Raw genomic sequence first — 72,089 nt, 5'->3', positions numbered from 1 at the left:
ATTACACCATATGTGACTGATATCAGCCTCTTATCACGCTCCAGTACTGATAAAACCTCCAGACATTACATCATATGTGACTGATATCAGCCTCTTATAACGCTCCAGTACTGATATAACCTCCAGACATTACATCATATGTGACTGATATCAGCCCCTCTTATAATGCTCCAGTACTGATATAACCTCCAGACATTACACCATATGTGACTGATATCAGCCTCTCTTATAATGCTCCAGTACTGATATAACCTCCAGACATTACATCATATGTGACTGATATCAGCCTCTTATAACGCTCCAGTACTGATATAACCTCCAGACATTACACCATATGTGACTGATATCAGCTCCTCTTAACGCTCCAGTACTGATATAACCTCCAGACATTACACCATATGTGACTGATATCAGCTCCTCTTATAACGCTCCAGTTCTGATATATCCTCCAGACATTACATCATATGTGACTGATATCAGCCCCTCTTATAACGCTCCAGTACTGATATAACCTCTAGACATTACACCATATGTGACTGATATCTGCCCCTCTTATAACGCTCCAGTACTGATATAAACTCCAGACATTACATCATATGTGACAGATATCAGCCTCTTATAACGCTCCAGTACTGATATAACCTCCAGACATTACACCATATGTGACTGATATCAGCCCCTCTTATAATGCTCCAGTACTGATATAACCTCCAGACATTACACCATATGTGACTGATATCAGCCCCTCTTATAATGCTCCAGTACTGATATAACCTCCAGACATTACACCATATGTGACTGATATCAGCTCCTCTTATAACGCTCCAGTACTGATATAACCTCCAGACATTACACCATATGTGACTGATATCAGCCTCTTATAACGCTCCAGTACTGATATAACCTCCAGACATTACACCATATGTGACTGATATCAGCCCCTCTTATAACGCTCCAGTACTGATATAACCTCCAGACATTACACCATATGTGACTGATATCAGCCCCTCTTATAATGCTCCAGTACTGATATAAACTCCAGACATTACATCATATGTGACTGATATCAGCCCCTCTTATAACGCTCCAGTACTGATATAACCTCCAGACATTACACCATATGTGACTGATATCATCCTCTTATGACGCTCCAGTACTGATATAACCTCCAGACATTACACCATATGTGACTGATATCAGCCCCTCTTATAACGCTCCAGTACTGATATAACCTCCAGACATTACATCATATGTGACTGATATCAGCTCCTCTTATAACGCTCCAGTACTGATATAACCTCCAGACATTACACCATATGTGACTGATATCAGCCCCTCTTATAACGCTCCCGTACTGATATAACCTCCAGACATTACATCATATGTGACTGATATCAGCCCCTCTTATAACGCTCCAGTACTGATATAACCTCCAGACATTACACCATATGTGACTGATATCAGCTCCTCTTATAACGCTCCAGTACTGATATAACCTCCAGACATTACACCATATGTGACTGATATCAGCCTTTTATAACGCTCCAGTACTGATATAACCTCCAGACATTACACCATATGTGACTGATATCAGCCTCTTATAACGCTCCAGTACTGATATAACCTCCAGACATTACATCATATGTGACTGATATCAGCCTCTTATAACGCTCCAGTACTGATATAACCTCCAGACATTACATCATATGTGACTGATATCAGCCCCTCTTATAACGCTCCAGTACTGATATAACCTCTAGACATTACACCATATGTGACTGATATCAGCCCCTCTTATAACGCTCCAGTACTGATATAACCTCCAGACGTTACATCATATGTGACTGATATCAGCCTCTTATAACGCTCCTGTACTGATATAACCTCTAGACATTACACCATATGTGACTGATATCAGCCTCTTATAACGCTCCAGTACTGATATAACCTCCAGAAATTACACCATATGTGACTGATATCAGCCTCTTATAACGCTCCAGTACTGATATAATCTCCAGACATTACATCATATGTGACTGATATCAGCCTCTCTTATAACGCTCCAGTACTGATATAACCTCCAGACATTACGTCATATGTGACTGATATCAGCCCCTCTTATATCGCTCCAGTACTGATATAACCTCCAGAGATTACACCATATGTGACTGATATCAGCCTCTCTTATAACGCTCCAGTACTGATATAACCTCCAGATATTACATCATATGTGACTGATATCAGCCTCTTATAACGCTCCAGTACTGATATAACCTCCAGACATTACACCATATGTGACTGATATCAGCCTCTTATAACGCTCCAGTACTGATATAATCTCCAGACATTACATCATATATGACTGATATCAGCCTCTCTTATAACGCTCCAGTACTGATATAACCTCCAGACATTACATCATATGTGACTGACATCAGACCCTCTTATAACGCTCCAGTACTAATATAACCTCCAGACATTACATCATATGTGACTGATATCAGCCCCTCTTATAACGCTCCAGTACTGATATAACCTCCAGACATTACACCATATGTGACTGATATTAGCCTCTTATAACGCTCCATTACTGATATAACCTCCAGACGTTACACCATATGTGACTGATATCAGCCCCTCTTATAACGCTCCAGTACTGATATAACCTCCAGACATTACACCATATGTGACTGATATCAGCCCCTCTTATAACGCTCCAGTACTGATATAACCTCCAGACATTACACCATATGTGACTGATATCAGCTCCTCTTACAACGCTCCAGTACTGATATAACCTCCAGACATTACTCCATATGTGACTGATATCAGCCTCTTATAACGCTCCAGTACTGATATAACCTCCAGACATTACTCCATATGTGACTGATATCAGCCTCTTATAACGCTCCAGTACTGATAAAACCTCCAGACATTACATCATATGTGACTGATATCAGCCTCTTATAACGCTCCAGTACTGATATAACCTCCACACATTACATCATATGTGACTGATATCAGCTCCTCTTATAACGCTCCAGTACTGATATAACCATCAGACATTACACCATATGAGACTGATATCAGCCTCTTATAACACTCCAGTACTGATATAACCTCCAAACATTACACCATATGTGACTGATATCAGCCTCTTATAACGCTCCAGTACTGATATAACCTCCAGACATTACACCATATGTGACTGATATCAGCCTCTTATAACGCTCCAGTACTGATATAACCTCCAGACATTACATCATATGTGATTGATATCAGCCCCTCTTATAACGCTCCAGTACTGATATAACCCCCAGACATTACATCATATGTGACTGATATCAGCCTCTTATAACGCTCCAGTACTGATATAACCTCCACACATTACATCATATGTGACTGATATCAGCTCCTCTTATAACGCTCCAGTACTGATATAACCATCAGACATTACACCATATGTGACTGATATCAGCATCTTATAACACTCCAGTACTGATATAACCTCCAGACATTACACCATATGTGACTGATATCAGCCTCTTATAACGCTCCAGTACTGATATAACCTCTAGACATTACATCATATGTGACTCATATCAGCCCCTCTTACAACGCTCCAGTACTGATATAACCTCCAGACATTACATCATATGTGACTGATATCAGCCTCTTATAACGCTCCAGTACTGATATAACCTCCAGACATTACATCATATGTGACTGATATCAGCCCCTCTTATAAAGCTCCAGTACTCATATAACCCCCAGACATTACACCATATGTGACTGATATCAGCCTCTCTTATAGCGCTCCAGTACTGATATAATCTCCAGACATTACACCATATGTGACTGATATCAGCCTCTTATAACGCTCCAGTACTGATATAACCTCCAGACATTACATCATATGTGACTGATATCAGCCTCTTATAACGCTCCAGTACTGATATAACCTCCAGACATTACATCATATGTGACTGATATCAGCCCCTCTTATAACGCTCCAGTACTGATATAACCTCTAGACATTACACCATATGTGACTGATATCAGCCTCTTATAACGCTCCAGTACTGATATAACCTCCAGACATTACATCATATGTGACTGATATCAGCCTCTTATAACGCTCCAGTACTGATATAACCTCCAGACATTACACCATATGTGACTGATATCAGCCTCTTATAACGCTCCAGTACTGATATAACCTCCAGACATTACATCATATGTGACTGATACCAGCCCCTCTTATAACGCTCCAGTACTGATATAACCTCCAGACATTACACCATATGTGACTGATATCAGCTCCTCTTAACGCTCCAGTACTGATATAACCTCCAGACATTACACCATATGTGACTGATATCAGCTCCTCTTATAACGCTCCAGTACTGATATAACCCCCAGACATTACATCATATGTGACTTATATCAGTCCCTCTTATAATGCTCCAGTGCTGATACAACCTCCAGACATTACACCATATGTGACTGATATCAGCCTCTCTTATAATGCTCCAGTACTGATATAACCTCCAGACATTACATCATATGTGACTGATATCAGCCCCTCTTATAATGCTCCAGTACTGATATAACCTCCAGACATTACACCATATGTGACTGATATCAGCCTCTCTTATAATGCTCCAGTACTGATATAACCTCCAGACATTACATCATATGTGACTGATATCAGCCTCTTATAACGCTCCAGTACTGATATAACCTCCAGACATTACACCATATGTGACTGATATCAGCTCCTCTTAACGCTCCAGTACTGATATAACCTCCAGACATTACACCATATGTGACTGATATCAGCTCCTCTTATAACGCTCCAGTTCTGATATATCCTCCAGACATTACATCATATGTGACTGATATCAGTCCCTCTTATAATGCTCCAGTGCTGATACAACCTCCAGACATTACACCATATGTGACTGATATCAGCCTCTCTTATAATGCTCCAGTACTGATATAACCTCCAGACATTACATCATATGTGACTGATATCAGCCCCTCTTATAACGCTCCAGTACTGATATAACCTCCAGACATTACACCATATGTGACTGATATCATCCTCTTATAACGCTCCAGTACTGATATAACCTCCAGACATTACATCATATGTGACTGATATCAGCCCCTCTGATAACGCTCCAGTACTGATATAACCTCCAGACATTACACCATATGTGACTGATATCAGCCTCTTATAACGCTCCAGTACTGATATAACCTCCAGACATTACATCATATGTGACTGATATCAGCCTCTTATAACGCTCCAGTACTGATATAACCTCCAGACATTACATCATATGTGACTGATATCAGCCCCTCTTATAACGCTCTAGTACTGATATAACGTCTAGACATTACACCATATGTGACTGATATCAGCCCCTCTTATATCGCTCCAGTACTGATATAAACTCCAGACATTACATCATATGTGACTGATATCAGCCTCTTATAACGCTCCAGTACTGATATAACCTCCAGACATTACACCATATGTGACTGATATCAGCCCCTCATATAATGCTCCAGTACTGATATAACCTCCAGACATTACACCATATGTGACTGATATCAACCCCTCTTATAATGCTCCAGTACTGATATAACCTCCAGACATTACACCATATGTGACTGATATCAGCTCCTCTTATAACGCTCCAGTACTGATATAACCTCCAGACATTACACCATATGTGACTGATATCAGCCTCTTATAACGCTCCAGTACTGATATAACCTCCAGACATTACACCATATGTGACTGATATCAGCCCCTCTTATAACGCTCCAGTACTGATATAACCTCCAGACATTACACCATATGTGACTGATATCAGCCCCTCTTATAACGCTCCAGTACTGATATAAACTCCAGACATTACATCATATGTGACTGATATCAGCCCCTCTTATAACGCTCCAGTACTGATATAACCTCCAGACATTACACCATATGTGACTGATATCATCCTCTTATGACGCTCCAGTACTGATATAACCTCCAGACATTACACCATATGTGACTGATATCAGCCCCTCTTATAACGCTCCAGTACTGATATAACCTCCAGACATTACATCATATGTGACTGATATCAGCTCCTCTTATAACGCTCCAGTACTGATATAACCTCCAGACATTACACCATATGTGACTGATATCAGCCCCTCTTATAACGCTCCCGTACTGATATAACCTCCAGACATTATATCATATGTGACTGATATCAGCCCCTCTTATAACGCTCCAGTACTGATATAACCTCCAGACATTACACCATATGTGACTGATATCAGCTCCTCTTATAACGCTCCAGTACTGATATAACCTCCAGACATTACACCATATGTGACTGATATCAGCCTTTTATAACGCTCCAGTACTGATATAACCTCCAGACATTACACCATATGTGACTGATATCAGCCTCTTATAACGCTCCAGTACTGATATAACCTCCAGACATTACATCATATGTGACTGATATCAGCCTCTTATAACGCTCCAGTACTGATATAACCTCCAGACATTACATCATATGTGACTGATATCAGCCCCTCTTATAACGCTCCAGTACTGATATAACCTCTAGACATTACACCATATGTGACTGATATCAGCCCCTCTTATAACGCTCCAGTACTGATATAACCTCCAGACATTACATCATATGTGACTGATATCAGCCTCTTATAACGCTCCTGTACTGATATAACCTCTAGACATTACACCATATGTGACTGATATCAGCCTCTTATAACGCTCCAGTACTGATATAACCTCCAGACATTACACCATATGTGACTGATATCAGCCTCTCTTATAACGCTCCAGTACTGATATAACCTCCAGATATTACATCATATGTGACTGATATCAGCCTCTTATAACGCTCCAGTACTGATATAACCTCCAGACATTACACCATATGTGACTGATATCAGCCTCTTATAACACTCCAGTACTGATATAATCTCCAGACATTACATCATATGTGACTGATATCAGCCTCTCTTATAACGCTCCAGTACTGATATAACCTCCAGACATTACATCATATGTGACTGATATCAGCCCCTCTTATAACGCTCCAGTACTGATATAACCTCCAGACATTACACCATATGTGACTGATATTAGCCTCTTATAACGCTCCAGTACTGATATAACCTCCAGACGTTACACCATATGTGACTGATATCAGCCCCTCTTATAACGCTCCAGTACTGATATAACCTCCAGACATTACATCATATGTGACTGATATCAGCCCCTCTTATAACGCTCCAGTACTGATATAACCTCCAGACATTACACCATATGTGACTGATATCAGCTCCTCTTACAACGCTCCAGTACTGATATAACCTCCAGACATTACACCATATGTGACTGATATCAGCCTCTTATAACGCTCCAGTACTGATATAACCTCCAGACATTACACCATATGTGACTGATATCAGCCTCTTATAACGCTCCAGTACTGATAAAACCTCCAGACATTACATCATATGTGACTGATATCAGCCTCTTATAACGCTCCAGTACTGATATAACCTCCAGACATTACATCATATGTGACTGATATCAGCTCCTCTTATAACGCTCCAGTACTGATATAACCATCAGACATTACACCATATGAGACTGATATCAGCCTCTTATAACACTCCAGTACTGATAAAACCCCCAGACATTACATCATATGTGACTGATATCAGCCTCTTATAACGCTCCAGTACTGATATAACCTCCACACATTACATCATATGTGACTGATATCAGCTCCTCTTATAACGCTCCAGTACTGATATAACCATCAGACATTACACCATATGTGACTGATATCAGCATCTTATAACACTCCAGTACTGATATAACCTCCAGACATTACACCATATGTGACTGATATCAGCCTCTTATAACGCTCCAGTACTGATATAACCTCTAGACATTACATCATATGTGACTGATATCAGCCCCTCTTACAACGCTCCAGTACTGATATAACCTCCAGACATTACATCATATGTGACTGATATCAGCCTCTTATAACGCTCCAGTACTGATATAACCTCCAGACATTACATCATATGTGACTGATATCAGCCCCTCTTATAAAGCTCCAGTACTCATATAACCCCCAGACATTACACCATATGTGACTGATATCAGCCTCTCTTATAACGCTCCAGTACTGATATAATCTCCAGACATTACAGCATATGTGACTGATATCAGCCTCTTATAACGCTCCAGTACTGATATAACCTCTAGACATTACATCATATGTGACAGATATCAGCCCCTCTTATAACGCTCCAGCACTGATATAACCTCCAGACATTACACCATATGTGACTGATATCAGCCCCTCTTATAACGCTCCAGTACTGATATAACCTCCAGACATTACATCATATGTGACTGATATCAGCCCCTCTTATAACGCTCCAGTACTGATATAACCTCCAGACATTACACCATATGTGACTGATATCAGCCTCTTATAACGCTCCAGTACTAATATAACCTCCAGACATTACATCATATGTGACTGATATCAGCCCCTCTTATAACGCTCCAGTACTGATATAACCTCCAGACATTACATCATATGTGACTGATATCAGCCTCTTATAACTCTCCAGTACTGATATGACCTCCAGACATTACACCATATGTGACTGATATCAGACTCTTAAAACGCTCCAGTACTGATATAACCCCCAGACATTACATCATATGTGACTGATATCAGCCCCTCTTATAACGCTCCAGTACTGATATAACCTCCAGACATTACATCATATGTGACTGATATCAGCCTCTTATAACTCTCCAGTACTGATATAACCTCCAGACATTACACCATATGTGACTGATATCAGACTCTTAAAACGCTCCAGTACTGATATAACCCCCAGACATTACACCATATGTGACTGATATCAGCCCCTCTTATAACGCTCCAGTACTGATATAACCTCTAGACATTACATCATATGTGACTGATATCAGCCCCTCTTATAACGCTCCAGTACTGATATAACATCCAGACATTACACCATATGTGACTGATATCAGCCTCTTATAACGCTCCAGTACTGATATAACCTCCAGACATTACACCATATTTGACTGATATCAGCCTCTTATAACGCTCCAGTACTGATATAACCTCCAGACATTACACCATATGTGACTGATATCAGCCTCTTATAACACTCCAGTACTGAGATAACCTCCAGACATTACACCATATGTCACTGATATCAGCCCCTCTTATAACGCTCCAGTACTGATATAAGTTCCAGACATTACATCATATGTGACTGATATCAGCCTCTTATAACGCTCCAGCACTGATATAACCTCCAGACATTACACCATATGTGACTGAGATCAGCCTCTTATAACACTCCAGTACTGATATAACCTCCAGACATTACACATATGTGACTGATATCAGCCTCTTATAACGCTCCAGTACTGATATAACCTCCAGACATTACACCAAATGTGACTGATATCAGCCTCTTATAACGCTCCAGTACTGATATAACCTCCAGACATTACATCATATGTGACTGATATCAGCTCCTCTTATAACGCTCCAGTATTGATATAACCTCCAGACATTACATCATATGTGACTGATATCAGCCCCTCTTATAACGCTCCAGTACTGATATAACCTCCAGACATTACATCATATGTGACTGATATCAGTCCCTCTTATAACGCTCCAGTACTGATATAACCTCCAGACATTACACCATATGTGACTGATATCAGCCTCTCTTATAACGCTCCAGTACTGATATAACCCCCAGACATTACACCATATGTGACTGATATCAGCCTCTCTTATAACGCTCCAGTACTGATATAACCTCCAGACATTACATCATATGTGACTGATATCAGCTCCTCTTATAACGCTCCAGTACTGATATAACCTCCAGACATTACATCATATGTGACTGATATCAGCCTCTTATAACGCTCCAGTACTGATATAACCTCCAGACATTACACCAAATGTGACTGATATCAGCTCCTCTTATAACGCTCCAGTACTGATATAACCTCCAGACATTACATCATATGTGACTGATATCAGCCTCTTATAACGCTCCAGTACTGATATAACCTCCAGACATTACACCATATGTGACTGATATCAGCTCCTCTTATAACGCTCCAGTACTGATATAACCTCCAGACATTACATCATATGTGACTGATATTAGCCTCTTATAACGCTCCAGTAGTGATATAACCTCCAGACATTACATCATATGTGACTGATATCAGCTCCTCTTATAACGCTCCAGTACTGATATAACCTCCAGACATTACATCATATGTAACTGATATCAGCCTCTTATAACGCTCCTGTACTGATATAGCCTCCAGAAATTACATCATATGTGATTGATATCAGCTCCTCTTAACGCTCCAGTACTGATATAACCTCCAGACATTACACCATATGTGACTGATATCACCTCCTCTTATAATGCTCCAGTACTGATATAACCCCCAGACATTACATCATATGTGACTGATATCAGCCCCTCTTATAACGCTCCAGTTCTGATATAACCTCCAGACATTACATCATATGTGACTGATATCAGCCCCTCTTATAACGCTCCATTACTGATATAACCTCCAGACATTACATCATATGTGACTGATATCAGTCCCTCTTATAATGCTCCAGTGCTGATATAACCTCCAGACATTACATCATATGTGACTGATATCAGCCTCTTATAACGCTCCAGTACTGATATAACCTCCAGACATTACACCATATGTGACTGATATCAGCCTCTCTTATAATGCTCCAGTACTGATATAACCTCCAGACATTACATCATATGTGACTGATATCAACCCCTCTTATAACGCTCCAGTACTGATATAACCTCCAGACATTACACCATATGTGACTGATATCATCCTCTTATAACGCTCCAGTACTGATATAACCTCCAGACATTACATCATATGTGACTGATATCAGCCCCTCTTATAACGCTCCAGTACTGATATAACCTCCAGACATTACACCATATGTGACTGATATCAGCCTCTTATAACGCTCCAGTACTGATATAACCTCCAGACATTACATCATATGTGACTGATATCAGCCTCTTATAACGCTCCAGTACTGATATAACCTCCAGACATTACATCATATGTGACTGATATCAGCCCCTCTTATAACGCTCCAGTACTGATATAACCTCTAGACATTACACCATATGTGACTGATATCAGCCCCTCTTATAACGCTCCAGTACTGATATAACCTTCAGACATTACATCATATGTGACTGATATCAGCCTCTTATAACGCTCCTGTACTGATATAACCTCTAGACATTACACCATATGTGACTGATATCAGCCTCTTATAACGCTCCAGTACTGATATAACCTCCAGACATTACACCATATGTGACTGATATCAGCCTCTTATAACGCTCCAGTACTGATATAACCTCCAGACATTAAACCATATGTGACTGATATCAGCCTCTTATAACGCTCCAGTGCTGATATAACCTCCAGACATTACATCATATGTGACTGATACCAGCCCCTCTTATAACGCTCCAGTACTGATATAACCTCCAGACATTACACCATATGTGACTGATATCAGCTCCTCTTAACGCTCCAGTACTGATATAACCTCCAGACATTACACCATATGTGACTGATATCAGCTCCTCTTATAACGCTCCAGTACTGATATAACCCCCAGACATTACATCATATGTGACTGATATCAGTCCCTCTTATAATGCTCCAGTGCTGATACAACCTCCAGACATTACACCATATGTGACTGATATCAGCTCCTCTTATAACGCTCCAGTACTGATATAACCTCCAGACATTACATCATATGTGACTGATATCAGCCCCTCTTATAATGCTCCAGTACTGATATAACCTCCAGACTTTACACCATATGTGACTGATATCAGCCTCTCTTATAATGCTCCAGTACTGATATAACCTCCAGACATTACATCATATGTGACTGATATCAGCCTCTTATAACGCTCCAGTACTGATATAACCTCCAGACATTACACCATATGTGACTGATATCAGCTCCTCTTAACGCTCCAGTACTGATATAACCTCCAGACATTACACCATATGTGACTGATATCAGCTCCTCTTATAACGCTCCAGTACTGATATAACCTCCAGACATTACACCATATGTGACTGATATCAGCCTCTCTTATAATGCTCCAGTACTGATATAACCTCCAGACATTACATCATATGTGACTGATATCAGCCTCTTATAACGCTCCAGTACTGATATAACCTCCAGACATTACACCATATGTGACTGATATCAGACTCTTAAAACGCTCCAGTACTGATATAACCCCCAGACATTACACCATATGTGACTGATATCAGCCCCTCTTATAACGCTCCAGTACTGATATAACCTCTAGACATTACATCATATGTGACTGATATCAGCCCCTCTTATGACGCTCCAGTACTGATATAACATCCAGACATTACACCATATGTGACTGATATCAGCCTCTTATAACGCTCCAGTACTGATATAACCTCCAGACATTACACCATATTTGACTGATATCAGCCTCTTATAACGCTCCAGTACTGATATAACCTCCAGACATTACACCATATTTGACTGATATCAGCCTCTTATAACGCTCCAGTACTGAGATAACCTCCAGACATTACACCATATGTGACTGATATCAGCCCCTCTTATAACGCTCCAGTACTGATATAAGTTCCAGACATTACATCATATGTGACTGATATCAGCCTCTTATAACGCTCCAGCACTGATATAACCTCCAGACATTACACCATATGTGACTGAGATCAGCCTCTTATAACACTCCAGTACTGATATAACCTCCAGACATTACACATATGTGACTGATATCAGCCTCTTATAGCGCTCCAGTACTGATATAACCTCCAGACATTACACCAAATGTGACTGATATCAGCCTCTTATAACGCTCCAGTACTGATATAACCTCCAGACATTACATCATATGTGACTGATATCAGCTCCTCTTATAACGCTCCAGTATTGATATAACCTCCAGACATTACATCATATGTGACTGATATCAGCCCCTCTCATAACGCTCCAGTACTGATATAACCTCCAGACATTACATCATATGTGACTGATATCAGTCCCTCTTATAACGCTCCAGTACTGATATAACCTCCAGACATTACACCATATGTGACTGATATCAGCCTCTCTTATAACGCTCCAGTACTGATATAACCCCCAGACATTACACCATATGTGACTGATATCAGCCTCTCTTATAACGCTCCAGTACTGATATAACCTCCAGACATTACATCATATGTGACTGATATCAGCTCCTCTTATAACGCTCCAGTACTGATATAACCTCCAGACATTACATCATATGTGACTGATATCAGCCTCTTATAACGCTCCAGTACTGATATAACCTCCAGACATTACACCAAATGTGACTGATATCAGCTCCTCTTATAACGCTCCAGTACTGATATAACCTCCAGACATTACATCATATGTGACTGATATCAGCCTCTTATAACGCTCCAGTACTGATATAACCTCCAGACATTACACCATATGTGACTGATATCAGCTCCTCTTATAACGCTCCAGTACTGATATAACCTCCAGACATTACATCATATGTGACTGATATTAGCCTCTTATAACGCTCCAGTACTGATGTAACCTCCAGACATTACACCATATGTGACTGATATCAGCTCCTCTTATAACGCTCCAGTACTGATATAACCTCCAGACATTACATCATATGTAACTGATATCAGCCTCTTATAACGCTCCTGTACTGATATAGCCTCCAGACATTACATCATATGTGATTGATATCAGCTCCTCTTAACGCTCCAGTACTGATATAACCTCCAGACATTACATCATATGTGACTGATATCAGCTCCTCTTATAACGCTCCAGTACTGATATAACCTCCAGACATTACATCATATGTGATTGATATCAGCTCCTCTTATAACGCTCCAGTACTGATGTAACCTCCAGACATTACACCATATGTGACTGATATCAGCTCCTCTTATAACGCTCCAGTACTGATATAACCTCCAGACATTACACATATGTGACTGATATCAGCCTCTTATAACGCTCCAGTACTGATATAACCTCCAGACATTACACCAAATGTGACTGATATCAGCCTCTTATAACGCTCCAGTACTGATATAACCTCCAGACATTACATCATATGTGACTGATATCAGCTCCTCTTATAACGCTCCAGTATTGATATAACCTCCAGACATTACATCATATGTGACTGATATCAGCCCCTCTTATAACGCTCCAGTTCTGATATAACCTCCAGACATTACATCATATGTGACTGATATCAGCCCCTCTTATAAAGCTCCATTACTGATATAACCTCCAGACATTATATCATATGTGACTGATATCAGTCCCTCTTATAATGCTCCAGTGCTGATATAACCTCCAGACATTACATCATATGTGACTGATATCAGCCTCTTATAACGCTCCAGTACTGATATAACCTCCAGACATTACACCATATGTGACTGATATCAGCCTCTCTTATAATGCTCCAGTACTGATATAACCTCCAGACATTACATCATATGTGACTGATATCAACCCCTCTTATAACGCTCCAGTACTGATATAACCTCCAGACATTACACCATATGTGACTGATATCATCCTCTTATAACGCTCCAGTACTGATATAACCTCCAGACATTACATCATATGTGACTGATATCAGCCCCTCTTATAACGCTCCAGTACTGATATAACCACCAGACATTACACCATATGTGACTGATATCAGCCTCTTATAACGCTCCAGTACTGATATAACCTCCAGACATTACATCATATGTGACTGATATCAGCCTCTTATAACCCTCCAGTACTGATATAACCTCCAGACATTACATCATATGTGACTGATATCAGCCCCTCTTATAACGCTCCAGTACTGATATAACCTCTAGACATTACACCATATGTGACTGATATCATCCCCTCTTATAACGCTCCAGTACTGATATAACCTCCAGACATTACATCATATGTGACTGATATCAGCCTCTTATAACGCTCCTGTACCGATATAACCTCTAGACATTACACCATATGTGACTGATATCAGCCTCTTATAACGCTGCAGTACTGATATAACCTCCAGACATTACACCATATGTGACTGATATCAGCCTCTTATAACGCTCCAGTACTGATATAACCTCCAGACATTAAACCATATGTGACTGATATCAGCCTCTTATAACGCTCCAGTACTGATATAACCTCCAGACATTACATCATATGTGACTGATACCAGCCCCTCTTATAACGCTCCAGTACTGATATAACCTCCAGACATTACACCATATGTGACTGATATCAGCTCCTCTTAACGCTCCAGTACTGATATAACCTCCAGACATTACACCATATGTGACTGATATCAGCTCCTCTTATAACGCTCCAGTACTGATATAACCCCCAGACATTACATCATATGTGACTGATATCAGTCCCTCTTATAATGCTCCAGTGCTGATACAACCTCCAGACATTACACCATATGTGACTGATATCAGCTCCTCTTATAACGCTCCAGTACTGATATAACCTCCAGACATTACATCATATGTGACTGATATCAGCCCCTCTTATAATGCTCCAGTACTGATATAACCTCCAGACTTTACACCATATGTGACTGATATCAGCCTCTCTTATAATGCTCCAGTACTGATATAACCTCCAGACATTACATCATATGTGACTGATATCAGCCTCTTATAACGCTCCAGTACTGATATAACCTCCAGACATTACACCATATGTGACTGATATCAGCTCCTCTTAACGCTCCAGTACTGATATAACCTCCAGACATTACACCATATGTGACTGATATCAGCTCCTCTTATAACGCTCCAGTACTGATATAACCTCCAGACATTACACCATATGTGACTGATATCAGCCTCTCTTATAATGCTCCAGTACTGATATAACCTCCAGACATTACATCATATGTGACTGATATCAGCCTCTTATAACGCTCCAGTACTGATATAACCTCCAGACATTACACCATATGTGACTGATATCAGCTCCTCTTAACGCTCCAGTACTGATATAACCTCCAGACATTACACCACATGTGACTGATATCAGCTCCTCTTATAACGCTCCAGTTCTGATATATCCTCCAGACATTACATCATATGTGACTGATATCAGTCCCTCTTATAATGCTCCAGTGCTGATACAACCTCCAGACATTACACCATATGTGACAGATATCAGCCTCTCTTATAATGCTCCAGTACAGATATAACCTCCAGACATTACATCATATGTGACTGATATCAGCCCCTCTTATAACGCTCCAGTACTGATATAACCTCCAGACATTACACCATATGTGACTGATATCATCCTCTTATAACGCTCCAGTACTGATATAACCTCCAGACATTACATCATATGTGACTGATATCAGCCCCTCTTATAACGCTCCAGTACTGATATAACCTCCAGACATTACACCATATGTGACTGATATCAGCCTCTTATAACGCTCCAGTACTGATATAACCTCCAGACATTACATCATATGTGACTGATATCAGCCTCTTATAACGCTCCAGTACTGATATAACCTCCAGACATTACATCATATGTGACTGATATCAGCCCCTCTTATAACGCTCCAGTACTGATATAACCTCTAGACATTACACCATATGTGACTGATATCAGCCCCTCTTATAACGCTCCAGTACTGATATAAACTCCAGACATTACATCATATGTGACTGATATCAGCCTCTTATAACTCTCCAGTACTGATATAACCTCCAGACATTACACCATATGTGACTGATATCAGCCCCTCTTATAATGCTCCAGTACTGATATAACCTCCAGACATTACACCATATGTGACTGATATCAGCCCCTCTTATAATGCTCCAGTACTGATATAACCTCCAGACATTACACCATATGTGACTGATAACAGCTCCTCTTATAACGCTCCAGTACTGATATAACCTCCAGACATTACACCATATGTGACTGATATCAGCCTCTTATAACGCTCCAGTACTGATATAACCTTCAGACATTACACCATATGTGACTGATATCAGCCCCTCTTATAACGCTCCAGTACTGATATAACCTCCAGACATTACACCATATGTGACTGATATCAGCCCCTCTTATAACGCTCCAGTACTGATATAAACTCCAGACATTACATCATATGTGACTGATATCAGCCCCTCTTATAACGCTCCAGTACTGATATAACCTCCAGACATTACACCATATGTGACTGATATCATCCTCTTATGACGCTCCAGTACTGATATAACCTCCAGACATTACACCATATGTGACTGATATCAGCCCCTCTTATAACGCTCCAGTACTGATATAACCTCCAGACATTACATCATATGTGACTGATATCAGCTCCTCTTATAACGCTCCAGTACTGATATAACCTCCAGACATTACACCATATGTGACTGATATCAGCCCCTCTTATAACGCTCCCGTACTGATATAACCTCCAGACATTACATCATATGTGACTGATATTAGCACCTCTTATAACGCTCCAGTACTGATATAACCTCCAGACATTACACCATATGTGACTGATATCAGCTCCTCTTATAACGCTCCAGTACTGATATAACCTCCAGACATTACACCATATGTGACTGATATCAGCCTTTTATAACGCTCCAGTACTGATATAACCTCCAGACATTACACCATATGTGACTGATATCAGCCCCTCTTATAACGCTCCAGTACTGATATAACCTCCAGACATTACACCATATGTGACTGATATCAGCCTCTTATAACGCTCCAGTACTGATATAACCTCCAGACATTACATCATATGTGACTGATATCAGCCTCTCTTATAATGCTCCAGTACTGATATCACCTCCAGACATTACACCGTATGTGACTGATATCAGCCCCTCTTATAACGCTCCAGTACTGATATAACCTCCAGACATTACACCATATGTGACTGATATCAGCCCCTCTTATAACACTCCAGTACTGATATAACCTCCAGACATTACACCGTATGTGACTGATATCAGCCCCTCTTATAATGCTCCAGTACTGATATAACCTCCAGACATTACACCATATGTGACTGATATCAGCCTCTTATAACGCTCCATTACTGATATAACCTCCAGACATTACATCATATGTGACTGATATCAGCCCCTCTTATAACGCTCCAGTACTGATATAACCTCCAGACATTACACCATATGTGACTGATATCAACTCCTCTTATAACGCTCCAGTACTGATATAACCTCCAGACATTACACCATATGTGACTGATATCAGCTCCTCTTATAACTCTCCAATACTGATATAACCTCCAGACATTACATCATATGTGACTGATATCAGCCTCCTATAACGCTCCAGTACTGATATAACCTCCAGACATTACATCATATGTGACTGATATCAGCTCCTCTTATAACGCTCCAGTACTGATATAACCTCCAGACATTACATCATATGTGACTGATATCAGCCTCTTATAAAGCTCCAGTACTGATATAACCTCCAGACATTACACCATATGTGACTGATATCAGCCCCTCTTATAACGCTCCAGTACTGATATAACCTCCAGACATTACATCATATGTGATTGATATCAGCCCCTCTTATAATGCTCCAGTACTGATATAACCTCCAGACATTACATCATATGTGACTGAGATCAGCCCCTCTTATAACGCTCCAGTACTGATATAACCTCCAGACATTACACCATATGTGACGGATATCAGCCTCTTATAACGCTCCAGTACTGATATAACCTCCAGACATTACACCATATGTGACTGATATCATCCTCTTATAACGCTCCAGTACTGATATAACCTCCAGACATTACATCATATGTGACTGATATCAGCCTCTTATAAAGCTCCAGTACTGATATAACCTCCAGACATTATATCATATGTGACTGATATCATCCTCTTATAACGCTCCAGTACTGATATAACCTCCAGACATTACACCATATGTGACTGATATCAGCCTCTTATAAAGCTCCAGTACTGATATAACCTCCAGACATTACACCATATGTGACTGATATCAGCCCCTCTTATAACGCTCCAGTACTGATATAACCTCCAGACATTACACCATATGTGACTGATATCAGCCCCTCTTATAACGCTCCAGTACTGATATAACCTCCAGACATTACATCATATGTGATTGATATCAGCCCCTCTTATAACGCTCCAGTACTGATATAACCTCCAGACATTACATTATAGGTGACTGATATCAGCTCCTCTTATAACGCTCCAGTACTGATATAACCTCCAGACATTACACCATATGTGACTGATATCAGCCCCTCTTATAACGCTCCAGTACTGATATAACCTCCAGACATTACACCATATGTGACTGATATCAGCCCCTCTTATAACGCTCCAGTACTGATATAACCTCCAGACATTACACCATATGTGACTGATATCAGCCCCTCTTATAACGCTCCAGTACTGATATAACCTCCAGACATTACACCATATGTGACTGATATCAGCCTCTTATAACGCTCCAGTACTGATATAACCTCCAGACATTACACCGTATGTGACTGATATCAGCCCCTCTTATAACGCTCCAGTACTGATATAACCTCCAGACATTACATCATATGTGACTGATATCAACCCCTCTTATAACGCTCCAGTAGTGATATAATCTCCAGACATTACACCATATGTGACTGATATCAGCTCCTCTTATAACGCTCCAGTACTGATATAACCTCCAGACATTACACCATATGTGACTGATATCAGCCCCTCTTATAACGCTCCAGTACTGATATAACCTCCAGACATTACATCATATGTGATTGATATCAGCCCCTCTTATAATGCTCCAGTGCTGATATAACCTCCAGACATTACACCATATGTGACTGATATCAGCTCCTCTTATAACGCTCCAGTACTGATATAACCCCCAGACATTACATCATATGTGACTGATATCAGCCCCTCTTATAACGCTCCATTACTGATATAACCTCCAGACATTACACCGTATGTGACTGATATCAGCCCCTCTTATAACGCTCTAGTACTGATATAACCTCCAGACATTACACCATATGTGACTGATATCAGCTCCTCTTATAACGCTCCAGTACTGATATAACCTCCAGACATTACACCATATGTGACTGATATCAGCCCCTCTTATAACGCTCCAGTACTGATATAACCTCCAGACATTACATCATATGTGATTGATATCAGCCCCTCTTATAATGCTCCAGTGCTGATATAACCTCCAGACATTACACCATATGTGACTGATATCAGCTCCTCTTATAACGCTCCAGTACTGATATAACCCCCAGACATTACATCATATGTGACTGATATCAGCCCCTCTTATAACGCTCCATTACTGATATAACCTCCAGACATTACACCGTATGTGACTGATATCAGCCCCTCTTATAACGCTCTAGTACTGATATAACCTCCAGACATTACACCATATGTGACTGATATCAGCCTCTTATAACGCTCCAGTACTGATATAACCTCCAGACATTGCACCGTATGTGACTGATATCAGCCCCTCTTATAACGCTCCAGTACTGATATAACCTCCAGACATTACATCATATGTGACTGATATCAGCCTCTTATAATGCTCCAGTACTGATATAACCTCCAGACATTACACCATATGTGACTGATATCAGCCTCTTATAACGCTCCAGTACTGATATAACCTCCAGACATTGCACCGTATGTGACTGATATCAGCCCCTCTTATAACGCTCCAGTACTGATATAACCTCCAGACATTACATCATATGTGACTGATATCAGCCTCTTATAATGCTCCAGTACTGATATAACCTCCAGACATTACACCATATGTGACTGATATCAGCACCTCTTATAACGCTTCAGTACTGATATAACCTCCAGACATTACACCATATGTGACTGATATCAGCTCCTCTTATAACGCTCCAGTACTGATATAACCTCCAGACATTACACCATATGTGACTGATATCAGCCCCTCTTATAACGCTCCAGTACTGATATAACCTCCAGACATTACATCATATGTGATTGATATCAGCCTCTCTTATAACGCTCCAGTACTGATATAACCTCCAGACATCACACCATATGTGACTGATATCAGCCCCTCTTATAACGCTCCAGTACTGATATAACCTCCAGAAATTACATCATATGTGACTGATATCAGCTCCTCTTATAACGCTCCAATACTGATATAACCTCGACATTACACCATATGTGACTGATATCAGCTCCTCTTATAACGCTCCAATACTGATATAACCTCCAGACATTACACCATATGTGACTGATATCAGCCTCTTTTAATGCTCCAGTACTGATATAAACTCCAGACATTACACCATATGTGACTGATATCAGCCCCTCTTATAAAGCTCCAGTACTGATATAACCTCCAGACATTACACCATATGTGACTGATATCAGCTCCTCTTATAACGCTCCAGTACTGATATAACCTACAGACATTACACCATATGTGACTGATATCAGCCCCTCTTATAACGCTCCAGTACTGATATAACCTCCAGACATTACATCATATGTGACTGATATCAGCCCCTCTTAAAACGCTCCAGTACTGATATAACCTCCAGACATTACACCATATGTGACTGATATCAGCCCCTCTTATAACGCTCCAGTACTGATATAACCTCCAGACATTACATCATATGTGACTGATATCAGCTCCTCTTATAACACTCCAGTACTGATATAACCTCCAGACATTACATCATATGTGACTGATATCAGCCTCTTATAACGCTCCAGTACTGATATAACCTCCAGACATTACACCATATGTGATTGATATCAGCCCCTCTTATAACGCTCCAGCACTGATATAACCTCCAGACATTACACCATATGTGACTGATATCAGCCTCTTATAACGCTCCAGTACTGATATAACCTCCAGACATTACACCATATGTGACTGATATCAGCCCCTCTTATAACGCTCCAGTACTGATATAACCTCCAGACATTACACCATATGTGACTGATATCAGCCTCTTATAACGCTCCAGTACTGATATAACCTCCAGACATTACACCATATGTGACTGATATCAGCCCCTCTTATAACGCTCCCGTACTGATATAACCTCCAGACATTACATCATATGTGACTGATATCAGCCCCTCTTATAACGCTCCAGTACTGATATAACCTCCAGACATTACACCATATGTGACTGATATCAGCTCCTCTTATAACGCACCAGTACTGATATAACCTCCAGACATTACACCATATGTGACTGATATCAGCCTTTTATAACGCTCCAGTACTGATATAACCTCCAGACATTACACCATATGTGACTGATATCAGCCCCTCTTATAACGCTCCAGTACTGATATAACCTCCAGACATTACACCATATGTGACTGATATAAGCCTCTTATAACGCTCCAGTACTGATATAACCTCCAGACATTACATCATATGTGACTGATATCAGCATCTCTTATAATGCTCCAGTACTGATATAACCTCCAGACATTACACCGTATGTGACTGATATCAGCCCCTCTTATAAGGTTCCAGTACTGATATAACCTCCAGACATTACACCATATGTGACTGATATCAGCCCCTCTTATAACACTCCAGTACTGATATAACCTCCAGATATTACACCGTATGTGACTGGTATCAGCCCCTCTTATAATGCCCCAGTACTGATATAACCTCCAGACATTACACCATATGTGACTGATATCAGCCTCTTATAACGCTCCATTACTGATATAACCTCCAGACATTACATCATATGTGACTGATATCAGCCCCTCTTATAATGCTCCAGTACTGATATAACCTCCAGACATTACATCATATGTGACTGATATCAGCCTCTTATAACGCTCCATTACTGATATAACCTCCAGACATTACATCATATGTGACTGATATCAGCCCCTTATAACGCTCCAGTACAGATATAACCTCCAGACATTACACCATATGTGACTGATATCAGCCCCTCTTATAACGCTCCAGTACTGACATAACCTCCAGACATTACACCATATGTGACTGATATCAGCTCCTCTTATAACTCTCCAGTACTGATATAACCTCCAGACATTACATCATATGTGACTGATATCAGCCTCTTATAACGCTCCAGTACTGATATAACCTCCAGACATTACATCATATGTGACTGATATCAGCTCCTCTTATAACGCTCCAGTACTGATATAACCTCCAGACATTACATCATATGTGACTGATATCAGCCTCTTATAAAGCTCCAGTACTGATATAACCTCCAGACATTACACCATATGTGACTGATATCAGCCTCTTATAACGCTCCAGTACTGATATAACCTCCAGACATTACACCATATGTGACTGATATCAGCCCCTCTTATAACGCTCCAGTACTGATATAACCTCCAGACATTACACCATATGTGACTGATATCAGCCTCTTATAACGCTCCAGTACTGATATAACCTCCAGACATTACACCATATGTGACTGATATCAGCCCCTCTTATAACGCTCCCGTACTGATATAACCTCCAGACATTACATCATATGTGACTGATATCAGCCCCTCTTATAACGCTCCAGTACTGATATAACCTCCAGACATTACACCATATGTGACTGATATCAGCTCCTCTTATAACGCTCCAGTACTGATATAACCTCCAGACATTACACCATATGTGACTGATATCAGCCTTTTATAACGCTCCAGTACTGATATAACCTCCAGACATTACACCATATGTGACTGATATCAGCCCCTCTTATAACGCTCCAGTACTGATATAACCTCCAGACATTACACCATATGTGACTGATATCAACCTCTTATAACGCTCCGGTACTGATATAACCTCCAGACATTACATCATATGTGACTGATATCAGCCTCTCTTATAATGCTCCAGTACTGATATAACCTCCAGACATTACACCGTATGTGACTGATATCAGCCCCTCTTATAAGGCTCAAGTACTGATATAACCTCCAGACATTACACCATATGTGACTGATATCAGCCCCTCTTATAACACTCCAGTACTGATATAACCTCCAGACATTACACCGTATGTGACTGGTATCAGCCCCTCTTATAATGCTCCAGTACTGATATAACCTCCAGACATTACACCATATGTGACTGATATCAGCCTCTTATAACGCTCCATTACTGATATAACCTCCAGACATTACATCATATGTGACTGATATCAGCCCCTCTTATAATGCTCCAGTACTGATATAACCTCCAGACATTACATCATATGTGACTGATATCAGCCTCTTATAACGCTCCATTACTGATATAACCTCCAGACATTACATCATATGTGACTGATATCAGCCCCTTATAACGCTCCAGTACAGATATAACCTCCAGACATTACACCATATGTGACTGATATCAGCCCCTCTTATAACGCTCCAGTACTGATATAACCTCCAGACATTACACCATATGTGACTGATATCAGCTCCTCTTATAACTCTCCAGTACTGATATAACCTCCAGACATTACATCATATGTGACTGATATCAGCCTCTTATAACGCTCCAGTACTGATATAACCTCCAGACATTACATCATATGTGACTGATATCAGCTCCTCTTATAACGCTCCAGTACTGATATAACCTCCAGACATTACATCATATGTGACTGATATCAGCCTCTTATAAAGCTCCAGTACTGATATAACCTCCAGACATTACACCATATGTGACTGATATCAGCCCCTCTTATAACGCTCCAGTACTGATATAACCTCCAGACATTACATCATATGTGATTGATATCAGCCCCTCTTATAATGCTCCAGTACTGATATAACCTCCAGACATTACATCATATGTGACAGAGATCAGCCCCTCTTATAACGCTCCAGTACTGATATAACCTCCAGACATTACACCATATGTGACTGATATCAGCCTCTTATAACGCTCCAGTACTGATAGAACCTCCAGACATTACACCATATGTGACTGATATCATCCTCTTATAACGCTCCAGTACTGATATAACCCCCAGTCATTACATCATATGTGACTGATATCAGCCCCTCTTATAACGCTCCAGTACTGATATAACCTCCAGACATTACACCGTATGTGACTGATATCAGCCCCTCTTATAACGCTCTAGTACTGATATAACCTCCAGACATTACACCATATGTGACTGATATCAGCCTCTTATAACGCTCCAGTACTGATATAACCTCCAGACATTGCACCGTATGTGACTGATATCAGCCCCTCTTATAACGCTCCAGTACTGATATAACCTCCAGACATTACATCATATGTGACTGATATCAGCCTCTTATAACGCTCCAGTACTGATATAACCTCCAGACATTACACAATATGTGACTGATATCAGCCCCTCTTATAACGCTCAAGTACTGATATAACCTCCAGACATTACACCATATGTGACTGATATCAGCTCCTCTTATAACGCTCCAGTACTGATATAACCTCCAGACATTACACCAAATGTGACTGATATCAGCTCCTCTTATAACGCTCCAGTACTGATATAACCTCCAGACATTACACCATATGTGACTGATATCAGCCCCTCTTATAGCGCTCCAGTACTGATATAACCTCCATACATTACATCATATGTGACTGATATCAGCCTCTTATAACGCTTCAATACTGATATAACCTCCAGACATTACACCATATGTGACTGATATCAGCTCCTCTTATAACGCTCCAGTACTGATATAACCTCCAGACATTACACCATATGTGACTGATATCAGCCCCTCTTATAACGCTCCAGTACTGAAATAACCTCCAGACATTACATCATATGTGATTGATATCAGCCTCTCTTATAACGCTCCAGTACTGATATAACCTCCAGATATTACACCATATGTGACTGATATCAGCCCCTCTTATAACGCTCCAGTACTGATATAACCTCCAGAAATTACATCATATGTGACTGATATCAGCTCCTCTTATAACGCTCCAATACTGATATAACCTCGACATTACACCATATGTGACTGATATCAGCTCCTCTTATAACGCTCCAATACTGATATAACCTCCAGACATTACACCATATGTGACTGATATCAACCCCTCTTATAACGCTCCAGTACTGATATAACCTCCAGACATTACATCATATGTGACTGATATCAGCTCCTCTTATAACGCTCCAGTACTGATACAACCTCCAGACATTACACCATGTGTGACTGATATCAGCCCCTCTTATATCGCTCCAGTACTGATATAACCTCCATACATTAAACCATATGTGACTGATATCAGACCCTCTTATAACGCTCCAGTACTGATATAACCTCCAGACATTACACCATATGTGACTGATATCAGCTCCTCTTATAACACTCCAGTACTGATATAACCTCCAGACATTACATCATATGTGACTGATATCAGCCTCTTATAACGCTCCAGTACTGATATAACCTCCAGACATTACACCATATGTGATTGATATCAGCCCCTTTTATAACGCTCCAGCACTGATATAACCTCCAGACATTACACCATATGTGACTGATATCAGCCTCTTATAACGCTCCAGTACTGACATAACCTCCAGACATTACACCATATGTGACTGATATGAGCCCCTCTTATAACGCTCCAGTACTGATATAACCTCCAGACATTACACCATATGTGACTGATATCAGCCTCTTATAACGCTCCAGTACTGATATAACCTCGGGACATTACACCATATGTGACTGATATCAGCCTGTTATAACGCTCCAGTACTGATATAACCTCCAGACATTACACCATATGTGACTGATATCAGCCACTCTTATAACGCTCCAGTACTGATATAACCTCCAGACATTACACCATATGTGACTGATATCAGCCCCTCTTATAACGCTCCAGTACTGATATAACCTCCAGACATTACACCATATGTGACTGATATCAGACCCTCTTATAAAGCTCCAGTACTGATATAGCCTCCAGACATTACATCATATGTGACTGATATCATCTCCTCTTATAACGCTCCAGTACTGATATAACCTCCAGACATTACACCATATGTGACTGATATCAGCCTCTTATAACGCTCCAGTACTGATATAACCTCCAGACATTACACCATATGTGACTGATATCAGCTCCTCTTATAACGCTCATGTACTGATATAACCTCCAGACATTACACCATATGTGACTGATATCAGCCCCTCTTATAACGCTCCAGTACTGATATAACCTCCAGACATTACACCATATGTGACTGATATCAGCTCCTCTTATAACGCTCCAGTACTGATATAACCTCCAGACATTACACCATATGTGACTGATATCATCCTCTTATAACGCTCCAGTACTGATATAACCTCCAGACATTACACCATATGTGACTGATATCAGCCTCTTATAAAGCTCCAGTACTGATATAACCTCCAGACATTACATCATATGTGACTGATATCAGCTCCTCTTATAACGCTCCAGTACTGATATAATCTCCAGACATTACACCATATGTGACTGATATCAGCCTCTTATAACGCTCCAGTACTGATATAACCTCCAGACATTACACCATATGTGACTGATATCAGCCTCTTATAACGCTCCAGTACTGATATAACCTCCAGACATTACACCATATGTGACTGATATCAGCCCCTCTTATAACGCTCCAGTACTGATATAACCTCCAGACATTACACCATATGTGACTGATATTAGCCTCTTATAACGATCCAGTACTGATATAACCTCCAGACATTACACCATATGTGACTGATATCATCCTCTTATAAGGCTCCAGTACTGATATAACCTCCAGACATTACACCATATGTGACTGATATCAGCCTCTTATAAAGCTCCAGTACTGATATAACCTCCAGACATTACATCATATGTGACTGATATCATCCTCTTATAACGCTCCAGTACTGATATAACCTCCAGACATTACACCATATGTGACTGATATCAGCCTCTTATAAAGCTCCAGTACTGATATAACCTCCAGACATTACATCATATGTGACTGATATCAGCTCCTCTTATAATGCTCCAGTACTGATATAACCTCCAGACATTACACCATATGTGACTGATATCAGCCCCTCTTATAATGCTCCAGTACTGATATAACCTCCAGACATTACATCATATGTGATTGATATCAGCCCCTCTTATAACGCTCCAGTACTGATATAACCTCCAGACATTACATTATAGGTGACTGATATCAGCTCCTCTTATAACGCTCCAGTACTGATATAACCTCCAGACATTACACCATATGTGACTGATATCAGCCCCTCTTCTAACGCTCCAGTACTGATATAACCTCCAGACATTACACCATATGTGACTGATATCAGCCCCTCTTATAACGCTCCGGTACTGATATAACCTCCAGACATTATACCATTTGTGACTGATATCAGCCTCTTATAACGCTCCAGTACTGATATAACCTCCAGACATTACACCATATGTGACTGATATCAGCCCCTCTTATAACGCTCCAGTACTGATATAACCTCCAGACATTACACCATATGTGACTGATATCAGCTCCTCTTATAACGCTCCAGTACTGATATAACCTCCAGACATTACATCATATGTGACTGATATCAACCCCTCTTATAACGCTCCAGTACTGATATAACCTCCAGACATTACACCATATGTGACTGATATCAGCCCCTCTTATAACGCTCCAATACTGATATAACCTCCAGACATTACACCATATGTGACTGATATCAGCCCCTCTTATAACGCTCCAGTACTGATATAACCTCCAGACATTACATCATATGTGATTGATATCAGCCCCTCTTATAATGCTCCAGTGCTGATATAACCTCCAGACATTACATCATATGTGACTGATATCAGCCTCTTATAACGCTCCAGTACTGATATAACCTCCAGACATTACACCAAATGTGACTGATATCAGCTCCTCTTATAACGCTCCAGTACTGATATAACCTCCAGACATTACATCATATGTGACTGATATCAGCCTCTTATAACGCTCCTGTACTGATATAACCTCCAGACATTACATCATATGTGACTGATATCAGCTCCCCTTATAACGCTACAGTACTGATATAACCTCCAGACATTACACCATATGTGACTGATATCAGCTCCTCTTATAACGCTCCAGTACTGATATAACCTCCAGACATTACATCATATGTGACTGATATTAGCCTCTTATAACGCTCCAGTACTGATGTAACCTCCAGACATTACACCATATGTGACTGATATCAGCTCCTCTTATAACGCTCCAGTACTGATATAACCTCCAGACATTACATCATATGTAACTGATATCAGCCTCTTATAACGCTCCTGTACTGATATAGCCTCCAGACATTACATCATATGTGATTGATATCAGCTCCTCTTAACGCTCCAGTACTGATATAACCTCCAGACATTACACCATATGTGACTGATATCAGCTCCTCTTATAACGCTCCAGTACTGACATAACCCCCAGACATTACATCATATGTGACTGATATCAGCCCCTCTTATAACGCTCCAGTTCTGATATAACCTCCAGACATTACATCATATGTGACTGATATCAGCCCCTCTTATAACGCTCCATTACTGATATAACCTCCAGACATTACATCATATGTGACTGATATAAGTCCCTCTTATAATGCTCCAGTGCTGATATAACCTCCAGACATTACATCATATGTGACTGATATCAGCCTCTTATAACGCTCCAGTACTGATATAACCTCCAGACATTACACCATATGTGACTGATATCAGCCTCTCTTATAATGCTCCAGTACTGATATAACCTCCAGACATTACATCATATGTGACTGATATCAACCCCTCTTATAACGCTCCAGTACTGATATAACCTCCAGACATTACACCATATGTGACTGATATCATCCTCTTATAACGCTCCAGTACTGATATAACCTCCAGACATTACATCATATGTGACTGATATCAGCCCCTCTTATAACGCTCCAGTACTGATATAACCTCCAGACATTACACCATATGTGACTGATATCAGCCTCTTATAACGCTCCAGTACTGATATAACCTCCAGACATTACATCATATGTGACTGATATCAGCCTCTTATAACGCTCCAGTACTGATATAACCTCCAGACATTACATCATATGTGACTGATATCAGCCCCTCTTATAACGCTCCAGTACTGATATAACCTCTAGACATTACACCATATGTGACTGATATCAGCCCCTCTTATAACGCTCCAGTACTGATATAACCTCCAGACATTACATCATATGTGACTCATATCAGCCTCTTATAACGCTCCTGTACTGATATAACCTCTAGACATTACACCATATGTGACTGATATCAGCCTCTTATAACGCTCCAGTACTGATATAACCTCCAGACATTACACCATATGTGACTGATATCAGCCTCTTATAACGCTCCAGTACTGATATAACCTCCAGACATTACATCATATGTGACTGATACCAGCCCCTCTTATAACGCTCCAGTATTGATATAACCTCCAGACATTACACCATATGTGACTGATATCAGCTCCTCTTAACGCTCCAGTACTGATATAACCTCCAGACATTACACCATATGTGACTGATATCAGCTCCTCTTATAACGCTCCAGTACTGATATAACCCCCAGACATTACATCATATGTGACTGATATCAGTCCCTCTTATAATGCTCCAGTGCTGATACAACCTCCAGACATTACACCATATGTGACTGATATCAGCTCCTCTTATAACGCTCCAGTACTGATATAACCTCCAGATATTACATCATATGTGACTGATATCAGCCTCTCTTATAATGCTCCAGTACTGATATAACCTCCAGACATTACATCATATGTGACTGATATCAGCCCCTCTTATAATGCTCCAGTACTGATATAACCTCCAGACATTACACCATATGTGACTGATATCAGCCTCTCTTATAATGCTCCAGTACTGATATAACCTCCAGACATTACATCATATGTGACTGATATCAGCCTCTTATAACGCTCCAGTACTGATATAACCTCCAGACATTACACCATATGTGACTGATATCAGCTCCTCTTATAACGCTCCAGTTCTGATATAACCTCCAGACATTACACCATATGTGACTGATATCAGCTCCTCTTATAACGCTCCAGTTCTGATATATCCTCCAGACATTACATCATATGTGACTGATATCAGTCCCTCTTATAATGCTCCAGTGCTGATACAACCTCCAGACATTACACCATATGTGACTGATATCAGCCTCTCTTATAATGCTCCAGTACTGATATAACCTCCAGACATTACATCATATGTGACTGATATCAGCCCCTCTTATAACGCTCCAGTACTGATATAACCTCCAGACATTACACCATATGTGACTGATATCATCCTCTTATAACGCTCCAGTACTGATATAACCTCCAGACATTACATCATATGTGACTGATATCAGCCCCTCTTATAACGCTCCAGTACTGATATAACCTCCAGACATTACACCATATGTGACTGATATCAGCCTCTTATAACGCTCCAGTACTGATATAACCTCCAGACATTACATCATATGTGACTGATATCAGCCTCTTATAACGCTCCAGTAGTGATATAACCTCCAGACATTACATCATATGTGACTGATATCAGCCCCTCTTATAACGCTCCAGTACTGATATAACCTCTAGACATTACACCATATGTGACTGATATCAGCCCCTCTTATAACGCTCCAGTACTGATATAAACTCCAGACATTACATCATATGTGACTGATATCAGCCTCTTATAACGCTCCAGTACTGATATAACCTCCAGACATTACACCATATGTGACTGCTATCAGCCCCTCTTATAATGCTCCAGTACTGATATAACCTCCAGACATTACACCATATGTGACTGATATCAGCTCCTCTTATAACGCTCCAGTACTGATATAACCTCCAGACATTACATCATATGTGACTGATATTAGCCTCTTATAACGCTCCAGTACTGATGTAACCTCCAGACATTACACCATATGTGACTGATATCAGCTCCTCTTATAACGCTCCAGTACTGATATAACCTCCAGACATTACATCATATGTAACTGATATCAGCCTCTTATAACGCTCCTGTACTGATATAGCCTCCAGACATTACATCATATGTGATTGATATCAGCTCCTCTTAACGCTCCAGTACTGATATAACCTCCAGACATTACACCATATGTGACTGATATCAGCTCCTCTTATAACGCTCCAGTACTGATATAACCCCCAGACATTACATCATATGTGACTGATATCAGCCCCTCTTATAACGCTCCAGTTCTGATATAACCTCCAGACATTACATCATATGTGACTGATATCAGCCCCTCTTATCACGCTCCATTACTGATATAACCTCCAGACATTACATCATATGTGACTGATATCAGTCCCTCTTATAATGCTCCAGTGCTGATATAACCTCCAGACATTACATCATATGTGACTGATATCAGCCTCTTATAACTCTCCAGTACTGATATAACCTCCAGACATTACACCATATGTGACTGATATCAGCCTCTCTTATAATGCTCCAGTACTGATATAACCTCCAGACATTACATCATATGTGACTGATATCAACCCCTCTTATAACGCTCCAGTACTGATATAACCTCCAGACATTACACCATATGTGACTGATATCAGCCTCTTATAACGCTCCAGTACTGATATAACCCCCAGACATTACATCATATGTGACTGATATCAGCCCCTCTTATAACGCTCCATTACTGATATAACCTCCAGACATCACACCATATGTGACTGATATCAGCCCCTCTTATAACGCTCCAGTACTGATATAACCTCCAGACATTACATCATATGTGACTGATATCAGCCTCTTATAATGCTCCAGTACTGATATAACCTCCAGACATTACACCATATGTGACTGATATCAGCCTCTTATAACGCTCCAGTACTGATATAACCTCCAGACATTGCACCGTATGTGACTGATATCAGCCCCTCTTATAACGCTCCAGTACTGATATAACCTCCAGACATTACATCATATGTGACTGATATCAGCCTCTTATAATGCTCCAGTACTGATATAACCTCCAGACATTACACCATATGTGACTGATATCAGCACCTCTTATAACGCTTCAGTACTGATATAACCTCCAGACATTACACCATATGTGACTGATATCAGCTCCTCTTATAACGCTCCAGTACTGATATAACCTCCAGACATTACACCATATGTGACTGATATCAGCCCCTCTTATAACGCTCCAGTACTGATATAACCTCCAGACATTACATCATATGTGATTGATATCAGCCTCTCTTATAACGCTCCAGTACTGATATAACCTCCAGACATCACACCATATGTGACTGATATCAGCCCCTCTTATAACGCTCCAGTACTGATATAACCTCCAGAAATTACATCATATGTGACTGATATCAGCTCCTCTTATAACGCTCCAATACTGATATAACCTCGACATTACACCATATGTGACTGATATCAGCTCCTCTTATAACGCTCCAATACTGATATAACCTCCAGACATTACACCATATGTGACTGATATCAGCCTCTTTTAATGCTCCAGTACTGATATAAACTCCAGACATTACACCATATGTGACTGATATCAGCCCCTCTTATAAAGCTCCAGTACTGATATAACCTCCAGACATTACACCATATGTGACTGATATCAGCTCCTCTTATAACGCTCCAGTACTGATATAACCTACAGACATTACACCATATGTGACTGATATCAGCCCCTCTTATAACGCTCCAGTACTGATATAACCTCCAGACATTACATCATATGTGACTGATATCAGCCCCTCTTAAAACGCTCCAGTACTGATATAACCTCCAGACATTACACCATATGTGACTGATATCAGCCCCTCTTATAACGCTCCAGTACTGATATAACCTCCAGACATTACATCATATGTGACTGATATCAGCTCCTCTTATAACACTCCAGTACTGATATAACCTCCAGACATTACATCATATGTGACTGATATCAGCCTCTTATAACGCTCCAGTACTGATATAACCTCCAGACATTACACCATATGTGATTGATATCAGCCCCTCTTATAACGCTCCAGCACTGATATAACCTCCAGACATTACACCATATGTGACTGATATCAGCCTCTTATAACGCTCCAGTACTGATATAACCTCCAGACATTACACCATATGTGACTGATATCAGCCCCTCTTATAACGCTCCAGTACTGATATAACCTCCAGACATTACACCATATGTGACTGATATCAGCCTCTTATAACGCTCCAGTACTGATATAACCTCCAGACATTACACCATATGTGACTGATATCAGCCCCTCTTATAACGCTCCAGTACTGATATAACCTCCAGACATTACATCATATGTGACTGATATCAGCCCCTCTTATAACGCTCCAGTACTGATATAACCTCCAGACATTACACCATATGTGACTGATATCAGCTCCTCTTATAACGCACCAGTACTGATATAACCTCCAGACATTACACCATATGTGACTGATATCAGCCTTTTATAACGCTCCAGTACTGATATAACCTCCAGACATTACACCATATGTGACTGATATCAGCCCCTCTTATAACGCTCCAGTACTGATATAACCTCCAGACATTACACCATATGTGACTGATATAAGCCTCTTATAACGCTCCAGTACTGATATAACCTCCAGACATTACATCATATGTGACTGATATCAGCATCTCTTATAATGCTCCAGTACTGATATAACCTCCAGACATTACACCGTATGTGACTGATATCAGCCCCTCTTATAAGGTTCCAGTACTGATATAACCTCCAGACATTACACCATATGTGACTGATATCAGCCCCTCTTATAACACTCCAGTACTGATATAACCTCCAGATATTACACCGTATGTGACTGGTATCAGCCCCTCTTATAATGCCCCAGTACTGATATAACCTCCAGACATTACACCATATGTGACTGATATCAGCCTCTTATAACGCTCCATTACTGATATAACCTCCAGACATTACATCATATGTGACTGATATCAGCCCCTCTTATAATGCTCCAGTACTGATATAACCTCCAGACATTACATCATATGTGACTGATATCAGCCTCTTATAACGCTCCATTACTGATATAACCTCCAGACATTACATCATATGTGACTGATATCAGCCCCTTATAACGCTCCAGTACAGATATAACCTCCAGACATTACACCATATGTGACTGATATCAGCCCCTCTTATAACGCTCCAGTACTGACATAACCTCCAGACATTACACCATATGTGACTGATATCAGCTCCTCTTATAACTCTCCAGTACTGATATAACCTCCAGACATTACATCATATGTGACTGATATCAGCCTCTTATAACGCTCCAGTACTGATATAACCTCCAGACATTACATCATATGTGACTGATATCAGCTCCTCTTATAACGCTCCAGTACTGATATAACCTCCAGACATTACATCATATGTGACTGATATCAGCCTCTTATAAAGCTCCAGTACTGATATAACCTCCAGACATTACACCATATGTGACTGATATCAGCCTCTTATAACGCTCCAGTACTGATATAACCTCCAGACATTACACCATATGTGACTGATATCAGCCCCTCTTATAACGCTCCAGTACTGATATAACCTCCAGACATTACACCATATGTGACTGATATCAGCCTCTTATAACGCTCCAGTACTGATATAACCTCCAGACATTACACCATATGTGACTGATATCAGCCCCTCTTATAACGCTCCCGTACTGATATAACCTCCAGACATTACATCATATGTGACTGATATCAGCCCCTCTTATAACGCTCCAGTACTGATATAACCTCCAGACATTACACCATATGTGACTGATATCAGCTCCTCTTATAACGCTCCAGTACTGATATAACCTCCAGACATTACACCATATGTGACTGATATCAGCCTTTTATAACGCTCCAGTACTGATATAACCTCCAGACATTACACCATATGTGACTGATATCAGCCCCTCTTATAACGCTCCAGTACTGATATAACCTCCAGACATTACACCATATGTGACTGATATCAACCTCTTATAACGCTCCGGTACTGATATAACCTCCAGACATTACATCATATGTGACTGATATCAGCCTCTCTTATAATGCTCCAGTACTGATATAACCTCCAGACATTACACCGTATGTGACTGATATCAGCCCCTCTTATAAGGCTCAAGTACTGATATAACCTCCAGACATTACACCATATGTGACTGATATCAGCCCCTCTTATAACACTCCAGTACTGATATAACCTCCAGACATTACACCGTATGTGACTGGTATCAGCCCCTCTTATAATGCTCCAGTACTGATATAACCTCCAGACATTACACCATATGTGACTGATATCAGCCTCTTATAACGCTCCATTACTGATATAACCTCCAGACATTACATCATATGTGACTGATATCAGCCCCTCTTATAATGCTCCAGTACTGATATAACCTCCAGACATTACATCATATGTGACTGATATCAGCCTCTTATAACGCTCCATTACTGATATAACCTCCAGACATTACATCATATGTGACTGATATCAGCCCCTTATAACGCTCCAGTACAGATATAACCTCCAGACATTACACCATATGTGACTGATATCAGCCCCTCTTATAACGCTCCAGTACTGATATAACCTCCAGACATTACACCATATGTGACTGATATCAGCTCCTCTTATAACTCTCCAGTACTGATATAACCTCCAGACATTACATCATATGTGACTGATATCAGCCTCTTATAACGCTCCAGTACTGATATAACCTCCAGACATTACATCATATGTGACTGATATCAGCTCCTCTTATAACGCTCCAGTACTGATATAACCTCCAGACATTACATCATATGTGACTGATATCAGCCTCTTATAAAGCTCCAGTACTGATATAACCTCCAGACATTACACCATATGTGACTGATATCAGCCCCTCTTATAACGCTCCAGTACTGATATAACCTCCAGACATTACATCATATGTGATTGATATCAGCCCCTCTTATAATGCTCCAGTACTGATATAACCTCCAGACATTACATCATATGTGACAGAGATCAGCCCCTCTTATAACGCTCCAGTACTGATATAACCTCCAGACATTACACCATATGTGACTGATATCAGCCTCTTATAACGCTCCAGTACTGATAGAACCTCCAGACATTACACCATATGTGACTGATATCATCCTCTTATAACGCTCCAGTACTGATATAACCCCCAGTCATTACATCATATGTGACTGATATCAGCCCCTCTTATAACGCTCCAGTACTGATATAACCTCCAGACATTACACCGTATGTGACTGATATCAGCCCCTCTTATAACGCTCTAGTACTGATATAACCTCCAGACATTACACCATATGTGACTGATATCAGCCTCTTATAACGCTCCAGTACTGATATAACCTCCAGACATTGCACCGTATGTGACTGATATCAGCCCCTCTTATAACGCTCCAGTACTGATATAACCTCCAGACATTACATCATATGTGACTGATATCAGCCTCTTATAACGCTCCAGTACTGATATAACCTCCAGACATTACACAATATGTGACTGATATCAGCCCCTCTTATAACGCTCAAGTACTGATATAACCTCCAGACATTACACCATATGTGACTGATATCAGCTCCTCTTATAACGCTCCAGTACTGATATAACCTCCAGACATTACACCAAATGTGACTGATATCAGCTCCTCTTATAACGCTCCAGTACTGATATAACCTCCAGACATTACACCATATGTGACTGATATCAGCCCCTCTTATAGCGCTCCAGTACTGATATAACCTCCATACATTACATCATATGTGACTGATATCAGCCTCTTATAACGCTTCAATACTGATATAACCTCCAGACATTACACCATATGTGACTGATATCAGCTCCTCTTATAACGCTCCAGTACTGATATAACCTCCAGACATTACACCATATGTGACTGATATCAGCCCCTCTTATAACGCTCCAGTACTGAAATAACCTCCAGACATTACATCATATGTGATTGATATCAGCCTCTCTTATAACGCTCCAGTACTGATATAACCTCCAGATATTACACCATATGTGACTGATATCAGCCCCTCTTATAACGCTCCAGTACTGATATAACCTCCAGAAATTACATCATATGTGACTGATATCAGCTCCTCTTATAACGCTCCAATACTGATATAACCTCGACATTACACCATATGTGACTGATATCAGCTCCTCTTATAACGCTCCAATACTGATATAACCTCCAGACATTACACCATATGTGACTGATATCAGCCCCTCTTATAACGCTCCAGTACTGATATAACCTCCAGACATTACATCATATGTGACTGATATCAGCTCCTCTTATAACGCTCCAGTACTGATACAACCTCCAGACATTACACCATGTGTGACTGATATCAGCCCCTCTTATATCGCTCCAGTACTGATATAACCTCCATACATTAAACCATATGTGACTGATATCAGACCCTCTTATAACGCTCCAGTACTGATATAACCTCCAGACATTACACCATATGTGACTGATATCAGCTCCTCTTATAACACTCCAGTACTGATATAACCTCCAGACATTACATCATATGTGACTGATATCAGCCTCTTATAACGCTCCAGTACTGATATAACCTCCAGACATTACACCATATGTGATTGATATCAGCCCCTTTTATAACGCTCCAGCACTGATATAACCTCCAGACATTACACCATATGTGACTGATATCAGCCTCTTATAACGCTCCAGTACTGACATAACCTCCAGACATTACACCATATGTGACTGATATGAGCCCCTCTTATAACGCTCCAGTACTGATATAACCTCCAGACATTACACCATATGTGACTGATATCAGCCTCTTATAACGCTCCAGTACTGATATAACCTCGGGACATTACACCATATGTGACTGATATCAGCCTGTTATAACGCTCCAGTACTGATATAACCTCCAGACATTACACCATATGTGACTGATATCAGCCACTCTTATAACGCTCCAGTACTGATATAACCTCCAGACATTACACCATATGTGACTGATATCAGCCCCTCTTATAACGCTCCAGTACTGATATAACCTCCAGACATTACACCATATGTGACTGATATCAGACCCTCTTATAAAGCTCCAGTACTGATATAGCCTCCAGACATTACATCATATGTGACTGATATCATCTCCTCTTATAACGCTCCAGTACTGATATAACCTCCAGACATTACACCATATGTGACTGATATCAGCCTCTTATAACGCTCCAGTACTGATATAACCTCCAGACATTACACCATATGTGACTGATATCAGCTCCTCTTATAACGCTCATGTACTGATATAACCTCCAGACATTACACCATATGTGACTGATATCAGCCCCTCTTATAACGCTCCAGTACTGATATAACCTCCAGACATTACACCATATGTGACTGATATCAGCTCCTCTTATAACGCTCCAGTACTGATATAACCTCCAGACATTACACCATATGTGACTGATATCATCCTCTTATAACGCTCCAGTACTGATATAACCTCCAGACATTACACCATATGTGACTGATATCAGCCTCTTATAAAGCTCCAGTACTGATATAACCTCCAGACATTACATCATATGTGACTGATATCAGCTCCTCTTATAACGCTCCAGTACTGATATAATCTCCAGACATTACACCATATGTGACTGATATCAGCCTCTTATAACGCTCCAGTACTGATATAACCTCCAGACATTACACCATATGTGACTGATATCAGCCTCTTATAACGCTCCAGTACTGATATAACCTCCAGACATTACACCATATGTGACTGATATCAGCCTCTTATAACGCTCCAGTACTGATATAACCTCCAGACATTACACCATATGTGACTGATATTAGCCTCTTATAACGATCCAGTACTGATATAACCTCTCCAGACATTACACCATATGTGACTGATATCATCCTCTTATAAGGCTCCAGTACTGATATAACCTCCAGACATTACACCATATGTGACTGATATCAGCCTCTTATAAAGCTCCAGTACTGATATAACCTCCAGACATTACATCATATGTGACTGATATCATCCTCTTATAACGCTCCAGTACTGATATAACCTCCAGACATTACACCATATGTGACTGATATCAGCCTCTTATAAAGCTCCAGTACTGATATAACCTCCAGACATTACATCATATGTGACTGATATCAGCTCCTCTTATAATGCTCCAGTACTGATATAACCTCCAGACATTACACCATATGTGACTGATATCAGCCCCTCTTATAATGCTCCAGTACTGATATAACCTCCAGACATTACATCATATGTGATTGATATCAGCCCCTCTTATAACGCTCCAGTACTGATATAACCTCCAGACATTACATTATAGGTGACTGATATCAGCTCCTCTTATAACGCTCCAGTACTGATATAACCTCCAGACATTACACCATATGTGACTGATATCAGCCCCTCTTCTAACGCTCCAGTACTGATATAACCTCCAGACATTACACCATATGTGACTGATATCAGCCCCTCTTATAACGCTCCGGTACTGATATAACCTCCAGACATTATACCATTTGTGACTGATATCAGCCTCTTATAACGCTCCAGTACTGATATAACCTCCAGACATTACACCATATGTGACTGATATCAGCCCCTCTTATAACGCTCCAGTACTGATATAACCTCCAGACATTACACCATATGTGACTGATATCAGCTCCTCTTATAACGCTCCAGTACTGATATAACCTCCAGACATTACATCATATGTGACTGATATCAACCCCTCTTATAACGCTCCAGTACTGATATAACCTCCAGACATTACACCATATGTGACTGATATCAGCCCCTCTTATAACGCTCCAATACTGATATAACCTCCAGACATTACACCATATGTGACTGATATCAGCCCCTCTTATAACGCTCCAGTACTGATATAACCTCCAGACATTACATCATATGTGATTGATATCAGCCCCTCTTATAATGCTCCAGTGCTGATATAACCTCCAGACATTACATCATATGTGACTGATATCAGCCTCTTATAACGCTCCAGTACTGATATAACCTCCAGACATTACACCAAATGTGACTGATATCAGCTCCTCTTATAACGCTCCAGTACTGATATAACCTCCAGACATTACATCATATGTGACTGATATCAGCCTCTTATAACGCTCCTGTACTGATATAACCTCCAGACATTACATCATATGTGACTGATATCAGCTCCCCTTATAACGCTACAGTACTGATATAACCTCCAGACATTACACCATATGTGACTGATATCAGCTCCTCTTATAACGCTCCAGTACTGATATAACCTCCAGACATTACATCATATGTGACTGATATTAGCCTCTTATAACGCTCCAGTACTGATGTAACCTCCAGACATTACACCATATGTGACTGATATCAGCTCCTCTTATAACGCTCCAGTACTGATATAACCTCCAGACATTACATCATATGTAACTGATATCAGCCTCTTATAACGCTCCTGTACTGATATAGCCTCCAGACATTACATCATATGTGATTGATATCAGCTCCTCTTAACGCTCCAGTACTGATATAACCTCCAGACATTACACCATATGTGACTGATATCAGCTCCTCTTATAACGCTCCAGTACTGACATAACCCCCAGACATTACATCATATGTGACTGATATCAGCCCCTCTTATAACGCTCCAGTTCTGATATAACCTCCAGACATTACATCATATGTGACTGATATCAGCCCCTCTTATAACGCTCCATTACTGATATAACCTCCAGACATTACATCATATGTGACTGATATAAGTCCCTCTTATAATGCTCCAGTGCTGATATAACCTCCAGACATTACATCATATGTGACTGATATCAGCCTCTTATAACGCTCCAGTACTGATATAACCTCCAGACATTACACCATATGTGACTGATATCAGCCTCTCTTATAATGCTCCAGTACTGATATAACCTCCAGACATTACATCATATGTGACTGATATCAACCCCTCTTATAACGCTCCAGTACTGATATAACCTCCAGACATTACACCATATGTGACTGATATCATCCTCTTATAACGCTCCAGTACTGATATAACCTCCAGACATTACATCATATGTGACTGATATCAGCCCCTCTTATAACGCTCCAGTACTGATATAACCTCCAGACATTACACCATATGTGACTGATATCAGCCTCTTATAACGCTCCAGTACTGATATAACCTCCAGACATTACATCATATGTGACTGATATCAGCCTCTTATAACGCTCCAGTACTGATATAACCTCCAGACATTACATCATATGTGACTGATATCAGCCCCTCTTATAACGCTCCAGTACTGATATAACCTCTAGACATTACACCATATGTGACTGATATCAGCCCCTCTTATAACGCTCCAGTACTGATATAACCTCCAGACATTACATCATATGTGACTCATATCAGCCTCTTATAACGCTCCTGTACTGATATAACCTCTAGACATTACACCATATGTGACTGATATCAGCCTCTTATAACGCTCCAGTACTGATATAACCTCCAGACATTACACCATATGTGACTGATATCAGCCTCTTATAACGCTCCAGTACTGATATAACCTCCAGACATTACATCATATGTGACTGATACCAGCCCCTCTTATAACGCTCCAGTATTGATATAACCTCCAGACATTACACCATATGTGACTGATATCAGCTCCTCTTAACGCTCCAGTACTGATATAACCTCCAGACATTACACCATATGTGACTGATATCAGCTCCTCTTATAACGCTCCAGTACTGATATAACCCCCAGACATTACATCATATGTGACTGATATCAGTCCCTCTTATAATGCTCCAGTGCTGATACAACCTCCAGACATTACACCATATGTGACTGATATCAGCTCCTCTTATAACGCTCCAGTACTGATATAACCTCCAGATATTACATCATATGTGACTGATATCAGCCTCTCTTATAATGCTCCAGTACTGATATAACCTCCAGACATTACATCATATGTGACTGATATCAGCCCCTCTTATAATGCTCCAGTACTGATATAACCTCCAGACATTACACCATATGTGACTGATATCAGCCTCTCTTATAATGCTCCAGTACTGATATAACCTCCAGACATTACATCATATGTGACTGATATCAGCCTCTTATAACGCTCCAGTACTGATATAACCTCCAGACATTACACCATATGTGACTGATATCAGCTCCTCTTATAACGCTCCAGTTCTGATATAACCTCCAGACATTACACCATATGTGACTGATATCAGCTCCTCTTATAACGCTCCAGTTCTGATATATCCTCCAGACATTACATCATATGTGACTGATATCAGTCCCTCTTATAATGCTCCAGTGCTGATACAACCTCCAGACATTACACCATATGTGACTGATATCAGCCTCTCTTATAATGCTCCAGTACTGATATAACCTCCAGACATTACATCATATGTGACTGATATCAGCCCCTCTTATAACGCTCCAGTACTGATATAACCTCCAGACATTACACCATATGTGACTGATATCATCCTCTTATAACGCTCCAGTACTGATATAACCTCCAGACATTACATCATATGTGACTGATATCAGCCCCTCTTATAACGCTCCAGTACTGATATAACCTCCAGACATTACACCATATGTGACTGATATCAGCCTCTTATAACGCTCCAGTACTGATATAACCTCCAGACATTACATCATATGTGACTGATATCAGCCTCTTATAACGCTCCAGTAGTGATATAACCTCCAGACATTACATCATATGTGACTGATATCAGCCCCTCTTATAACGCTCCAGTACTGATATAACCTCTAGACATTACACCATATGTGACTGATATCAGCCCCTCTTATAACGCTCCAGTACTGATATAAACTCCAGACATTACATCATATGTGACTGATATCAGCCTCTTATAACGCTCCAGTACTGATATAACCTCCAGACATTACACCATATGTGACTGCTATCAGCCCCTCTTATAATGCTCCAGTACTGATATAACCTCCAGACATTACACCATATGTGACTGATATCAGCTCCTCTTATAACGCTCCAGTACTGATATAACCTCCAGACATTACATCATATGTGACTGATATTAGCCTCTTATAACGCTCCAGTACTGATGTAACCTCCAGACATTACACCATATGTGACTGATATCAGCTCCTCTTATAACGCTCCAGTACTGATATAACCTCCAGACATTACATCATATGTAACTGATATCAGCCTCTTATAACGCTCCTGTACTGATATAGCCTCCAGACATTACATCATATGTGATTGATATCAGCTCCTCTTAACGCTCCAGTACTGATATAACCTCCAGACATTACACCATATGTGACTGATATCAGCTCCTCTTATAACGCTCCAGTACTGATATAACCCCCAGACATTACATCATATGTGACTGATATCAGCCCCTCTTATAACGCTCCAGTTCTGATATAACCTCCAGACATTACATCATATGTGACTGATATCAGCCCCTCTTATCACGCTCCATTACTGATATAACCTCCAGACATTACATCATATGTGACTGATATCAGTCCCTCTTATAATGCTCCAGTGCTGATATAACCTCCAGACATTACATCATATGTGACTGATATCAGCCTCTTATAACGCTCCAGTACTGATATAACCTCCAGACATTACACCATATGTGACTGATATCAGCCTCTCTTATAATGCTCCAGTACTGATATAACCTCCAGACATTACATCATATGTGACTGATATCAACCCCTCTTATAACGCTCCAGTACTGATATAACCTCCAGACATTACACCATATGTGACTGATATCAGCCTCTTATAACGCTCCAGTACTGATATAACCTCCAGACATTACACCATATGTGACTGATATCATCCTCTTATAACGCTCCAGTACTGATATAACCTCCAGACATTACATCATATGTGACTGATATCAGCCCCTTTTATAACGCTCCAGTACTGATATAACCTCCAGACATTACACCATATGTGACTGATATCAGCCTCTTATAACGCTCCAGTACTGATATAACCTCCAGACATTACATCATATGTGACTGATATCAGCCTCTTATAACGCTCCAGTACTGATATAACCTCCAGACATTACACCATATGTGACTGATATCAGCCTCTCTTATAATGCTCCAGTACTGATATAACCTCCAGACATTACATCATATGTGACTGATATCAACCCCTCTTATAACGCTCCAGTACTGATATAACCTCCAGACATTACACCATATGTGACTGATATCATCCTCTTATAACGCTCCAGTACTGATATAACCTCCAGACATTACATCATATGTGACTGATATCAGCCCCTCTTATAACGCTCCAGTACTGATATAACCTCCAGACATTACACCATATGTGACTGATATCAGCCTCTTATAACGCTCCAGTACTGATATAACCTCCAGACATTACATCATATGTGACTGATATCAGCCTCTTATAACGCTCCAGTACTGATATAACCTCCAGACATTACATCATATGTGACTGATATCAGCCCCTCTTATAACGCTCCAGTACTGATATAACCTCTAGACATTACACCATATGTGACTGATATCAGCCCCTCTTATAACGCTCCAGTACTGATATAACCTCCAGACATTACATCATATGTGACTCATATCAGCCTCTTATAACGCTCCTGTACTGATATAACCTCTAGACATTACACCATATGTGACTGATATCAGCCTCTTATAACGCTCCAGTACTGATATAACCTCCAGACATTACACCATATGTGACTGATATCAGCCTCTTATAACGCTCCAGTACTGATATAACCTCCAGACATTACATCATATGTGACTGATACCAGCCCCTCTTATAACGCTCCAGTATTGATATAACCTCCAGACATTACACCATATGTGACTGATATCAGCTCCTCTTAACGCTCCAGTACTGATATAACCTCCAGACATTACACCATATGTGACTGATATCAGCTCCTCTTATAACGCTCCAGTACTGATATAACCCCCAGACATTACATCATATGTGACTGATATCAGTCCCTCTTATAATGCTCCAGTGCTGATACAACCTCCAGACATTACACCATATGTGACTGATATCAGCTCCTCTTATAACGCTCCAGTACTGATATAACCTCCAGATATTACATCATATGTGACTGATATCAGCCTCTCTTATAATGCTCCAGTACTGATATAACCTCCAGACATTACATCATATGTGACTGATATCAGCCCCTCTTATAATGCTCCAGTACTGATATAACCTCCAGACATTACACCATATGTGACTGATATCAGCCTCTCTTATAATGCTCCAGTACTGATATAACCTCCAGACATTACATCATATGTGACTGATATCAGCCTCTTATAACGCTCCAGTACTGATATAACCTCCAGACATTACACCATATGTGACTGATATCAGCTCCTCTTATAACGCTCCAGTTCTGATATAACCTCCAGACATTACACCATATGTGACTGATATCAGCTCCTCTTATAACGCTCCAGTTCTGATATATCCTCCAGACATTACATCATATGTGACTGATATCAGTCCCTCTTATAATGCTCCAGTGCTGATACAACCTCCAGACATTACACCATATGTGACTGATATCAGCCTCTCTTATAATGCTCCAGTACTGATATAACCTCCAGACATTACATCATATGTGACTGATATCAGCCCCTCTTATAACGCTCCAGTACTGATATAACCTCCAGACATTACACCATATGTGACTGATATCATCCTCTTATAACGCTCCAGTACTGATATAACCTCCAGACATTACATCATATGTGACTGATATCAGCCCCTCTTATAACGCTCCAGTACTGATATAACCTCCAGACATTACACCATATGTGACTGATATCAGCCTCTTATAACGCTCCAGTACTGATATAACCTCCAGACATTACATCATATGTGACTGATATCAGCCTCTTATAACGCTCCAGTAGTGATATAACCTCCAGACATTACATCATATGTGACTGATATCAGCCCCTCTTATAACGCTCCAGTACTGATATAACCTCTAGACATTACACCATATGTGACTGATATCAGCCCCTCTTATAACGCTCCAGTACTGATATAAACTCCAGACATTACATCATATGTGACTGATATCAGCCTCTTATAACGCTCCAGTACTGATATAACCTCCAGACATTACACCATATGTGACTGCTATCAGCCCCTCTTATAATGCTCCAGTACTGATATAACCTCCAGACATTACACCATATGTGACTGATATCAGCTCCTCTTATAACGCTCCAGTACTGATATAACCTCCAGACATTACATCATATGTGACTGATATTAGCCTCTTATAACGCTCCAGTACTGATGTAACCTGCAGACATTACACCATATGTGACTGATATCAGCTCCTCTTATAACGCTCCAGTACTGATATAACCTCCAGACATTACATCATATGTAACTGATATCAGCCTCTTATAACGCTCCTGTACTGATATAGCCTCCAGACATTACATCATATGTGATTGATATCAGCTCCTCTTAACGCTCCAGTACTGATATAACCTCCAGACATTACACCATATGTGACTGATATCAGCTCCTCTTATAACGCTCCAGTACTGATATAACCCCCAGACATTACATCATATGTGACTGATATCAGCCCCTCTTATAACGCTCCAGTTCTGATATAACCTCCAGACATTACATCATATGTGACTGATATCAGCCCCTCTTATCACGCTCCATTACTGATATAACCTCCAGACATTACATCATATGTGACTGATATCAGTCCCTCTTATAATGCTCCAGTGCTGATATAACCTCCAGACATTACATCATATGTGACTGATATCAGCCTCTTATAACGCTCCAGTACTGATATAACCTCCAGACATTACACCATATGTGACTGATATCAGCCTCTCTTATAATGCTCCAGTACTGATATAACCTCCAGACATTACATCATATGTGACTGATATCAACCCCTCTTATAACGCTCCAGTACTGATATAACCTCCAGACATTACACCATATGTGACTGATATCAGCCTCTTATAACGCTCCAGTACTGATATAACCTCCAGACATTACACCATATGTGACTGATATCATCCTCTTATAACGCTCCAGTACTGATATAACCTCCAGACATTACATCATATGTGACTGATATCAGCCCCTTTTATAACGCTCCAGTACTGATATAACCTCCAGACATTACACCATATGTGACTGATATCAGCCTCTTATAACGCTCCAGTACTGATATAACCTCCAGACATTACATCATATGTGACTGATATCAGCCTCTTATAACGCTCCAGTACTGATATAACCTCCAGACATTACATCATATGTGACTGATATCAGCCCCTCTTATAACGCTCCAGTACTGATATAACCTCTAGACATTACACCATATGTGACTGATATCAGCCCCTCTTATAACGCTCCAGTACTGATATAACCTCCAGACATTACATCATATGTGACTCATATCAGCCTCTTATAACGCTCCTGTACTGATATAACCTCTAGACATTACACCATATGTGACTGATATCAGCCTCTTATAACGCTCCAGTACTGATATAACCTCCAGACATTACACCATATGTGACTGATATCAGCCTCTTATAACGCTCCAGTACTGATATAACCTCCAGACATTAAACCATATGTGACTGATATCAGCCTCTTATAACGCTCCAGTACTGATATAACCTCCAGACATTACATCATATGTGACTGATACCAGCCCCTCTTATAACGCTCCAGTATTGATATAACCTCCAGACATTACACCATATGTGACTGATATCAGCTCCTCTTAACGCTCCAGTACTGATATAACCTCCAGACATTACACCATATGTGACTGATATCAGCTCCTCTTATAACGCTCCAGTACTGATATAACCCCCAGACATTACATCATATGTGACTGATATCAGTCCCTCTTATAATGCTCCAGTGCTGATACAACCTCCAGACATTACACCATATGTGACTGATATCAGCTCCTCTTATAACGCTCCAGTACTGATATAACCTCCAGATATTACATCATATGTGACTGATATCAGCCTCTCTTATAATGCTCCAGTACTGATATAACCTCCAGACATTACATCATATGTGACTGATATCAGCCCCTCTTATAATGCTCCAGTACTGATATAACCTCCAGACATTACACCATATGTGACTGATATCAGCCTCTCTTATAATGCTCCAGTACTGATATAACCTCCAGACATTACATCATATGTGACTGATATCAGCCTCTTATAACGCTCCAGTACTGATATAACCTCCAGACATTACACCATATGTGACTGATATCAGCTCCTCTTATAACGCTCCAGTTCTGATATAACCTCCAGACATTACACCATATGTGACTGATATCAGCTCCTCTTATAACGCTCCAGTTCTGATATATCCTCCAGACATTACATCATATGTGACTGATATCAGTCCCTCTTATAATGCTCCAGTGCTGATACAACCTCCAGACATTACACCATATGTGACTGATATCAGCCTCTCTTATAATGCTCCAGTACTGATATAACCTCCAGACATTACATCATATGTGACTGATATCAGCCCCTCTTATAACGCTCCAGTACTGATATAACCTCCAGACATTACACCATATGTGACTGATATCATCCTCTTATAACGCTCCAGTACTGATATAACCTCCAGACATTACATCATATGTGACTGATATCAGCCCCTCTTATAACGCTCCAGTACTGATATAACCTCCAGACATTACACCATATGTGACTGATATCAGCCTCTTATAACGCTCCAGTACTGATATAACCTCCAGACATTACATCATATGTGACTGATATCAGCCTCTTATAACGCTCCAGTAGTGATATAACCTCCAGACATTACATCATATGTGACTGATATCAGCCCCTCTTATAACGCTCCAGTACTGATATAACCTCTAGACATTACACCATATGTGACTGATATCAGCCCCTCTTATAACGCTCCAGTACTGATATAAACTCCAGACATTACATCATATGTGACTGATATCAGCCTCTTATAACGCTCCAGTACTGATATAACCTCCAGACATTACACCATATGTGACTGCTATCAGCCCCTCTTATAATGCTCCAGTACTGATATAACCTCCAGACATTACACCATATGTGACTGATATCAGCTCCTCTTATAACGCTCCAGTACTGATATAACCTCCAGACATTACATCATATGTGACTGATATTAGCCTCTTATAACGCTCCAGTACTGATGTAACCTCCAGACATTACACCATATGTGACTGATATCAGCTCCTCTTATAACGCTCCAGTACTGATATAACCTCCAGACATTACATCATATGTAACTGATATCAGCCTCTTATAACGCTCCTGTACTGATATAGCCTCCAGACATTACATCATATGTGATTGATATCAGCTCCTCTTAACGCTCCAGTACTGATATAACCTCCAGACATTACACCATATGTGACTGATATCAGCTCCTCTTATAACGCTCCAGTACTGATATAACCCCCAGACATTACATCATATGTGACTGATATCAGCCCCTCTTATAACGCTCCAGTTCTGATATAACCTCCAGACATTACATCATATGTGACTGATATCAGCCCCTCTTATCACGCTCCATTACTGATATAACCTCCAGACATTACATCATATGTGACTGATATCAGTCCCTGTTATAATGCTCCAGTGCTGATATAACCTCCAGACATTACATCATATGTGACTGATATCAGCCTCTTATAACGCTCCAGTACTGATATAACCTCCAGACATTACACCATATGTGACTGATATCAGCCTCTCTTATAATGCTCCAGTACTGATATAACCTCCAGACATTACATCATATGTGACTGATATCAACCCCTCTTATAACGCTCCAGTACTGATATAACCTCCAGACATTACACCATATGTGACTGATATCAGCCTCTTATAACGCTCCAGTACTGATATAACCTCCAGACATTACACCATATGTGACTGATATCATCCTCTTATAACGCTCCAGTACTGATATGACCTCCAGACATTACATCATATGTGACTGATATCAGCCCCTTTTATAACGCTCCAGTACTGATATAACCTCCAGACATTACACCATATGTGACTGATATCAGCCTCTTATAACGCTCCAGTACTGATATAACCTCCAGACATTACATCATATGTGACTGATATCAGCCTCTTATAACGCTCCAGTACTGATATAACCTCCAGACATTACATCATATGTGACTGATATCAGCCCCTCTTATAACGCTCCAGTACTGATATAACCTCTAGACATTACACCATATGTGACTGATATCAGCCCCTCTTATAACGCTCCAGTACTGATATAACCTCCAGACATTACATCATATGTGACTGATATCAGCCTCTTATAACGCTCCTGTACTGATATAACCTCTAGACATTACACCATATGTGACTGATATCAGCCTCTTATAACGCTCCAGTACTGATATAACCTCCAGACATTACACCATATGTGACTGATATCAGCCTCTTATAACGCTCCAGTACTGATATAACCTCCAGACATTAAACCATATGTGACTGATATCAGCCTCTTATAACGCTCCAGTACTGATATAACCTCCAGACATTACATCATATGTGACTGATACCAGCCCCTCTTATAACGCTCCAGTACTGATATAACCTCCAGACATTACACCATATGTGACTGATATCAGCTCCTCTTAACGCTCCAGTACTGATATAACCTCCAGACATTACACCATATGTGACTGATATCAGCTCCTCTTATAACGCTCCACTACTGATATAACCCCCAGACATTACATCATATGTGACTGATATCAGTCCCTCTTATAATGCTCCAGTGATGATACAACCTCCAGACATTACACCATATGTGACTGATATCAGCTCCTCTTATAACGCTCCAGTACTGATATAACCTCCAGATATTACATCATATGTGACTGATATCAGCCTCTCTTATAATGCTCCAGTACTGATATAACCTCCAGACATTACATCATATGTGACTGATATCAGCCCCTCTTATAATGCTCCAGTACTGATATAACCTCCAGACATTACACCATATGTGACTGATATCAGCCTCTTATAACGCTCCAGTACTGATATAACCTCCAGACATTACACCATATGTGACTGATATCAGCTCCTCTTATAACGCTCCAGTTCTGATATAACCTCCAGACATTACACCATATGTGACTGATATCAGCTCCTCTTATAACGCTCCAGTTCTGATATATCCTCCAGACATTACATCATATGTGACTGATATCAGTCCCTCTTATAATGCTCCAGGACTGATACAACCTCCAGACATTACACCATATGTGACTGATATCAGCCTCTCTTATAATGCTCCAGTACTGATATAACCTCCAGACATTACATCATATGTGACTGATATCAGCCCCTCTTATAACGCTCCAGTACTGATATAACCTCCAGACATTACACCATATGTGACTGATATCATCCTCTTATAACGCTCCAGTACTGATATAACCTCCAGACATTACATCATATGTGACTGATATCAGCCCCTCTTATAACGCTCCAGTACTGATATAACCTCTAGACATTACACCATATGTGACTGATATCAGCCTCTTATAACGCTCCAGTACTGATATAACCTCCAGACATTACATCATATGTGACTGATATCAGCCTCTTATAACGCTCCAGTAGTGATATAACCTCCAGACATTACATCATATGTGACTGATATCAGCCCCTCTTATAACGCTCCAGTACTGATATAACCTCTAGACATTACACCATATGTGACTGATATCAGCCCCTCTTATAACGCTCCAGTACTGATATAAACTCCAGACATTACATCATATGTGACTGATATCAGCCTCTTATAACGCTCCAGTACTGATATAACCTCCAGACATTACACCATATGTGACTGATATCAGCCCCTCTTATAATGCTCCAGTACTGATATAACCTCCAGACATTACACCATATGTGACTGATATCAGCCCCTCTTATAATGCTCCAGTACTGATATAACCTCCAGACATTACACCATATGTGACTGATATCAGCTCCTCTTATAACGCTCCAGTACTGATATAACCTCCAGACATTACACCATATGTGACTGATATCAGCCTCTTATAACGCTCCAGTACTGATATAACCTCCAGACATTACATCATATGTGACTGATATCAGCCTCTTATAACGCTCCAGTACTGATATAACCTCCAGACATTACATCATATGTGACTGATATCAACCCCTCTTATAACGCTCCAGTACTGATATAACCTCCAGACATTACACCATATGTGACTGATATCATCCTCTTATAACGCTCCAGTACTGATATAACCTCCAGACATTACATCATATGTGACTGATATCAGCCCCTCTTATAACGCTCCAGTACTGATATAACCTCCAGACATTACACCATATGTGACTGATATCAGCCTCTTATAACGCTCCAGTACTGATATAACCTCCAGACATTACATCATATGTGACTGATATCAGCCTCTTATAACGCTCCAGTACTGATATAACCTCCAGACATTACATCATATGTGACTGATATCAGCCCCTCTTATAACGCTCCAGTACTGATATAACCTCTAGACATTACACCATATGTGACTGATATCAGCCCCTCTTATAACGCTCCAGTACTGATATAACCTCCAGACATTACATCATATGTGACTGATATCAGCCTCTTATAACGCTCCTGTACTGATATAACCTCTAGACATTACACCATATGTGACTGATATCAGCCTCTTATAACGCTCCAGTACTGATATAACCTCCAGACATTACACCATATGTGACTGATATCAGCCTCTTATAACTCTCCAGTACTGATATAACCTCCAGACATTAACCCATATGTTACTGATATCAGCCTCTTATAACGCTCCAGTACTGATATAACCTCCAGACATTACATCATATGTGACTGATACCAGCCCCTCTTATAACGCTCCAGTACTGATATAACCTCCAGACATTACACCATATGTGACTGATATCAGCTCCTCTTAACGCTCCAGTACTGATATAACCTCCAGACATTACACCATATGTGACTGATATCAGCTCCTCTTATAACGCTCCAGTACTGATATAACCCCCAGACAGTACATCATATGTGACTGATATCAGTCCCTCTTATAATGCTCCAGTGCTGATACAACCTCCAGACATTACACCATATGTGACTGATATCAGCTCCTCTTATAACGCTCCAGTACTGATATAACCTCCAGATATTACATCATATGTGACTGATATCAGCCTCTCTTATAATGCTCCAGTACTGATATAACCTCCAGACATTACATCATATGTGACTGATATCAGCCCCTCTTATAATGCTCCAGTACTGATATAACCTCCAGACATTACACCATATGTGACTGATATCAGCCTCTCTTATAATGCTCCAGTACTGATATAACCTCCAGACATTACATCATATGTGACTGATATCAGCCTCTTATAACGCTCCAGTACTGATATAACCTCCAGACATTACACCATATGTGACTGATATCAGCTCCTCTTATAACGCTCCAGTTCTGATATAACCTCCAGACATTACACCATATGTGACTGATATCAGCTCCTCTTATAACGCTCCAGTTCTGATATATCCTCCAGACATTACATCATATGTGACTGATATCAGTCCCTCTTATAATGCTCCAGGGCTGATACAACCTCCAGACATTACACCATATGTGACTGATATCAGCCTCTCTTATAATGCTCCAGTACTGATATAACCTCCAGACATTACATCATATGTGACTGATATCAGCCCCTCTTATAACGCTCCAGTACTGATATAACCTCCAGACATTACACCATATGTGACTGATATCATCCTCTTATAACGCTCCAGTACTGATATAACCTCCAGACATTACATTATATGTGACTGATATCAGCCCCTCTTATAACGCTCCAGTACTGATATAACCTCCAGACATTACACCATATGTGACTGATATCAGCCTCTTATAACGCTCCAGTACTGATATAACCTCCAGACATTACATCATATGTGACTGATATCAGCCTCTTATAACGCTCCAGTAGTGATATAACCTCCAGACATTACATCATATGTGACTGATATCAGCCCCTCTTATAACGCTCCAGTACTGATATAACCTCTAGACATTACACCATATGTGACTGATATCAGCCCCTCTTATAACGCTCCAGTACTGATATAACCTCCAGACATTACACCATATGTGACTGATATCAGCCCCTCTTATAATGCTCCAGTACTGATATAACCTCCAGACATTACACCATATGTGACTGATATCAGCCCCTCTTATAATGCTCCAGTACTGATATAACCTCCAGACATTACACCATATGTGACTGATATCAGCTCCTCTTATAACGCTCCAGTACTGATATAACCTCCAGACATTACACCATATGTGACTGATATCAGCCTCTTATAACGCTCCAGTACTGATATAACCTCCAGACATTACATCATATGTGACTGATATCAGCCTCTTATAACGCTCCAGTACTGATATAACCTCCAGACATTACATCATATGTGACTGATATCAGCCCCTCTTATAATGCTCCAGTACTGATATAACCTCTAGACATTACACCATATGTGACTGATATCAGCCCCTCTTATAACGCTCCAGTACTGATATAACCTCCAGACATTACATCATATGTGACTGATATCAGCCTCTTATAACGCTCCTGTACTGATATAACCTCTAGACATTACACCATATGTGACTGATATCAGCCTCTTATAACGCTCCAGTACTGATATAACCTCCAGACATTACACCATATGTGACTGATATCAGCCTCTTATAACGCTCCAGTACTGATATAACCTCCAGACATTAAACCATATGTGACTGATATCAGCCTCTTATAACGCTCCAGTACTGATATAACCTCCAGACATTACATCATATGTGACTGATACCAGCCCCTCTTATAACGCTCCAGTACTGATATAACCTCCAGACATTACACCATATGTGACTGATATCAGCTCCTCTTAACGCTCCAGTACTGATATAACCTCCAGACATTACACCATATGTGAATGATATCAGCTCCTCTTATAACGCTCCAGTACTGATATAACCCCCAGACATTACATCATATGTGACTGATATCAGTCCCTCTTATAATGCTCCAGTGCTGATACAACCTCCAGACATTACACCATATGTGACTGATATCAGCTCCTCTTATAACGCTCCAGTACTGATATAACCTCCAGATATTACATCATATGTGACTGATATCAGCCTCTCTTATAATGCTCCAGTACTGATATAACCTCCAGACATTACATCATATGTGACTGATATCAGCCCCTCTTATAATGCTCCAGTACTGATATAACCTCCAGACATTACACCATATGTGACTGATATCAGCCTCTCTTATAATGCTCCAGTACTGATATAACCTCCAGACATTACATCATATGTGACTGATATCAGCCTCTTATAACGCTCCAGTACTGATATAACCTCCAGACATTACACCATATGTGACTGATATCAGCTCCTCTTATAACGCTCCAGTTCTGATATAACCTCCAGACATTACACCATATGTGACTGATATCAGCTCCTCTTATAACGCTCCAGTTCTGATATATCCTCCAGACATTACATCATATGTGACTGATATCAGTCCCTCTTATAATGCTCCAGTGCTGATACAACCTCCAGACATTACACCATATGTGACTGATATCAGCCTCTCTTATAATGCTCCAGTACTGATATAACCTCCAGACATTACATCATATGTGACTGATATCAGCCCCTCTTATAACGCTCCAGTACTGATATAACCTCCAGACATTACACCATATGTGACTGATATCATCCTCTTATAACGCTCCAGTACTGATATAACCTCCAGACATTACATCATATGTGACTGATATCAGCCCCTCTTATAACGCTCCAGTACTGATATAACCTCCAGACATTACACCATATGTGACTGATATCAGCCTCTTATAACGCTCCAGTACTGATATAACCTCCAGACATTACATCATATGTGACTGATATCAGCCTCTTATAACGCTCCAGTAGTGATATAACCTCCAGACATTACATCATATGTGACTGATATCAGCCCCTCTTATAACGCTCCAGTACTGATATAACCTCTAGACGTTACACCATATGTGACTGATATCAGCCCCTCTTATAACGCTCCAGTACTGATATAAACTCCAGACATTACATCATATGTGACTGATATCAGCCTCTTATAACGCTCCAGTACTGATATAACCTCCAGACATTACACCATATGTGACTGATATCAGCCCCTCTTATAATGCTCCAGTACTGATATAACCTCCAGACATTACACCATATGTGACTGATATCAGCCCCTCTTATAATGCTCCAGTACTGATATAACCTCCAGACATTACACCATATGTGACTGATATCAGCTCCTCTTATAACGCTCCAGTACTGATATAACCTCCAGACATTACACCATATGTGACTGATATCAGCCTCTTATAACGCTCCAGTACTGATATAAACTCCAGACATTACACCATATGTGACTGATATCAGCCCCTCTTATGACGCTCCAGTACTGATATAACCTCCAGACATTACACCATATGTGACTGATATCAGCCCCTCTTATAACGCTCCAGTACTGATATAACCTCCAGACATTACATCATATGTGACTGATATCAGCCCCTCTTATAACGCTCCAGTACTGATATAACCTCAAGACATTACACCATATGTGACTGATATCAGCCTCTTCTAACGCTCCAGTACTGATATAACCTCCAGACATTACATCATATGTGACTGATATCAGCCTCTCTTATAATGCTCCAGTACTGATATAACCTCCAGACATTACACCGTATGTGACTGATATCAGCCCCTCTTATAACGCTCCAGTACTGATATAACCTCCAGACATTACACCATTTGTGACTGATATCAGCCTCTTATAACGCTCCATTACTGATATAACCTCCAGACATTACATCATATGTGACTGATATCAGCCCCTCTTATAACGCTCCAGTACAGATATAACCTCCAGACATTACACCATATGTGACTGATATCAGCTCCTCTTATAACGCTCCAGTACTGATATAACCTCCAGACATTACACCATATGTGACTGATATCAGCTCCTCTTATAACTCTCCAGTACTGATATAACCTCCAGACATTACATCATATGTGAATGATATCAGCCTCTTATAACGCTCCAGTACTGATATAACCTCCAGACATTACATCATATGTGACTGATATCAGCTCCTCTTATAACGCTCCAGTACTGATATAACCTCCAGACATTACATCATATGTGACTGATATCAGCCTCTTATAAAGCTCCAGTACTGATATAACCTCCAGACATTACACCATATGTGACTGATATCAGCCCCTCTTATAACGCTCCAGTACTGATATAACCTCCAGACATTACATCATATGTGATTGATATCAGCCCCTCTTATAATGCTCCAGTACTGATATAACCTCCAGACATTACATCATATGTGACTGAGATCAGCCCCTCTTATAACGCTCCAGTACTAATATAACCTCCAGACATTACACCATATGTGACTGATATCAGCCTCTTATAATGCTCCAGTACTGATAGAACCTCCAGACATTACACCATATGTGACTGATATCATCCTCTTATAACGCTCCAGTACTGATATAACCTCCAGACATTACACCATATGTGACTGATATCAGCCTCTTATAAAGCTCCAGTACTGATATAACCTCCAGACATTACATCATATGTGACTGATATCATCCTCTTATAACGCTCCAGTACTGATATAACCTCCAGACATTACACCATATGTGACTGATATCAGCCTCTTATAAAGCTCCAGTACTGATATAACCTCCAGATATTACACCATATGTGACTGATATCAGCCCCTCTTATAACGCTCCAGTACTGATATAACCTCCAGACATTACATCATATGTGATTGATATCAGCCCCTCTTATAACGCTCCAGTACTGATATAACCTCCAGACATTACATTATAGGTGACTGATATCAGCTCCTCTTATAACGCTCCAGTACTGATATAACCTCCAGACATTACACCATATGTGACTGATATCAGCCCCTCTTATAACGCTCCAGTACTGATATAACCTCCAGACATTACACCATATGTGACTGATATCAGCCCCTCTTATAACGCTCCGGTACTGATATAACCTCCAGACATTATACCATTTGTGACTGATATCAGCCTCTTATAATGCTCCAGTACTGATATAACCTCCAGACATTACACCATATGTGACTGATATCAGCCCCTCTTATAACGCTCCAGTACTGATATAACCTCCAGACATTACACCATATGTGACTGATATCAGCCTCTTATAACGCTCCAGTACTGATATAACCTCCAGACATTACACCGTATGTGACTGATATCAGCCCCTCTTATAACGCTCCAGTACTGATATAACCTCCAGACATTACATCATATGTGACTGATATCAACCCCTCTTATACCGCTCCAGTACTGATATAACCTCCAGACATTACACCATATGTGACTGATATCAGCTCCTCTTATAACGCTCCAATACTGATATAACCTCCAGACATTACACCATATGTGACTGATATCAGCCCCTCTTATAACGCTCCAGTACTGATATAAGCTCCAGACATTACATCATATGTGATTGATATCAGCCCCTCTTATAATGCTCCAGTGCTGATATAACCTCCAGACATTACACCATATGTGACTGATATCAGCTCCTCTTATAACGCTCCAGTCCTGATATAACCCCCAGACATTACATCATATGTGACTGATATCAGCCCCTCTTATAATGCTCCAGTACTGATATAACCTCCAGACATTACACCGTATGTGACTGATATCAGCCCCTCTTATAACGCTCTAGTACTGATATAACCTCCAGACATTACACCATATGTGACTGATATCAGCCTCTTATAACGCTCCAGTACTGATATAAACTCCAGACATTACACCATATGTGACTGATATCAGCCCCTCTTATGACGCTCCAGTACTGATATAACCTCCAGACATTACACCATATGTGACTGATATCAGCCCCTCTTATAACGCTCCAGTACTGATATAACCTCCAGACATTACATCATATGTGACTGATATCAGCCCCTCTTATAACGCTCCAGTACTGATATAACCTCAAGACATTACACCATATGTGACTGATATCAGCCTCTTCTAACGCTCCAGTACTGATATAACCTCCAGACATTACATCATATGTGACTGATATCAGCCTCTCTTATAATGCTCCAGTACTGATATAACCTCCAGACATTACACCGTATGTGACTGATATCAGCCCCTCTTATAACGCTCCAGTACTGATATAACCTCCAGACATTACACCATTTGTGACTGATATCAGCCTCTTATAACGCTCCATTACTGATATAACCTCCAGACATTACATCATATGTGACTGATATCAGCCCCTCTTATAACGCTCCAGTACAGATATAACCTCCAGACATTACACCATATGTGACTGATATCAGCTCCTCTTATAACGCTCCAGTACTGATATAACCTCCAGACATTACACCATATGTGACTGATATCAGCTCCTCTTATAACTCTCCAGTACTGATATAACCTCCAGACATTACATCATATGTGAATGATATCAGCCTCTTATAACGCTCCAGTACTGATATAACCTCCAGACATTACATCATATGTGACTGATATCAGCTCCTCTTATAACGCTCCAGTACTGATATAACCTCCAGACATTACATCATATGTGACTGATATCAGCCTCTTATAAAGCTCCAGTACTGATATAACCTCCAGACATTACACCATATGTGACTGATATCAGCCCCTCTTATAACGCTCCAGTACTGATATAACCTCCAGACATTACATCATATGTGATTGATATCAGCCCCTCTTATAATGCTCCAGTACTGATATAACCTCCAGACATTACATCATATGTGACTGAGATCAGCCCCTCTTATAACGCTCCAGTACTAATATAACCTCCAGACATTACACCATATGTGACTGATATCAGCCTCTTATAATGCTCCAGTACTGATAGAACCTCCAGACATTACACCATATGTGACTGATATCATCCTCTTATAACGCTCCAGTACTGATATAACCTCCAGACATTACACCATATGTGACTGATATCAGCCTCTTATAAAGCTCCAGTACTGATATAACCTCCAGACATTACATCATATGTGACTGATATCATCCTCTTATAACGCTCCAGTACTGATATAACCTCCAGACATTACACCATATGTGACTGATATCAGCCTCTTATAAAGCTCCAGTACTGATATAACCTCCAGATATTACACCATATGTGACTGATATCAGCCCCTCTTATAACGCTCCAGTACTGATATAACCTCCAGACATTACATCATATGTGATTGATATCAGCCCCTCTTATAACGCTCCAGTACTGATATAACTTCCAGACATTACATTATAGGTGACTGATATCAGCTACTCTTATAACGCTCCAGTACTGATATAACCTCCAGACATTACACCATATGTGACTGATATCAGCCCCTCTTATAACGCTCCAGTACTGATATAACCTCCAGACATTACACCATATGTGACTGATATCAGCCCCTCTTATAACGCTCCGGTACTGATATAACCTCCAGACATTATACCATTTGTGACTGATATCAGCCTCTTATAATGCTCCAGTACTGATATAACCTCCAGACATTACACCATATGTGACTGATATCAGCCCCTCTTATAACGCTCCAGTACTGATATAACCTCCAGACATTACACCATATGTGACTGATATCAGCCTCTTATAACGCTCCAGTACTGATATAACCTCCAGACATTACACCGTATGTGACTGATATCAGCCCCTCTTATAACGCTCCAGTACTGATATAACCTCCAGACATTACATCATATGTGACTGATATCAACCCCTCTTATACCGCTCCAGTACTGATATAACCTCCAGACATTACACCATATGTGACTGATATCAGCTCCTCTTATAACGCTCCAATACTGATATAACCTCCAGACATTACACCATATGTGACTGATATCAGCCCCTCTTATAACGCTCCAGTACTGATATAAGCTCCAGACATTACATCATATGTGATTGATATCAGCCCCTCTTATAATGCTCCAGTGCTGATATAACCTCCAGACATTACACCATATGTGACTGATATCAGCTCCTCTTATAACGCTCCAGTCCTGATATAACCCCCAGACATTACATCATATGTGACTGATATCAGCCCCTCTTATAATGCTCCAGTACTGATATAACCTCCAGACATTACACCGTATGTGACTGATATCAGCCCCTCTTATAACGCTCTAGTACTGATATAACCTCCAGACATTACACCATATGTGACTGATATCAGCCTCTTATAACGCTCCAGTACTGATATAACCTCCACACATTCCACCGTATGTGACTGATATCAGCCCCTCTTATAACGCTCCAGTACTGATATAACCTCCAGACATTACATCATATGTGACTGATATCAGCCTCTTATAACGCTCCAGTACTGATATAACCTCCAGACATTACACCATATGTGACTGATATCAGCCCCTCTTATAACGCTCAAGTACTGATATAACCTCCAGACATTACACCATATGTGACTGATATCAGCTCCTCTTATAACGCTCCAGTACTGATCTAACCTCCAGACATTACACCATATGTGACTGATATCAGCTCCTCTTATAACGCTCCAGTACTGATATAACCTCCAGACATTACACCATATGTGACTGATATCAGCCCCTCTTATAACGCTCCAGTACTGATATAACCTCCAGACATTACATCATATGTGACTGATATCAGCCTCTTATAACGCTTCAGTACTGATATAACCTCCAGACATTACACCATATGTGACTGATATCAGCTCCTCTTATAACGCTCCAGTACTGATATAACCTCCAGACATTACACCATATGTGACTGATAGCAGCCTCTTATAACGCTCCAGTAGTGATATAACCTCCAGACATTACACCATATGTGACTGATAGCAGCCTCTTATAACACTCCAGTAGTGATATAACCTCCAGACATTACACCATATGTGACTGATATCAGCCCCTCTTATAACGCTCCAGTACTGATATAACCTCCAGACATTACATCATATGTGATTGATATCAGCCTCTCTTATAACGCTCCAGTACTGATATAACCTCCAGACATTACACCATATGTGACTGATAGCAGCCTCTTATAACGCTCCAGTACTGATATAACCTCCAGACATTACACCATATGTGACTGATAGCAGCCTCTTATAACACTCCAGTAGTGATATAACCTCCAGACATTACACCATATGTGACTGATATCAGCCCCTCTTATAACGCTCCAGTACTGATATAACCTCCAGACATTACATCATATGTGATTGATATCAGCCTCTCTTATAACGCTCCAGTACTGATATAACCTCCAGACATTACACCATATGTGACTGATATCAGCCCCTCTTATAACGCTCCAGTACTGATATAACCTCCAGAAATTACATCATATGTGACTGATATCAGCTCCTCTTATAACGCTCCAATACTGATATAACCTCGACATTACACCATATGTGACTGATATCAGCTCCTCTTATAACGCTCCAATACTGATATAACCTCCAGACATTACACCATATGTGACTGATATCAGCCTCTTATAACGCTCCAGTACTGATATAAACTCCAGACATTACACCATATGTGACTGATATCAGCCCCTCTTATAAAGCTCCAGTACTGATATAACCTCCAGACATTACACCATATGTGACTGATATCAGCTCCTCTTATAACGCTCCAGTGCTGATATAACCTCCAGACATTACACCATATGTGACTGATATCAGCCCCTCTTATAACGCTCCAGTACTGATATAACCTCCAGACATTACATCATATGTGACTGATATCAGCCCCTCTTATAACGCTCCAGTACTGATATAACCTCCAGACATTACACCATATGTGACTGATATCAGCCCCTCTTATAACGCTCCAGTACTGATATAACCTCCAGACATTACATCATATGTGACTGATATCAGCTCCTCTTATAACGCTCCAGTACTGATATAACCTCCAGACATTACACCATATGTGACTGATATCAGCCCCTCTTATAACGCTCCAGTACTGATATAACCTCCAGACATTACATCATATGTGACTGATATCAGCTCCTCTTATAACACTCCAGTACTGATACAACCTCCAGACATTACACCATGTGTGACTGATATCAGCCCCTCTTATAACGCTCCAGTACTGATATAACCTCCAGACATTAAACCATATGTGACTGATATCAGACCCTCTTATAATGCTCCAGTACTGATATAACCTCCAGACATTACACCATATGTGACTGATATCAGCTCCTCTTATAACACTCCAGTACTGATATAACCTCCAGACATTACATCATATGTGACTGATATCAGCCTCTTATAATGCTCCAGTACTGATATAACCTCCAGACATTACACCATATGTGATTGATATCAGCCCCTCTTATAACGCTCCAGCACTGATATAACCTCCAGACATTACACCATATGTGACTGATATCAGCCTCTTATAACGCTCCAGTACTGATATAACCTCCAGACATTTCACCATATGTGACTGATATCAGCCCCTCTTATAACGCTCCAGTACTGATATAACCTCCAGACATTACACCATATGTGACTGATATCAGCCTCTTATAACGCTCCAGTACTGATATAACCTCCAGACATTACACCATATGTGACTGATGTCAGCTCCTCTTATAACGCTCCAGTACTGATATAACCTCCAGACATTACACCATATGTGACTGATATCAGCCTTTTATAACGCTCCAGTACTGATATAACCTCCAGACATTACACCATATGTGACTGATATCAGCCCCTCTTATAACGCTCCAGTACTGATATAACCTCCAGACATTACACCATATGTGACTGATATCAGCCTCTTATAACGCTCCAGTACTGATATAACCTCCAGACATTACATCATATGTGACTGATATCAGCCTCTCTTATAATGCTCCAGTACTGATATAACCTCCAGACATTACACCATATGTGACTGATATCAGCCTCTTATAACGCTCCATTACTGATATAACCTCCAGACATTACATCATATGTGACTGATATCAGCCCCTCTTATAACGCTCCAGTACTGATATAACCTCCAGACATTACACCATATGTGACTGATATCAGCTCCTCTTATAACTCTCCAGTACTGATATAACCTCCAGACATTATATCATATGTGACTGATATCAGCCTCTTATAACGCTCCAGTACTGATATAACCTCCAGACATTACATCATATGTGACTGATATCAGCTCCTCTTATAACGCTCCAGTACTGATATAACCTCCAGACATTACATCATATGTGACTGATATCAGCCTCTTATAAAGCTCCAGTACTGATATAACCTCCAGACATTACACCATATGTGACTGATATCAGCCCCTCTTATAACGCTCCAGTACTGATATAACCTCCAGACATTACATCATATGTGATTGATATCAGCCCCTCTTATAATGCTCCAGTACTGATATAACCTCCAGACATTACATCATATGTGACTGAGATCAGCCCCTCTTATAACGCTCCAGTACTGATATAACCTCCAGACATTACACCATATGTGACTGATATCAGCCTCTTATAACGCTCCAGTACTGATAGAACCTCCAGACATTACACCATATGTGACTGATATCAGCCTCTTATAACGCTCCAGTACTGATATAACCTCCAGACATTACACCATATGTGACTGATATCATCCTCTTATAACGCTCCAGTACTGTTATAACCTCCAGACATTACACCATATGTGACTGATATCAGCCTCTTATAAAGCTCCAGTACTGATATAACCTCCAGACATTACATCATATGTGACTGATATCATCCTCTTATAACGCTCCAGTACTGATATAACCTCCAGACATTACACCATATGTGACTGATATCAGCCTCTTATAAAGCTCCAGTACTGATATAACCTCCAGACATTACACCATATGTGACTGATATCAGCCCCTCTTATAACGCTCCAGTACTGATATAACCTCCAGACATTACATCATATGTGATTGATATCAGCCCCTCTTATAACGCTCCAGTACTGATATAACCTCCAGACATTACATTATAGGTGACTGATATCAGCTCCTCTTATAACGCTCCAGTACTGATATAACCTCCAGACATTACACCATATGTGACTGATATCAGCCCCTCTTATAATGCTCCGGTACTGATATAACCTCCAGACATTATACCATTTGTGACTGATATCAGCCTCTTATAATGCTCCAGTACTGATATAACCTCCAGACATTACACCATATGTGACTGATATCAGCCCCTCTTATAACGCTCCAGTACTGATATAACCTCCAGACATTACACCATATGTGACTGATATCAGCCTCTTATAACCCTCCAGTACTGATATAACCTCCAGACATTACACCGTATGTGACTGATATCAGCCCCTCTTATAACGCTCCAGTACTGATATAACCTCCAGACATTACATCATATGTGACTGATATCAACCCCTCTTATAACGCTCCAGTACTGATATAACCTCCAGACATTACACCATATGTGACTGATATCAGCCCCTCTTATAATGCTCCAGTGCTGATATAACCTCCAGACATTACACCATATGTGACTGATATCAGCTCCTCTTATAACGCTCCAGTACTGATATAACCCACAGACATTACATCATATGTGACTGATATCAGCCCCTCTTATAACGCTCCAGTACTGATATAACCTCCAGACATTACATCATATGTGATTGATATCAGCCCCTCTTATAATGCTCCAGTGCTGATATAACCTCCAGACATTACACCATATGTGACTGATATCAACCCCTCTTATAATGCTCCAGTGCTGATATAACCTCCAGACATTACACCATATGTGACTGATATCAGCTCCTCTTATAACGCTCCAGTACTGATATAACCCCCAGACATTACATCATATGTGACTGATATCAGCCCCTCTTATAACGCTCCAGTACTGATATAACCTCCAGACATTACATCATATGTGATTGATATCAGCCCCTCTTATAATGCTCCAGTGCTGATATAACCTCCAGACATTACACCATATGTGACTGATATCAGCCCCTCTTATAATGCTCCAGTACTGATATAACCTCCAGACATTACACTGTATGTGACTGATATCAGCCCCTCTTATAACGCTCAAGTACTGATATAACCTCCAGACATTACACCATATGTGACTGATATCAGCTCCTCTTATAACGCTCCAGTACTGATATAACCTCCAGACATTACACCATATGTGACTGATATCAGCTCCTCTTATAACGCTCCAGTACTGATATAACCTCCAGACATTACACCATATGTGACTGATATCAGCCCCTCTTATAACGCTCCAGTACTGATATAACCTCCAGACATTACATCATATGTGACTGATATCAGCCTCTTATAACGCTTCAGTACTGATATAACCTCCAGACATTACACCTTATGTGACTGATATCAGCTCCTCTTATAACGCTCCAGTACTGATATAACCTCCAGACATTACACCATATGTGACTGATATCAGCCCCTCTTATAACGCTCCAGTACTGATATAACCTCCAGACATTACATCATATGTGATTGATATCAGCCTCTCTTATAACGCTCCAGTACTGATATAACCTCCAGACATTACACCATATGTGACTGATATCAGCCCCTCTTATAACGCTCCAGTACTGATATAACCTCCAGAAATTACATCATATGTGACTGATATCAGCTCCTCTTATAACGCTCCAATACTGATATAACCTCGACATTACACCATATGTGACTGATATCAGCTCCTCTTATAACGCTCCAATACTGATATAACCTCCAGACATTACACCATATGTGACTGATATCAGCCTCTTATAACGCTCCAGTGCTGATATAAACTCCAGACATTACACCATATGTGACTGATATCAGCCCCTCTTATAAAGCTCCAGTACTGATATAACCTCCAGACATTACACCATATGTGACTGATATCAGCTCCTCTTATAACGCTCCAGTACTGATATAACCTCCAGACATTACACCATATGTGACTGATATCAGCCCCTCTTATAACGCTCCAGTACTGATATAACCTCCAGACATTACATCATATGTGACTGATATCAGCTCCTCTTATAAAGCTCCAGTACTGATATAACCTCCAGACATTACACCATATGTGACTGATATCAGCCCCTCTTATAACGCTCCAGTACTGATATAACCTCCAGACATTACATCATATGTGACTGATATCAGCTCCTCTTATAACGCTCCAGTACTGATACAACCTCCAGACATTACACCATGTGTGACTGATATCAGCCCCTCTTCTAACGCTCCAGTACTGATATAACCTCCAGACATTAAACCATATGTGACTGATATCAGACCCTCTTATAACGCTCCAGTACTGATATAACCTCCACACATTACACCATATGTGACTGATATCAGCTCCTCTTATAACACTCCAGTACTGATATAACCTCCAGACATTACATCATATGTGACTGATATCAGCCTCTTATAACGCTCCAGTACTGATATAACCTCCAGACATTACACCATATGTGATTGATATCAGCCCCTCTTATAACGCTCCAGCACTGATATAACCTCCAGACATTACACCATATGTGACTGATATCAGCCTCTTATAACGCTCCAGTACTGATATAACCTCCAGACATTACACCATATGTGACTGATATCAGCCCCTCTTATAACGCTCCAGTACTGATATAACCTCCAGACATTACACCATATGTGACTGATATCAGCCTCTTATAACGCTCCAGTACTGATATAACCTCCGGACATTACACCATATGTGACTGATATCAGCCTGTTATAACGCTCCAGTACTGATATAACCTTCAGACATTACACCATATGTGACTGATATCAGCTCCTCTTATAACGCTCCAGTACTGATATAACCGCCAGACATTACACCATATGTGACTGATATCAGCCACTCTTATAACGCTCCAGTACTGATATAACCTCCAAAAATTACATCATATGTGACGGATATCAGCCTCTTATAACGCTCCAGTACTGATATAACCTCCAGACATTACACCATATGTGACTGATATCAGCCCCTCTTATAACGCTCCAGTACTGATATAACCTCCAGACATTACATCATATGTGACTGATATCAGCTCCTCTTATAAAGCTCCAGTACTGATATAACCTCCAGACATTACACCATATGTGACTGATATCAGTCCCTCTTATAACGCTCCAGTACTGATATAACCTCCAGACATTACACCATATGTGACTGATATCAGCCCCTCTTATAACGCTCCAGTACTGATATAACCTCCAGACATTACACCATATGTGACTGATATCAGACCCTCTTATAAAGCTCCAGTACTGATATAACCTCCAGACATTACATCATATGTGACTGATATCAGCCTCTTATAACGCTCCAGTACTGATATAACCTCCAGACATTACACCATATGTGATTGATATCAGCCCCTCTTATAACGCTCCAGCACTGATATAACCTCCAGACATTACACCATATGTGACTGATATCAGCCTCTTATAACGCTCCAGTACTGATATAACCTCCAGACATTACACCATATGTGACTGATATCAGCCCCTCTTATAACGCTCCAGTACTGATATAACCTCCAGACATTACACCATATGTGACTGATATCAGCCTCTTATAACGCTCCAGTACTGATATAACCTCCGGACATTACACCATATGTGACTGATATCAGCCTGTTATAACGCTCCAGTACTGATATAACCTCCAGACATTACACCATATGTGACTGATATCAGCTCCTCTTATAACGCTCCAGTACTGATATAACCGCCAGACATTACACCATATGTGACTGATATCAGCCACTCTTATAACGCTCCAGTACTGATATAACCTCCAAAAATTACATCATATGTGACGGATATCAGCCTCTTATAACGCTCCAGTACTGATATAACCTCCAGACATTACACCATATGTGACTGATATCAGCCCCTCTTATAACGCTCCAGTACTGATATAACCTCCAGACATTACACCATATGTGACTGATATCAGTCCCTCTTATAACGCTCCAGTACTGATATAACCTCCAGACATTACACCATATGTGACTGATATCAGCCCCTCTTATAACGCTCCAGTACTGATATAACCTCCAGACATTACACCATATGTGACTGATATCAGCCCCTCTTATAATGCTCCAGTACTGATATAACCTCCAGACATTACACTGTATGTGACTGATATCAGCCCCTCTTATAACGCTCAAGTACTGATATAACCTCCAGACATTACACCATATGTGACTGATATCAGCTCCTCTTATAACGCTCCAGTACTGATATAACCTCCAGACATTACACCATATGTGACTGATATCAGCTCCTCTTATAACGCTCCAGTACTGATATAACCTCCAGACATTACACCATATGTGACTGATATCAGCCCCTCTTATAACGCTCCAGTACTGATATAACCTCCAGACATTACATCATATGTGACTGATATCAGCCTCTTATAATGCTTCAGTACTGATATAACCTCCAGACATTACACCATATGTGACTGATATCAGCTCCTCTTATAACGCTCCAGTACTGATATAACCTCCAGACATTACACCATATGTGACTGATATCAGCCCCTCTTATAACGCTCCAGTACTGATATAACCTCCAGACATTACATCATATGTGATTGATATCAGCCTCTCTTATAACGCTCCAGTACTGATATAACCTCCAGACATTACACCATATGTGACTGATATCAGCCCCTCTTATAACGCTCCAGTACTGATATAACCTCCAGAAATTACATCATATGTGACTGATATCAGCTCCTCTTATAACGCTCCAATACTGATATAACCTCGACATTACACCATATGTGACTGATATCAGCTCCTCTTATAACGCTCCAA

The sequence above is a fragment of the Phyllobates terribilis genome, unplaced genomic scaffold, assembly GCF_046119375.1.
Source record: "Phyllobates terribilis strain yellow unplaced genomic scaffold, ASM4611937v1 Scaffold_8__6_contigs__length_399053987, whole genome shotgun sequence".
Lineage (NCBI taxonomy): Eukaryota > Metazoa > Chordata > Amphibia > Anura > Dendrobatidae > Phyllobates > Phyllobates terribilis.
This window is presented reverse-complemented; position numbering follows the sequence as displayed.